Below are 72,089 nucleotides of genomic sequence, written 5' to 3' on the forward strand. Positions count from 1 at the left end.
GAGGGAGAGGGGAGCTGAGAGGGTAAGGAGGGGGCTGTGTGAGGGAGAGCTGTGTAAATGAGATGAGGCAAAGATGGTGAGAAGAGTGCTGTGTAAAGGAGAGAGGGCTAAGAGGATGAAGGGGGCTGATAAGCTCAAAAAGAGGTTGTGGTTTTGTTTGTGGGGGGCCCCTTCATTGATTCTTGCGCCAGGGCCCTGAGGTTTCTAGTTACGCCTCTGGGTAGGTGATTGCTATTTTTATGGCAATCACCATCTAATGACAGGGATATGAGACCATACACTGGAAAGAAGGGATCCCCCTCTTTCTCAACTGGAGTCTCAAACCCCTCAAGTTTTATAGAGGGTATCAACAACCATGGTGATCACATCAAAATTAATGTGGGGTGAACCTCACATTTAAAATAGTGAAATATACACTACATGTGGATAACAAGTGAAGCGCTATTGATAGAAAAGTGCGTAATCTGGTATTTCAAGTGAATAGTAAGAAAGTTTTACTGCAGGGGACATTTTCTTAGTGCACCCTATACTTTAAATGGATAGTGCAGTCACACTAAACATCACTCAAATTACAAGTGGTGAGTTATGTGTTGCACTTAAGTTAGCATGCCTGGGGAACTGAAGTAAAGTTTTAGGGCTAGGAAAAAAGTATGTAAAAATGTTAAACATATTAAAATAAAGCATTTGATTCATATTTATACATATTAAATGTATAATATATGTTTAATTTTAAAACACTTTTTAACCGTGATACAAATAAATATGGTGTATAACAAGGTGTTTAACTGAGAAGAGCTCAACGTATATGTGTGTATGTATATATGTGTGTACATATGTATGTGCACATATACATACACATAAATATGTACACATGCATATATATATATATATATATATATATATATATATATATATATATATACCCACATACACATATATACATACACTCATACAAATACACCCTTTAGCCCTTACCAATCCAACACCTTGTCATACACCATATCTCTTTATATCATTGTTAATATAAAAAGTACAATATATGTTTAATTATAAAACACATTTTAACAGTGATTCAAATAAATATGGTGTATAACAAGGTGTTTAACTGAGAAGAGCTCAATGTATACGTATATGTATGTATGTTTATGTGTGTGTACATATGTATGTGCACATATACATACATATGTACACATGCATATATATATATATATATATATATATCTGTTAAAATCTGACAGCGCTCAACCTTGTGTCTGTGGCTCCTAGTATTGTGGGTACCAGCACCCCTCAAAAAAGTAAATGTAGTGCTAAAATTAATACACAATGCGCCTCCTATCTTGATAGTCTTGATAAAGGCCCAGTTCTTAGGGCCAAAACGCATTGACATATATGGTAAGCTTCTTTTCAATTACTGACTAAGGCCTAGATTTAGAGTTGGGCGGTAGCCGTCAAAACCAGCGTTAGAGGCTCCTAACGCTGGTTTTTACCGCCCTCTGGTATTTGGAGTCAGTCATTAAAGGGTCTAACGCTCACTTTTCAGCCGCAACTTTTCCATACCGCAGATCCCCTTATGTCAATTGCGTATCCTATCTTTTCAATGGGATCTTTCTAACTCCGGTATTTAGAGTCGTGGCTGAAGTGAGCGTTAGAAATCTAACGACAAAACTCCAGCCGCAGAAAAAAGTCAGTAGTTAAGAGCTTTCTGGGCTAACGCCGGTTTATAAAGCTCTTAACTACTGTGCTCTAAAGTACACTAACACCCATAAACTACCTATGTACCCCTAAACCGAGGTCCCCCCACATCGCCGCCACTCGATTAAATTTTTTTAACCCCTAATCTGCCGACCGCCACCTACGTTACTCTTATGTACCCCTAATCTGCTGCCCCTAACACCGCCGACCACTATATTATATTTATTAACCCCTAACCTGCCCCCCACAACGTCGCCACCAGCTACCTACAATAATTAACCCCTAATCTGCCGACCGCCACCTACGTTATCCTTATGTACCCCTAATCTGCTGCCCCTAACACCGCCGACTAACTTCAAACATTAACCCCTAATCTGCCGACTGGAGCTCACCGCTATTCTAATAAATGTATTAACCCCTAAAGCTAAGTCTAACCCTAACACTAACACCCCCCTAAGTTAAATATAATTTAAATCTAACGAAATAAATTAACTCTTATTAAATAAATTATTCCTATTTAAAGCTAAATACTTACCTGTAAAATAAATCCTAATATAGCTACAATATAAATTATAATTATATTATAGCTATTTTAGGATTTATATTTATTTTACAGGTAACTTTGTATTTATTTTAACCAGGTACAATAGCTATTAAATAGTTAAGAACTATTTAATAGCTAAAATAGTTAAAATAATTACAAAATGACCTGTAAAATAAATCCTAACCTAAGTTACAATTAAACCTAACACTACACTATCAATAAATTAATTAAATAAAATACCTACAATTACCTACAATTAAACCTAACACTACACTATCAATACATTAATTAAATACAATATCTACAAATAAATACAATGAAATAAACTAACTAAAGTACAAAAAATAAAAAAGTATTTACAAACATCAGAAAAATATTACAACAATTTTAAACTAATTACACCTCCTCTAAGCCCCCTAATAAAATAACAAAGACCCCCAAAATAAAAAAATGCCCTACCCTATTCTAAATTACAAAAGTTCAAAGCTGAGTTGTAATGTTGGGGGGGTATTGTATGTGTTTTTTTTACAGGCAAAAGAGCTGAATTCTTTGGGGCATGCCCCGCAAAGGGCCCTGTTCAGGGCTGGTAAGGTAAAAGAGCTTTGAACTTTTGTAATTTAGAATAGGGTAGGGCATTTTTAGGGGGCTTAGAGTAGGTGTAATTATTTTAAAATTGTTGTAATATTTTTCTGATGTTTGTAAATATTTTTTTATTTTTTGTAACTTAGTTCTTTTTTATTTTTTGTACTTTAGTTAGTTTATTTCATTGTATTTATTTGTAGATATTGTATTTAATTAATGTATTGATAGTGTAGTGTTAGGTTTAATTGTAGGTAATTGTAGGTATTTTATTTAATTAATTTATTGATAGTGTAGTGTTAGGTTTAATTGTAACTTAGGTTAGGATTTATTTTACAGGTCATTTTGTAATTATTTTAACTCTTTTAGCTATTAAATAGTTCTTAACTATTTAATAGCTATTGTACCTGGTTAAAATAAATACAAAGTTACCTGTAAAATAAATATAAATCCTAAAATAGCTATAATATAATTATAATTTATATTGTAGCTATATTAGGATTTATTTTACAGGTAAGTATTTAGCTTTAAATAGGAATAATTTATTTAATAAGAGTTAATTTATTTCGTTAGATTTAAATTATATTTAACTTAGGGGGGTGTTAGTGTTAGGGTTAGACTTAGCTTTAGGGGTTAATACATTTATTAGAATAGCGGTGAGCTCCAGTCGGCAGATTAGGGGTTAATGTTTGAAGTTAGGTGTCGGCGATGTTAGGGAGGGCAGATTAGGGGTTAATACTATTTATTATAGGGTTAGTGAGGCGGATTAGGGGTTAATAACTTTATTATAATAGCGGTGCGGTCCGCTCAGCAGATTAGGGGTTAATAAGTGTAGGCAGGTGAAGGCGACGTTGTGGGGGGAAGATTAGGGGTTAATAAATATAATATAGGGGTCGGCGGTGTTAGGGACAGCAGATTAGGGGTACATAGGGATAATGTAAGTAGCGGCGGTTTACGGAGCGGCAGATTAGGGGTTAATAATAATATGCAGGGGTCAGCGATAGCAGGAGCGGCAGAATAGGGGTTAATAAGTGTAAGGTTAGGGGTGTTTAGACTCGTGGTACATGTTAGAGTGTTAGGTGCAGACGTAGGAAGTGTTTCCCCATAGCAAACAATGGGGCTGCGTTAGGAGCTGAACGCGGCTTTTTTGCAGGTGTTAGGTTTTTTTTCAGCTCAAACAGCCCCATTGTTTTCTATGGGGGAATCGTGCACGAGCACGTTTTTGAAGCTGGCCGCGTCCGTAAGCAACGCTGGTATCGAGAGTTGAAGTTGCGTTAAATATGCTAAACGCTCCTTTTTTGGAGCCTAACGCAGCCATTCTGTGAACTCTCAATACCAGCAGTATTTAAAAGGTGCGGCCAGAAAAAAGCACGCTTAGCTAATGCACCCCTTTGGCCACAGAACTCTAAATCTAGGCGTAAGTTTGTATAGCAGTTTTGCACTATGTTATATTTGTTTTATTACAGGTATATCTTTGAAGAAATTGATCCCTGAGACATAGGATTCATTTTTGTATTTTTTTATCGTTTACACATAGGAATGACTTTTTAGGAGCATCTCTTTACAGCTTGGACTCACATAAGGGTCACTTTATAAGTGTGTTATTTATTTTAACACATCTTAAATATTCATTTGGATTAATTTTTCACATTTTTTCCTTTTTCTTTTTTAGAACATATATTTTTTCATATATTTTTTCATCTTTTGTGTACACATATTTTTGATTTTTTTCACGCCCACTCCATCACATCATCTTTTCAGGATTTTTGGATATTCACGATCATTTTTGAAATTTGATTTGAAAACCACAACGTTTTTTTCTTTTTTCTTTTTTCACATATTTCAACACTCTCACCGTTTATCGAAGGATATTTAAGGATACCTTTTTTAAAATAGAATCTTCATATTGGACATTCATTCTCTGGAAGGAATTTAAAGTTTGGGACTCACATATATATATATATATATATATATATATATATATATACATATACACACACATACACATATATACATACACTCATACAAATACAAGCTTTAGCCCTTACCAATCCAACACCTTGTCATATACCATGGGGTATATTTATTAATGTGTGAGTGGACATGATACGATGTAAACACACACAAAGGGGCCAATTCATCTAAGTGCGAGCGAACATAATACGATGTAGCGTATCATGTCCGCCGCACATCGATAAATGCCACTCCCTGCAGATTCTCGGCTGCTAGTAGGGGGTGTCAATCAACCCGATCATATTCAATCAGGTTGATTTTTGTACGCAGCCTCAGAGCAGGTGGAAAAGTTATGGAGCAGCGGTCTTTAGACCACTGCTTCATAACTTGTTTCTGGCAAACCTGAAGGCTCGCCGAAAATCAGCCCCCCATATCTCTTTATATCACTGTTAACACACTTTTTATTAATAAATATATTAATATATTTCAACTTGTAGGGGTCAATTTATTAAAGTGCGGACGGACATGATACGCTGTATCGTATCATGTCCGCCGCACATCGATAAATGCCGACAGCATACGCTGTCAGCATTTATCATTGCACCAGCAGTTCGGGTGAACTGCTTGTGCAATGCCTTCCCTGCAGATGTGCGGCCAATCGGCCACTAGAAGTGGGTGTCAATCAACCCGATCGTATCCGATCGGGCTGATTGCTGTCCACCACCTCAGAGGTGGCGGATGAGTTAAGGAGCAGCGGTCTTAGGACCGCTGCTTCTTAACTTCCGCTTCAGGCGGACCTGAAGTGGAGTGGGTCGGAAGCAGCATCCGCTGCTTCATAAATCGACCCCGTAGTATGGAAGTAAAAATGGGAGCACTATGGATTGCTCTCCACTTGTAATCTAGGCCTGTATGCGATAAACATAGAAAGAAACTTAAATAGAGAGAGAAACAAACAAAAGTTCTCATGTCTCTCTAAATGTTTTGAAGGCATTGATATGGGCTCTGTTATTGCTTCCCCTAAATCATTAAGAAGGATACGAAAGTACCTCTGCCCTGGACACTTCCTCATTGCGTGTGACATCATAAGGCACAGCTGGCAGAAGACAAACTTCTGTTCTGGAGCACAACACTGTGTCATAAAACCTTAATACCCTTGTGATAAAAACATAATACTAGATATAGGGTTATTTTGTTAGAGGGGTTATTGCATTAGAGGACATGTACATTTGATACCCCTTAGGGCTTAATAATTAACTCCAGGGGGTTAATTAATTAAAATGAGGTTTTAGTGTTAAAGGGACACTGAACCTAATTTTTTTCTTTTGTGATTCAGATAGATCATGACATTTTAAGCAACTTTCTAATTTACTCCTATTATCAAATTTTCTTAATTCTCTTAGTATCTTTACTTGAAATGCAAGAATGTAAGTTTAGATGCCGGCCCATTTTTGGTGAACAACCTGGGTTGTTCTTGCTGATTGGTGGATAAATTCATCCACCAATAAAAAGTGCTTTCCAGAGTGCTGAACCAAAAAAAAAAAGCTTAGACGCCTTCTTTTTCAAATAAAGATAACAAGTGAACGAAGACAAATTGATAATTGGAGTAAAATAGAAAGTTGCTTAAAATTGCATGCTCTTTCTGAACAATGAAAGAAAAAAATTGGGTTTAGTGTCCCTTTAATATAGATGTTTTTCAGTATAGACTGTATTAAATCTAAAGTATATATATTCTTTAGAAATATCACTGATGTATTTCAAGGCTCTAAGGTATTCAAAGACTAGAGCTCTAGCGTGATAGGAATTGTGATTTAAGTATCAAGTAATTTTTGCCAAGTGAATTTGATTGGAATAAACCTTTGATAGCACTTTACTGCAAAGTGTTTAGTTAATTTTATCCCCTGATCTTATCATACAACCCTGTCTAAATTGACCAATTGTAAATAAATAATATATATTTATGTCCTTATGTATTTTCCATCTCCACTATCCCTATCACCGAATGTAAGATCCAGTGCACTAGACTAGGTATCTACAATTTTTATTTTTTTCCCTCCAAAATATGGACAGAAATTGCAATGTTAACAGTCGTGTGGCAAACAGCCAAGATCTATAGCAGTAATACGAGTAAGTCTGTCCAAATTGATTGTCAATGATGCTAGAAAAAAAAATGTATTCTCTAAGGAATATTCTCTGCTGTATATTGATCAGGAATGTTGGTGAGGAGCCTTGTTGCAGCATTGTATGATTAAAAGACTATCTGTAAGAGAGGACAAAGAAGGAAAGATCACACTTTTTAGATATAGCGCTGTGACATGGTGATAGTTTACTTTGGGGAGTTGTCTCACAATATATCTATTCACAAATAAGCTATCTGTAAGTTATCATTTGCATCAGCCCAAGGTGTCTATCTGGAAATATTTCCTCAGTGGAATACTGTAAAGAAATGGTTTAAAAGTGTTAGGCGTGTTTAAATTCTTAAATCTTGCACACAGACTATCAATATATATTATTACTACTGTTATCTTCATCTTTTGTTTAGATAGACACAATATAAAGGAGTATTTCAAACTGTTTAATTTAAAAGGAATTTTATTTTAGCACTTAAAATTATTATTAATAAGATGCAAATACAATAACAATAGCTCTGGTATGTATATTGCTCTTGCGAGTGTGCAACTCACTGAAAGGCAATTAATGCTTCTCAAATGGTCATAAGTGTAAGCCAAATAATATTTTAAAACTTATTTTGTCCCCACTGCAAAATTCTTTCTGTGTAGAATTAAGTGGACTAAGTGGAAAGACTTGCGTGCAAGCTTTTCTTTTTGTTTTTTTAGATAAAAGAGAACAGAGAAGATATATATATAGGGGTATAAATTAGGTGTTATTTCCTATACCAAGGGGAAGCTGTAAGTCATGGCAGCCTTTAATGCTGTCTATCTATAGTTATTTTGCCAGGCCTCGGCTAAGCATAGGGCATACAGGGCATAATCCCATTGGTCCAGGGTCAGTTGCAGGCTGGTTACCTTATCCCTGTCTAGTCACCAGCATTATTATTTATACAGCCCTACCATACCACTCACTGCTTTGCTGTGTCTGTGAGTTAGGTTTAGGCCGGTCCTGCCCCTACCATGTTTCTGTGAGCCGGCTCAGGTACTGTTCCCCATCATTACATTAAAATTACCTTCCACAGAATGGCTGGCTCTGTAGGATGTTAAATGGCTCCCTTCAGAGCTGTATCTCCTCTGATAGATTTCCATTCAGTGCAAGATTGACCTGTGACAACTTCAGACAACCTAACATCTAGGTAGGTAAGGAGTGGGGAGAGCTTATTGCTGCTCATATAGAAATAGTACGGTTCTTGGGGTCTACCTCTTGTCTGCCCTCTAGTATATACTTGCATACTGTGTTTTCATCTTTTCTCTGTCTATAAACTGTATTTTTGCATTTACCTATGCCCTGCTCCTTAAGCAGGGGCATAACTATAGGGGTCTCAGAGTTTTTCTATTGAGACTGGGTACACCCATCTACGGGCCCCTTCTGGCCCTTCAGTCACTAAAGGCATTTCTGCAAAAGGGCTAACAGTATGCAGTAAGTGTATGGCATTGCATTTATGGTGGCAAGTTTTCCAAGATGAAAAAAACAATTAAAGGGCAAGATTACAAGTTGCGCGTTATGATTTTTCTGTCTGCGATGTGGTCTCTTCGCAATAAAATTCCATTACACAGGTATTACAAGTCCTGAAAAATCACAATTGTGTGCTCTCATTTGCATTTTAAGATCATATTAACACTATCTAATAGAAATTATTTCAAAAAAATATTGCACACAAAAGTTATAAGGGCTAAAAGATATGAGATCTCGGGTGTTAGAAAAAGAAAGCCGACACAGGGATTTTACATTGACATGGAACTTGTGACAAGCACAGCTTCACAACACTGCCATCTGTTGATCGACTGCTGTAATACTACACTAATACATAACATTCCTTTCCCCTAGACCTCAAAGTCTTCGAGATAACTGGTACAGTGAATAGTTCTTCTTGGATGCTCAAGATCTAAATTTAGAATTGGTTCATTTGGACCACAATTTGGGCTTGTCATTTCTTCCTGTGCACCCACCATTAGATGAAATGTATAATGATGGCTCTGTAACAGAAACTGTTGGAAAACTGTCCTTTGTATTATCCAGTGGTTCAATGTCATTTAGTACCATAGAAAACCCAGTGCCAATGGAAACAGTAGCAGGCACAATTTTTTCGGACCGCTCTCGGATCTAATCAATGTGCCTTAGTAACGTCCTGCCATCAGCAATCTGTACATTGTATGACACTGTTCCAGGGGTTATAAGAACTGTACAGGTGTCCATTTAGGTCCAGTAGCATAGTTAATTACATTAACATTACTGTCAGGTTCAACAACTCTCAAATTAGATACCTTATTGTTATTATGGAATTTTGATTCTTGCTTCTCCTGTAACGCAGATGTTAAATCAGGATGTAAATGATCCAGACATGTTTTGAGACAGTGTCTCATATATAACTCTGCTAGACTACAAACTGTACTGGAGCATGGTGTCACATGTTGTTGCAGAAGGAAATTTGCAAGTCTACGAGTCCTTTCTAATGAGTCTTTGGTAGTCTAAACCATACTCTCAACTTGGCCATTTGATGATGGATGGAAAGGTGAAATCTTGATATGACGAATCAGATTAATTGTTATAAAGGTTTTGAATTATGATGCAGTAAATTGTGTACCATTTTCTTACATAATTGTAACAGGCAGCCCATGTGTAGCAAAAAGACTCCTTAAGAGAATTTCTAACCATTTTGAAAAGGAGTCAACAACTTAAAAAAAATAAGACACCTGTTCTTGAAGAGGGCCAGCAAACTCTATATGTAAATGTGACCAAGGTGTCCTGGTTACTTACAATGGATGTAATGCGGCTCTAGGTGGAGAATGATGAGTGGATTGACATGGTACACAGATTTTTTTTACCCATTTCCCAATCACTTTATCCATTTTAGACCACCAAACATAACTTCTAGCTATAGCTTTCATACACATTATTTAGGGGGGCCCTCATGGAGAGTATTCAGTGCTTGAGCTTGTGCTGCATTAGGAATAACCACTCTGTTTCCCCATAATAGACAACCTTTATAAGCAGATAGTTCATGTTGGCATACTACAAATGGTTTGAACTTTTCTTTAACTTTTAATTTTGGCCATCCCGTCCAAACCTAGTTGAGCACACGGGCCAGCAAGAGATCCTTGGCAGTCATTTGAGCATTGTTACTGGCTTGTTAAGGAGGATTTGGAATTGATTCCAACATGAGAACCTCAAATATAGGAGGGACAAGGAATTCTGGAGAAGGTGTGGACAACCAACGTAAAGCATCAGCATTGGTTATAGTCTTCCCAGGACATTACCAGAACACAAAATCATAGCTATTTAACATCAAGAACCACCAAAGCATGCATGGGAAAATAATTTGAGGAGTAGTAGTATTGCTAGTAAACAGAGCCAGTAGAGTCTTATGATCTGTTATAATGGGGAACTTCTGCCCATACAAATAGTCATGAAACTTTTTTACTCCTGACTCGATAGCTAAAGCCTCCTTGTCAATTTGGGCATAATTTCTCTCTGTAGAAGAGTCATTAAGTAAAGTGCAATAAGAGCCTCACTACCATGCATGCAGTTCTTGTTTATTTGTTTGAACTGGAGATCTATGGATAGCGTCAACCTTGAAATTAATTAATTAATGTATTAATTAATTGGATTAATGTATTGTGCATTAATTCTGTAACCTAGAAAATCTATGCTGGTAACGCCAGAAACACACTCTACTTTTTTTAATTTTAGACCAGCATCCAAAAAACACTTTCAGTCATGCAGCTAATGACTGTATGCAATCTGCTCCAACAAGGGCATAATCAAAATAGGGTACCACCCATGGAAGTCCTGATAGGAGGTTCTTAATTAATTTCTGAAATATATCTGGAGCATTACAAACTCCAAACTGCAAATGATTTGCTCGAAAAGCTCTTGTTTGTGCATCAGCAGCCTCTACATCCATAAGTAACTGTTGATATGCTTGCGCAATATCCAATTTGACAAAAATCTTTCCTCTTGCTACAGTAGTAAGAATTTGATTGTACATTTATAGTCAGCACAAATCTTAACATGCCCATCTTGCTTAATAACTGGAACTATTGGTGTGTTACAGCTTCAATTATGCATTGACGTGCAATCTCAGCATCTATTGTTGGTCTGGGAGCAATACAACTTCATGAGGCTTCTTATGACTTAGGGGTACATTATGATATAATACAAAAGAAACAGGAGGGACTTTATAAATGTCAAACCCTCTTCAAAAACTGTACTAAAGTTTTTAACCACATTCTGTAAAGTATCTGTGGATACACAATGCACTACAGTTAATGGAATAACTAGGGGTTCAAACCACTGTCTGCCGAGCAAACTTGTTCTTTTGTCCTTTAGTAATTATTAAACAAAAATTTCCACTGAATTTAACATACTTTACTGGAGTAAAACTAGCACCCATGACTTCCACAACCTGTTTGTTATAGTCTACCAGTTGAATATCACATGGTACTATTGGAGGACTACTCTGAGGCTATACTGTGGTAAAATTCTCTTCTAAAATTAAAGAATAATCACAGCGTGAATCTACTTTCATTTTGCAAGGAACATCTTGAAGCATAATCTCAGTGTATGTCTTCTGTCCTACAAATGGAGTTTCCTATTTATTTACATAATCATTTAAATAAACACCTGTAGACATTTCACCATCAAAAACGGCATGTGTAGTACCAGCATAGTGTGTTACTTCGGTGTTGTATTCATATTCTTCTGTTGTTTTTTGTTTAAATTTCTTTTCTTTGGATAACTGACTGAATATGACATGTATGCTTGCATTTATGGCAAACTTCATGTGCCATATTAAAAGTTAGATTCTGTTTTGATAGGAGTCTGCGTTGCAATGCTTCATCATGTACCCCAAACACAAGCCTGTCTCTTAGCAAGGATTCTACACTGGCGCCAAAATTGCAATTTTCAGACAGTCTGCGCAGTTCTGCAATGTATTAGGCCGGCCCTAAAATCACAGTGCACTTTTGAGGCGTCGATAGAAGCCGGTAGCCATTTATAGACATATTTATATGATACAATCATATTCTTATAGGTTCACAGTACATAGGTTGTATTAAGTAGCCTGATATCCGTTAGTTATTGTGAAACAGGTATAGCTAAATCTAATCTACAAAATTACCAGTACCTGAAAACCTAATATCCTCACTACTATTGCAAACAAAGGGGTTAATTGCATTGGGGCATTTGGGGTGCATGGCTGTTTAGGGGACATGATTGAGATTTGAGAATGAGTTTAAGTGTTTTGGATCATGGTGATTAAGGGGCGAATTGTTTTTAAGGAGCTATTGCACTGGGGGTCTCAAGTTTAATGGCTCTGTTTAAGTGCACTGCATAGGATTTAGACTTCATTCTTTTATCTAGTGATTTAGCACATATTCTCCAAATGTTAATAGTGGGGGATAAGTCAGCCAGAATCTACACACAGAATATGTAGGTCTGCTCTTATTTTGACTCTCATACATACTTTGTAAATGCGTGCCCCCTCGTGAAAAAAAATTCCCCCCCCATTTTATTCATTCTGGATATATAAGTACAACTCACAGGCTCTCGTGAACAGGAACAATACTCCTTCATGTAATTTTTACTAACTCACAACTACAGGAACTTAATAATAATAATAAGAAGGTATTACATTAAAATATGGAACTTATAACAAACACAGTTTCACAACACTGCCATCTGTTGATCGGCTGCTGTAATACTACACTAATACATAACAGTCTAAGGAGCAACAGGCGGTTATTCTTTATTTAAATGTAAACATAAATAACTTCTGCTTTATTATTACATTACATTTTTTGTAAATCAAAGTAGTACATTATATTTATCAGTTTCGGGATATAGTAAAATAACAAAACAGGGGAGTAGTGGGCTGCTCTTCAGAAAATATGCCCAGGCCTGTTTTTGGTCCCAGTTGGCCCTGGTCAATGCTATTTTGGAAATCCACATTTTCTGAACTTGAAGGGCAACAGAGGGGTCTTTAGTATCTCTAAATGACCATTCAAGATACTGGAAAACAGAAATAACAGTTTAAAATGGCATGGAAGTCAAACTAAAACTTTCATGGTTCAGATAAAGGGGCAAATTTATCAAGCTCCGAATGGAGCTTGATGCCCCGTGTTTCTGGCGAGTCTGCAGTCTCTCCAGAAACAGCAGTTATGAAGCAGCGGTCACAAAGACTGCTGCTCCATATCCTGTCCGCCTGCTCTGAGCAGGCGGACAGACATCGCCGGAAATCAACCCGATCGAGTATGATCGGGTTGATTGACACCCCCCTGCTGGCAGCCTATTGGCCGCGAGTCTGCAGGGGGCGGCTTTGCACCAGCAGCTCACAAGAGCTGCTGGTGCAATGCTGAATATGGTGAGCGTATTGCTCTCCGTATTCAGCGAGGTCTGTCGGACCTGATCCGCACTGTCGGATCAGGTCCGACAGACCTTGATAAATAGAGGAAATTGTAAGAGACTTTTTAATCCATTTTTCTTATAAAATGAACTTTGTTCTTTTTGTATCCTTTGTTAAAAAGCATAGCTAGGTAGCTGCAGGAGCAACAATGCACTATTGTAGCTGGTTATTGGTGGCTACACACTTACACCTCTTGTCATTGACTCACAATATGCTTTAGCTAGCTCCCAGTAGTGCATATAGCTAACTTTGCAGTGGTTAAGCACATAGTTACATGCAATCAGTTGTGCAAAAATAAAATGTTCTAACAAATTACAGCATTTTTTCTTTTTTTTCTTTAATGCCCCTTTTAAGTACTATTGATCAAACAGTCAGTTCACCAAAGTTATCTCAAGTGGGTAGTATAATGTATACACTCCCTGCTAGCGGACGAATCTGCAGGGGGTGGTATTGCATCAGCAGTTCACAAGGACTGCTGGTGCAATGATAAATGCCGGCAGCGTATCCTCTCGGCATTTATAGATGTGCAGCGGACATGATACGCTACATCATATCATGTCTGCTTGCACATTAATAAATTGACCCCCAGAACTAAGAGTTGGTAGTTCATAAATAATTTGTAAAAGTTGTACTTTAAGAAGAAGGTGTTTGGTTAAAGGAATTTATTTCTAATATAGGGCTCGTTTCCACTGCATCAGTAAAAATGGAGTCATAAGCTACCCAAGTTTCCGACAGCTAAAATTAGTTTACGGCTCCATTTCAGTACCAAGTTTCCATTGAAATACTTTGTGCAATGCATGCAGTCGGTCTTTTCGTGCGTGTGTGAGATAACATTGTGTTAATGCTTCCATACAACATCAAACATCTTGCCTTAACAAGTTTATTGCTATAGTAACCCGGCCTTAAATGATAAAAGTTACATTTAGCTTCTGCGCACCTTACCTGTGATCGGCTAGGAAAAGACACAGTTAGTTGCAGTGTTAGGAGTTTTTTCGAGCTAGTTAAAGTGATTTGGTCACCTAATAAAGAATTTAAAGAATTTATTTAAAATTAGGATCAGCCATTTGTTTTTGGTTTTAATGTATTGCTATTTTTTTTTAGATGTAAAACTAAGCGTTGCCCTAGGGATAGGTCTAGTTGGAGATATGTGCTTGATTATTTTTTTATATGAAGTATATATTGAAATATAATTAAGAACCTAACTCCAAACTGCATAGGGCAGCACAAAGTATTACATTTAAAACCAAATATAAAAAGAGAAAAGTTGTCGGGGCCTATGTATCAAGCTCCGTATGGAGCTTGAAGCCCCGTGTTTCTGGCGAGCCTTCTGGCGAGCCAGAAACACCAGTTATGTAGCAGCGGTCTAAAGACCGCTGATCCATAACCTGTCCGCCTGCTCTCAGGAGGCGGATAGATATCTTCGCAATTTAACCCAATCGAGTACGATCGGGTTGATTGACACCCCCTGCTAGCGCCCGATTGTCCGCAAATCTACAGGGGGCGGTGTTGCACCAGCGGTTCACAAGAGTTGCTGGTGCAATGCTGAATGTGGAGAGCGTATTTCTTTCCGCATTCAGCGAGGTATGTCGGACATGATCCGCAATGTCGGATCATGTCCGACAGGCCTTTCATAAATAGGCCCTGTAAAGGCTTCTGAGACAAAAAATTTGTTTTTAACCTTGTGCAAAACCATTTACAGCTCAATGGAAATGAGCCCATAGGTAGCAGGAAATAATGCTTTGGATATGTATAGGATTATCCTGAGAATTAAATATGTCTACCCATCAGACAGAAATATGGGCAAACTGGATGAGTTTTTCTTTTATGTTTGTTCCTTTTATATTATTCTAAAACAGAGCTACTAATCATCATTCAGAGTCTTGGTTAGAAATATCAAGCTTCAGCAAAGACTAATACAGGTATACCTCACTTTACAGCGCTTCACTTTACAGCTCTTTGCTAATACAGCGCTTTGTTGAGCTGAAGTTCAACCTCCAAATATTTGAAACAGTGCTGTAATCTTTGTGAGATTGCGAGAAAAGGGACTGGCACCATTTTGTTATGTGCAGTTCACTCTGTTAACTGCATTGCAGTGCAATCTGTGTCTCAGTGCTATAGTCTGGCAAATTGTACTACAGTAATTGTCACTATTTTACAGGTACAGTATTTATTGAATACTGTGCTGAGCTAGTGTTAAACTCAACTTAATGCTATTGCACCACTAATATATGTTAGTTAAACATGTTTTTAAGTTTTTAAACACACTGGCAAGTGAAAAGATAGCTAAAACTGCCTTGTTTGACTTTAAGGCGGTTTTCACTTTACAGCGGGGCTCTGGTCCCTAACCCGCTGTATGAGCGGGGTATACCTGTATTTCGCCACTTGCTGATTTCTGTAAGTGAGTAACACAGAGCATTGAATAGTTGTGGTTAGCAAGCTTTCTCTGGGATTAAACATCATTGTACCTAGGTGGTAGAACCCAGTTGGACAAATATTATCGCCAATGAATTCTGTAGTGCAGATATGATTGTACATAAAATGAAATCTCCTGTTTGTAGGAGGATTTTTGAACGGCTAGGAAAGGAATTTATTTCTAACTATAACGGCTGGATTATTGAACTGTCTTTTTATATTAAAGGGACATGAAACCCTAACTTTGTCTTTCATGATTCAGATAGAGAATATAATTTTAAACATCTTTCTAATTGACTTCTATTATTTAATCTGTTTCATTCTTGGTATTATTTGTTGAAGGAACAGCAATGCACTACTGGTTTCTAACTGAACACATGGGTGAGCCAATGAAAATCAGTAAATATATGCAGCCACCAATCAGCAGCTAGAACCTAGGTTCTTTGCTGCTCCTGAGCTTGCCTAGATAAATCTTTCAGCAAATTATAACAAGAGAAGGAAGCAAATTAAATAATAGAAGTAAAATGCAAAGTTGTTTAATATTGTATTCTCCATCTGAATCATGAAAGAAAAATTTTGGGTTTCATGTCCCTTTAAGACTATCATAAACTATATTGTTGATATAAGAATAGAACTAATGATATAGTAGCTCACACACAATACGTCTGCAGTGAAAAAAAAAAGATTTGTATCAATTTTTCAGCAAAAAAACCCAAACACAAAATAATTCCAAAACCTGAAATATTTTATATTGGAACAATTCTCCTTTTTGCACTCTGCAACAGCACCTGCCAATACTAGGTATTAAACTATGTATCATTCCTATATGTTTATATTGTAAGTGAAAGGTATAAAGCAATCATTGTCATATATTTGTGGGCTGGAGGGTTAGAAGGATTGCAAAGAAGGAGCCAAATCATTTAAACCTCCGATACCACAGAAAGTAACTAGTACAAATGTAATCTAAATAATTTCTTTAATAATTATATTGCAAAACAACTTCTATGTTTAGAAACATTTCTTCACTTCCACCAAAATCTAATTTAAATGTACTGGTATCAGAGTAGTCCCTAACAGATTTACAAAAAGATTGCTGTTTTTAAATACAGGTAACATATTCCCAAATCTGGAATTCCAAAATACAGAATTATTCTGAAATCCAGACTTTCATTAGTATTTTTTAATAAATAATGATTAAAAATGATATTTTTTCCCTAGCAGTAAGCCAAAAAACCAAACCAAAGACACAGGCCGAGAAACCAAATGATAGTCCTTTCTGATTACAGTAGTGTACTATCTTTCTGAGGGTATTATGTATACAAAGAATTACAAATGATATAAAACTAGCTTTAAGTTGCATATACAAGCTGTATAATAACATGTAAATATTGCCTAAATGACATAACATATTGTTGTTTACACTTAGTCCCATTTTTCAAATGCAAATATACAAATATTCCAAAATCCAAACTATTCTGAAATCCAAACCTTTTCTGGCCCCAACCAATTTGGATAAAAATGGTTGTGTACCTGTATTTTAAACCCTTTAGATACATTGGGGCCTATCTATCAAGCTCCGAATGGAGCTTGATGGCCCGTGTTTCTGGCAAGTCTTCAGACTAAAGTCTAAAGACTGTTGCTCCATAACCCTGTCCGCCTGCTCTGATGAGGCGGACAGGAATCGCCGCAATTCAACCTGATCGAGTACGATCGGGTTGATTGACACCCCCGGCTGGCGGCCGATTGGCCGCGAGTCATCAGGGGGCGGCGTTGCACCAGCAGCTCTTGTGAGCTGCTGGTGCAATGCTGAATACGGAGAGCGTATTGCTCGCCGTATTCAGCGAGGTCTGTCGGACCTGATCCACACTGTAGGATCAGGTCCTCAAGACGTGTGATAAATAGAGGCCATTGACATCTTTCACATAATCTTGCCTTGCAATTTTTCTTTACCACTTATGTTTCGGTTTTACCGATTTATTAAATGCTGCAGAGTATACCGGATCATTAAAATGAAAGAATAATATTCTGCTGCTAGGTCAATGTGTTATGTTTTGCTCCTAAAATAAAGCACACGTTAGCCCTGGTTATTGCAAATTCTAAAGATTCTAAACTTTTATCGAATCCTCTTTTATGAGACCACCAAAAACATTGCTCACTTGTTATATTGGTCTTAGGCTTTTTATGGTACCTGACGCAGGTAATATTTTAAACACAGTATAGAAAGAAGTTACTGACATCTGTTGTATGTCTGATGCATTTCACCCATCTGCTGTTCAAGATAACTGAGATTTTTCACTTTTAAAATAGGGATTTTCCTCAAATGATGCTTGAAAAAAAAACAGTTTCTGAGTAGTAGTGTACCCACCCAAGTGAAACCACACAGCCACTGCTGAAGATTTAATTCTAACATCTGGTTGCATAACAGATAAAATATGTATCTATGATAAACAGGCTGATCTACTGATATATGTCTGAGACATAAATCTACAGTCATCAAAGAAATGTGATGCTAGACTTGTCTGAAATGATTTTTACTTCCGTCTAAAAAAAATATAGCTCAGCTTTATAGCTATTCTATGTATGAGTGTATTTTACAGATGTGTTTCCACAAACATAACAGCAGTTATAATGGCAAGAATAAATATAACAAATAGATCACATTATATGCTATTTGTTATTTCAGAAAGCACATCAGTGCAACTGAATTGCTTATTATTATTTATAGCTGGCATAAACGTGCATTTTTATCACAACTGACCTTTTAAGTGAGATTTGAAGACCGTTGGCTTAATGTGTCATTTTCTTTCTTGCGTTGTGGCATTTCTAGGTGCTATTTTTAATAGAGTCATATTACAGACTCGCAAAAAGCTCATAATGTGACAAAGGAAATATATGAATAGCCATGAGCTACAGCTCTTGCAGTATATTGCCTGAATTATGTCCTCCAACCTTTGTAGGTAGGGAACTGTGATCTTATGTTAAGAATTAGATATGAGAAGTCCCTTTTGCTATGTGAAGACAAAATATTACTTGCTCTTTGAGTCATGTTACTATTAGAATCTTGCAAAATGATATGCTGGGGGAGTGTTGATTAGTTGGAGGCGGCAAATTGTCAAAGGTTAAAAGAATGGTTTAAATTTGGGTCAATGGTACATATAGTTTGAGACCCTTACGGGTGATTAGCCGCGCTTTACAAGTACCCAATACATACATACATACATAGCTGTTTATGCTGCCCTGGGCCAACAATACACTATACAAAACAATTGTAGGTCATAGTAGAGAGTACTGTAAACTGGTATTGTGAAGGCTTTCTATAGGTACCACAAACACGTATAGCTGTAAACTGCTACTCATTATTTACTTTAGTGAGCACACTTAGGGATTACTGTACACTGGAATTGAGAAGGCAAACGAAAGCTGGCACACTTGGGGAATACGATAAAATGATCATGAGAAGGTTTACTGTAGCTGACCGAAACATGATTGCCGAAAGCTAGTACTTAGAACCACACTCACGCACAAACCCGATCGCATATTCTCAAGTGCAAGAACCCGACATGAAAATATTCATATTTCACATTCCAAAGTTCTTCACATACAAGAATATGTTATATTTATTCATAAATACATATTTCTACATATATCTGAAGGTATTTTGGTACAATATATATTTATACCTATATATATATAGATGAATATATATCGGTATAGATATATACAGATATATATATATATATATATATATATATATATATATATATATATACACATACACTTGGAAAAGCAGGATAATTGAGTATGCTACAACAAGTAGTGCTGAACACCACAGCTTCCAGGACATGTGTTAATAGAACAGCCAAGGTTAACACTTGCAGTGCAGTAGACAGGATACAAGATGCAGGCAGGAAATGTAGACACTTGCCAATCAGAATACTTGAGTATACTGCAACAAGGAATGCCGGAACTGGATACCAGCAGTACACAAGCAAGTATATAGCAGAGCAGTCCGGGTCAACACTAGTTGTGTAGCATAGAAAGTAGAAGGAGGCAGGATTGCAGCATAAAGTAAGCAGGCAAGGAAAACCCATGATCAGGTCAAAGGTCAGTACCAAGAATGCAAAAAAGAAAAAAGTGAAGTACCTAGGACAGTCCTTAGAGAATATCAGGAAACCAGCCAGGGTCAGATGCCAGGAAATCAGTGCAAATCAAAGCCACAGTGCCAAGAGGATAATCTAGCAGAGAAGTCACAAACGAAGCACAAATCAGGCACCAGTAAATCTAATAGATCAGCAGACAAGGTTACTGGAACAGAGGCTTAGAAAGAGTAGAACTCCTAATGTCAGGGCACAGGACTCACAGCAAACCTTACTTAAATAGCGTACTGCTGATCACATGATTACCTACAGCTGGCAGGCAGGTGGAGCCAGAGCTGCAGGTAATACATTCCAGAAACCTCATCCTGAGTACAAGCCATCTGGTGGTTAAGAGGTTAGAACCACAGACTGGGAAACAGCAGCAGGAAACCAGGTTCAAGACTGGGCTGGGTCGTGACAGTGTGGATTGTGAACAGACTTTAAATTAGACCCCTTGTGCTCATTGTCACTATATCTCCTTCTTTAGACATCAGACCTTGTTGTCTATTGCCATCTTACTTTAATGCCCACACTATGGGGCATATTTATCAAGCTCCTTATGGCTCACCAGTGTAGCCCTTCCTGTTGAACATTTGCACCTGTATACATTCTGCAGGAGAAGTTGCCTAGGCAACTATTAGACTGGTTGGTCATGTGATCAAGTGAAACTGAAAGAAGAGTGTAAGACACAGGAGGAAGCAGACATGTCAGAGCAGTGAAGGTGTGTGTGAGGCCTGGCTGTGTGAGAGCTGCAGACTTCATCTTGTAAAGTAACAGCATTCCTCTGCTGATTTAGTGTATGCTGCCAGCTGCAGTCTGTCCCTGTTAGAGAGCTGTGGAGAAGAATGCAGACAAAGTAAATGACTGGCAGACCTTGGAGTTTTCTTTCAGCCTGTGCAGAATCCTGTCAGTGGTAAGAAGTATCCTCTCTCCTTGTCATACTGACAGGGCATTCTGTCTATCACATAAACTTATAAACAGCTCTTCCTGTGGATTGCAGTTTCCTATGAGCTGCAACTGTTTAAATGCATGTGGATTACCTTAAAGGGCCCCAACATTTATGTGCACCAACTGGTACCCATCAGCCATTAGGGTGAAGCCTGAGGGTGGGTTCGCAGGTGGTTTGGGAGGGTGCTGGGCCTGGTTAGAGAGAGTCGGTATGTTAGTTAGCCACTGTATTTCTTGCCTTATTTTTATTTACCATAATCCTTTAATACATGTTCATACTGTTTTACTGTTATTACTGTGTGTGTTGTAGTTATTTATTATGTTCCTGTCTGGGAAACCCATTCTTGCCCTGGATGCCCAGTCAGGTGGAGGCACTGCCACAGTCATGTACCCCAACTCCCAGGTAGCGGAGACTCAGGATCAGCCTGCAGAGCACATGGAGGTAGCTGGGGTAAAGACCCACAGGGGTAATTGTGGGCCTAGGCCAAACCCCGTTACATTTGGTGGTACTGCTGAGATAAATTGGGGTACACCCAGTAAGGATCCGTTAATTCCCCGGCCCACACTCCCATTTGTAACAGATTGGGCCCAGCAACAGAAGGTACCATTGCATCATGCAGTGATGATATGCCAGGTACCTCCCTATAGTGAGATAAAACATGTCACCAAGTGCGTAGAGATTATACTGGGAATAGAGATGGCTACCATCAGAGACATCCTGCATGATTCATACGGTCAAACTTACATGTTAGTATATTCCCATGCAGATTTGAAAGGCCGTCATAGGCCTACATGTCTATACCTTCTTGAAACAGCTCCTGAAGGATGTCGCTTAGTGTACGCTCTCCCTGATAAGGAGGAAGGGGTTACACTGCAGCAACCCTCCACTATAGGCCAAAGAGACTTTAATGTATCAAGTTATTCCCAGATTCTGTCCCCTTTGTCAGAGAAACCCCCCAGGAGATTACCGGTTACCCCTGTAGAGACTGGGGCCATCCCCAAACGAAATGTCTACTTTTCCAGTGTGCAAGGGACAACTGCCCTTAAGACCCCAGATCTAGTGGTTCCCTCATCTCCAACATCCCCAAAACCAGGCGATTCCCTATTGAGAACCACAAGTTCAGGAGAGAGTAACATATCTGAAATACTGCAAAAACTCTCAGAAGCCATAGTAACAGCTACCCATACCCACAGTTACCGTAAGCTGAAAGTGTTTTCTGGGAATCAACCTGTTCCTGCCGGGGAGGAGCCCTTTAAGGCCTGGAAGGATAATGCTGTACAATTATTGGAAGAATGGTCTTGTACGGATAACATAAAAAAACAACGGATAATGGAGAGTCTTCGTTTCCCAGCTACAAATATGATAAGGCTGTTTAGGGGAGTGAATGAACAAGCTACCGCACAAGATTACCTGAAAGTTTTGCAGGATGCGTATGGAAAATCTGAGGACTCTGATGATCTATTAATCAAGTTCCTAGCCACTAAACAGAAGGAACATGAGAAAGCTTCAGACTATATCAATCGATTACAATTGTCACTGGGAAAACTGTTTCATAATGGAGCAGTCACTGCATCTGAGTTGGATGCTCGACTATCCAAACAAATTCAGAAGGGAGGCCTTAGCAATGATCCAGTCATGATCATGTTAAGAGTTAAGTTGGATGATCAAGTCTTGTCCTATTCCACACTGATCCGAAAAGCAAAAATACTGGAGAACCAAATGTCCCCATCTCCTCCACAAAAAGGAAATTCTTCTAAAGCTGCAGATAAAGAGGATATGGAACTGTTCATCCTTAAAAAAAAGGTAGCTGAATTAGAATTATTGTCTAAGTCATCGCCAAGAAGAACAGATTATTCTCCTACCAGGAGGCAGCACCGCAGGGAGACCACAGGAAGGTTATTCCCAGAGGAACAGTCCCCCCGAGGGAACTGTTTTAAGTGTGGAAAATCAGGGCATTTCAAGCGGGAGTGTCCCACTAATTCATCAGATACAGAAGTGGATGTGCTAGCTATTGAGCTGGAGGAGGCTCAAGCTACCAGTCCTTTCAGGAAAAGAGGAAAAAGAACCACACCCATATTATCTGTGGGGGCCAAGATCGGGCCCAAATCTCTGATACAGTTACAAATAGAAGATATTCATGCCTCGGCCTTGTTAGATACTGGATCCCAGGTCACCATCATTAATAGAGACTTCTATGACCATCATCTAAAACATATTCCCCTGGAGCCAGCAGGAGAGTTGCAGTTGTGGGGAGTGGGATCTCAGGCCCAGCCTGTAGAGGGATGTATAAGAGTGACAATAACAATCCGACAGTTAAACACAGGAATGATCTGCCCTATGGAATTGGAAGCTCTTGTATGCTCCATGAAGAAAACAATGTGTGCCCCAATAATTTTGGGTACCAACGCAAGAATGGTGCAGGACATGTTCAGGGCCTACCTAACTGAAGTGGGAGATGTATCTCTAACCAGACTGATGGAAGTCAGCCCTGTTCTAGGGAAAGAATGCCATCGACTAGCCCTACAAGCTAGGCCAGGATCATGCCACTACTCGGGAAAAGAACCTTTATTTGTAAGGCCTGGAGAGACTAAGACTCTACAAGCCATAGCATCTATGCACCATGAAATATCAAGAGGAACCAGGCAATACCTCATTGAGTCCTTGCCTGAGGAGGATGCAAAAAAAGGGTGGACTCTCATACCTGAGGTGAAAGACTGGCGGAATCACTGGTGTAAAGATTTTCCCAGGATAATGAAAAGGCGCACTTTCACGCACTGAAACTTTTATGCACTTGTCCGTATATGGTATATATCTCAAGTCAAACTTCAAACTATATGGCTATATGCATGCTTATTTTTGCTTCTGTTTAACTGTGTATATATATTCTCTGTTTCACCTTCCGGCAGTATGCTCAAGAACTTAATTAAAGTATGTGGTGTAAATATGTATTTCTATTACATCTGTCGGTATCTCTATAAATCAAAGAAAGAGATTACCTTGTATCCTTTGTAAAAGTTCTGTGCGTTCCTGCGTGGGTGGTAGCGAGGCTCCTTGCAACCTGGAGATGAGACACTCCTTAGTCTCACGATAAAGCAATTCCTAGGTAATGTATAATGAGTCCGCTGCAAGGAAGACACATCAGCCGCCTGATTTGCAAGTAAAAACCGACTTTATTTAAAGTCAAATTGTAACTAGGTACAAGTTTGCTCGGGAGGGAGCACTAAGAATGAAACGTCCGACGCGTTTCCTGCCCGGAGGCACTTCGTCAGGGACTAAAGCATAATGAATTCCTTAGTTCTTTTAAACACTTAGCATTTCCTGTTACGTATGCTTACCTGTGTTACAGCACACCTGTTGTCTTAATTAGGACAAATACACCGCGGTATTGGTCTCCTCACACACAGCTTGTCCGCGCATGCGCTACGGACCTCACACAGCTACTTCACAATGTATATATATTTTGTATCTATTAGTGTCTCTGTCTGACCAATCGCTGTATGTGAAACAACCAAAGCGTTTCCGGTTGTTGCTGCGAAAAGTAACACTGGTAAAGCAATTACGTAACAGTGTCTATAGAATCATTTCCAGCTAATATGTTTAGAGAAATTATAAAAATTGTAAGAAAAAATGTCAATAAAAAAACAAAATTAATATCAAAAAATGCTATTCTTATACACGATCTTTATCTCTTTACTTGTTTATCTAATAGAATGTTTCAGATATTTTTTCCGATATTTTTAGTTGAGAGAGGAAAAGAGAATAAAATTCAATTCACTAAACATCCCCCCGTGTGAGCAGATCCACCAAATAATACTTCCTATCTATCTTGGTAATTGTATTCTATTTGTATTTGATTGTATTGTGTTGCACCGTATTTCCTCTTTTATTTTTCCAAATTCAGATTTCTTATATTAAAGCTACAATTCCTCCTAATTTGCTTTTTATTCATTTGGTATTGTATTATTTCATTTCCTCTTTTTTATTTATTTTTATTTTTATTCCTATTTTGGTTGTTATTGCTGGTCTTTTATATGTTAATTTCTATTATTTTTGTTTTCATTCCCCTTTAATTTTTACTTTTTATTATTTATTTATTGTTTTTTATTTTTTATTGTTGTTTTTTATTTTTTATTTTGATGTTTCTATCTAGTACTCTGTGTCTTATATTAGTGACTAAACCTCTTGTGAGTCTCTGACATCTTAGTGTCTCATTGTGAACAAATTTATATCTTGGTGGCAAATTGTGGACAAATTAAGTGTTACACATCTACTACAGGATAAATGTCTATAGATTAAAAAAATATTTTATTTATTACTATAATAGTGTAAAATAAATATGTATATTATATAATATAATAGTGTGGAAAGATATTAAAATGTATAACTATCTCTCTGTGTGCTAAATTCTTAACTATATCATGTCGTGTGGGTTTTATCAAGTGTTCTGACTACCTTATCTCTCTATGCTTGAGGTGTGTCCCCCTTATACAGTGCTTGAGGAAAATTAATTAATAAAAAATAAAAAATAAAAAACAATAAATAAATAATAAAAAATAAAAATTAAAGGGGAATGAAAACAAAAATAATAGAAATTAACATATAAAAGACCAGCAATAACAACCAAAATAGGAATAAAAATAAAAATAAATAAAAAAGAGGAAATGAAATAATACAATACCAAATGAATAAAAAGCAAATTAGGAGGAATTGTAGCTTTAATATAAGAAATCTGAATTTGGAAAAATAAAAGAGGAAATACGGTGCAACACAATACAATCAAATACAAATAGAATACAATTACCAAGATAGATATGAAGTATTATTTGGTGGATCTGCTCACACGGGGGGATGTTTAGTGAATTGAATTTTATTCTCTTTTCCTCTCTCAACTAAAAATATCGGAAAAAATATCTGAAACATTCTATTAGATAAACAAGTAAAGAGATAAAGATCGTGTATAAGAATAGCATTTTTTGATATTAATTTTGTTTTTTTATTGACATTTTTTCTTACAATTTTTATAATTTCTCTAAACATATTAGCTGGAAATGATTCTATAGACACTGTTACGTAATTGCTTTACCAGTGTTACTTTTCGCAGCAACAACCGGAAACGCTTTGGTTGTTTCACATACAGCGATTGGTCAGACAGAGACACTAATAGATACAAAATATATATACATTGTGAAGTAGCTGTGTGAGGTCCGTAGCGCATGCGCGGACAAGCTGTGTGTGAGGAGACCAATACCGCGGTGTATTTGTCCTAATTAAGACAACAGGTGTGCTGTAACACAGGTAAGCATACGTAACAGGAAATCCTAAGTGTTTAAAAGAACTAAGGAATTCATTATGCTTTAGTCCCTGACGAAGTGCCTCCGGGCAGGAAACGCGTCGGACGTTTCATTCTTAGTGCTCCCTCCCGAGCAAACTTGTACCTAGTTACAATTTGACTTTAAATAAAGTCGGTTTTTACTTGCAAATCAGGCGGCTGATGTGTCTTCCTTGCAGCGGACTCATTATACATTACCTAAAGATTTTCCCATAATGATAAGAAACTTAACACCCACAGAGATCAGAATTGATCGTCACCAGAAGATTGGTGTGATTCACTTGTTGGACCAAGTCTCTTCAGTAATGTCTGTAAAGGCAGAACAGGGAGGTGATCATGAAGGACCTATAGTTTTTGAACTGGAAGATTCTCCTCTACCACCAAAGTGGAGAGATAGCCTCCGATCCAAATTAGCTACTCGAGAGAAAGTTTTCTCCAGGAAAGAAATGGATGTGGGATGTGCAAAGAGTGCCACACATGCTATCAGACTTTCTGACCCAGCTCCTTTCAGAGAAAGATCAAGGAGAATACCCCCTCGAGATGTGGAAGATGTCCGGGATATACTCAAACAGATGGAAGAATCTGGCATTATTAAAGAGTCCAGAAGTCCATATGCCTCACCCATAGTGGTAGTTAGGAAAAAGAATGGCACAGTCCGGCTTTGCATAGACTATCGGACTTTAAACAAAAGGACTGTGCCAGATCAATATACTCTGCCACGGATAGAAGATCTGCTAGATGCCCTTTCTGGAAGCCAGTGGTTCAGCGTCCTGGACTTGAGGTCTGGGTATTATCAGGTACCCATGAAGAAGGAGGATCAGGAAAAGACAGCTTTCATCTGTCCCTTGGGATTCTACGAGTTTACCAGGATGCCCCAAGGGGTCACTGGAGCTCCCGCCACCTTTCAAAGGCTGATGGAGAAGACTGTGGGGGATATGAATCCCAAAGAGTGCCTAGTCTATCTTGATGACCTCATAGTGTTTGGAAGGACACCAGAAGAGCACGAACAGCGATTGCTGAAGGTGTTGGATCGACTCCAAGCAGAGGGTCTGAAATTATCAATAGACAAATGTCGATTTGCCCAGAACTCTGTTACATATGTAGGTCACATTGTTTCCGCACAAGGTGTGACAACTGACCCGACCAAAATTGAAGCGGTGATGAACTGGCCCAGGCCAGATAACATCAGTGAGCTGCGCTCATTTCTTGGATTCTGCGGTTACTACCGGAGGTTTGTGAAAGACTATTCAAAGATTGCTCGAGAGCTACACAACCTGTTAAAGACTACCTCAGCTATAGAGGGTGTTAAGGCGCCAAGTCCTAAAGACTCCTTCGGAAAGAAATGGACCTCAGGATGCGAAGAAGCCTTCTTAATCTTGAAGAAAAGACTCACAGAAGCTCCTGTATTGGCATATTCAGATCCCGAGAAACCATATGTGCTCCATGTTGATGCCAGTATGGAAGGCCTAGGGGCCGTATTGCATCAGAGCTACCCAGAAGGGTTAAGACCAGTGGCCTACATAAGTAGAAGTCTAACTGGTGCAGAGAAAAACTATCCGGTCCATAAGCTAGAATTCTTGGCGCTCAAGTGGGCAATTGTGGACAAGTTACATGACTATTTATATGGAGCAACATTCGAGGTAAGGACGGATAACAATCCGCTTACTTATATTCAAACAACAGCAAAGCTGGATGCCACAGGGCATAGGTGGCTGGCAGCATTGTCAAACTATAGTTTCAGCCTTAAATACAAGCCAGGCCCTAAGAATGTCAGTGCGGATGCTCTGTCCCGCAGACCTGGACTTCCTCCTCATGAAGAAAAGGAGGAATGGGAAGAAATCCCTGTGCCTGGGGTAGGAGCCCTGTGCCAAACATATGTAGTGGCTGAGAGGCAGGATGAGTTCTCTGAACTCAGAGGAATAGACTCCATATGTCACTCCCCAGAAGCCGTACCAGAGGTATTCTGTGCTCCAGCAATGCTCCAACAGTGGTCTCACATAACCAATGAAGACAAGAAGAAAGCCCAGTCACAGGACTGGTATATAGGTACAGTCCTCAAGGCAATGAGAGCCAAGAACCCTAAATTACTGAGCTCCCTTCCCATTGGACAAAGAGATTTGTACCGGAGAGAATGGAGTAAACTACATCTAGAAGATGGAATCCTTTATAGAATTATAAAATACCATGACCACCCTGGTCGAAAGCAGCTAGTGTTACCTCATAGATATCGGGGAATGGTCCTGAGAGCTCTCCATGATCAACATGGGCATCTTGGGGTAGACAAGACCTATGGCCTGGTACAAGACCGGTTCTATTGGCCTCGCATGAGAGAACATGTTGAACATTATGTGAAGACCTGCAGAAGATGTATTCAGAGAAAGACTCTGCCTGTGAGAGCTGCCCCTATGGGCCACCTGAGAAGTACAGGACCCCTGGATCTTGTGTGCATGGACTATCTATGTATTGAGAATGATACTACCGGAATTGGGAATGTTCTGGTAGTAACAGACCATTTCACCAGATACGCTCAGGCTTTTCCCACTAAAGACCAGAAGGCTGTGACCGTAGCCAAGGTCCTCTGGCAGAAATATTTTATGCACTACGGTCTGCCCAATCGAATACATTCTGATCAAGGTAGAGACTTTGAGAGTAAGCTGATCAAAGAACTGCTGGATATGTTGCAGGTTCACAAGTCCAGAACAACACCCTACCACCCTGAGGGTGATGCCCAGCCTGAGCGTTTTAATAGGACACTCCTAGACATGCTCGGGACTCTGAAACAAGTGGAGAAGCGGTCCTGGAGTAAGCATGTAGAAGCCATGGTCCACGCATATAATTGCACAAGGCATGAGTCTACAGGATTCTCACCCTATTTCCTAATGTTTGGAAGGGAAGCCAGACTACCGATAGATGTCCGGTTGGGGGTGTCCCCAGATGGGACAAAGTCAGACTCTCACTTCCAGTATGTGAGGACCCTCAGACAAAACCTTCACAGTGCCTACGAGTTGGCCACTCAAGCTGCGGCAAAAATGGAGGAACGCAACAAAAGAAGATACGATACCAAAGTGAAGCATCAGGAAGTCCAAGCGGGAGATAAGGTTCTCCTCCGGAATCTAGGGGTACCTGGGAAACACAAATTAGCAGACAGATGGAAGGATACCCTATTTGAAGTTGTGTCTAAGCTAAAGGGGCTGCCAGTGTATAATATAAAAGGCCCAGAAGGTCGGATCAAAGCTTGGCATAGGAACCATCTACTACCAATAGCCTATATCGATGAAGAGGAAGGGAGTAGTAGTGAATGGGAGAAAAGCACAACGGAGAGTCCTGAAAATGAGGCAGTAGAGACCCCAGAAGCTCTTAGTGCTGATGATCAATGGTGGTCTCCTCCTGCTGAGGAAACACAGCACTTTCCTTCCTCTCCTCCCTTAGCCTCCTCTACATTGAATCCCAACAGCCCCAACTTTGTGCCTGGGACCCCAAAAAGAGACTCTTGTATCATGGGAAAGCCAGGGTCTCAAGCATCTGGTGACCTCCCCACCCAAGTGGCCAGAGCTGAAGATTCCCAGGAACATTCTGGACTTCCTCAGAGAGAACAGAGACTGGGTACTAGAATACGACAGCCTCCCAGGGTTCTTACTTACGATCAAGTCGGAGAACCCAGTTATGTACATATGCCCCAGGTACAATCTAAAATGGTTGATTTGCTGTATGCGGTTGCGGACATTATGAATGTTGGAACCTCTCTGTACTAGAATAAACTGTAACATAGTTAACATTTGTTTATAGGACTGTTAGTGCATTTATTATTATTTATATGTTTTGTTTTTTCAATTTACCTCTTGGTGGAACCTTGCCAGTGGAAGGCAAGGATTTTACAAGGGGGAGAATGTAGCCCTTCCTGTTGAACATTTGCACCTGTATACATTCTGCAGGAGAAGTTGCCTAGGCAACTATTAGACTGGTTGGTCATGTGATCAAGTGAAACTGAAAGAAGAGTGTAAGACACAGGAGGAAGCAGACATGTCAGAGCAGTGAAGGTGTGTGTGAGGCCTGGCTGTGTGAGAGCTGCAGACTTCATCTTGTAAAGTAACAGCATTCCTCTGCTGATTTAGTGTATGCTGCCAGCTGCAGTCTGTCCCTGTTAGAGAGCTGTGGAGAAGAATGCAGACAAAGTAAATGACTGGCAGACCTTGGAGTTTTCTTTCAGCCTGTGCAGAATCCTGTCAGTGGTAAGAAGTATCCTCTCTCCTTGTCATATTAACAGGGCATTCTGTCTATCACATAAACTTATAAACAGCTCTTCCTGTGGATTGCAGTTTCCTATGAGCTGCAACTGTTTAAATGCATGTGGATTACCTTAAAGGGCCCCAACATTTATGTGCACCAACTGGTACCCATCAGCCATTAGGGTGAAGCCTGAGGGTGGGTTCGCAGGTGGTTTGGGAGGGTGCTGGGCCTGGTTAGAGAGAGTCGGTATGTTAGTTAGCCACTGTATTTCTTGCCTTATTTTTATTTACCATAATCCTTTAATACATGTTCATACTGTTTTACTGTTATTACTGTGTGTGTTGTAGTTATTTATTATGTTCCTGTCTGGGAAACCCATTCTTGCCCTGGATGCCCAGTCAGGTGGAGGCACTGCCACAGTCATGTACCCCAACTCCCAGGTAGCGGAGACTCAGGATCAGCCTGCAGAGCACATGGAGGTAGCTGGGGTAAAGACCCACAGGGGTAATTGTGGGCCTAGGCCAAACCCCGTTACACCAGAAACAGAAGTTATGGAGCAGCGGTCTAAAGACAATTCGCATAAAGCAGGTTTTGCACTGAGTGATCTTCAATCAGAACTAATTTAAGAAATCATCTAGAAATTAGTGAAAAACAGAGTGTGCAGACCCTACTTTATACACATAAACACACACAAAGAGGCCGATTTATGTAAGTGCAAGCGGACATGATATGATGTAGCGTATCATGTCTGCCGCACATTGATAAATGCTGACAGCATACGCTGTTGGCATTTATCATTGCACAAGCAGTTCTTGTGAACTGCTTGTGCAATGCCGCCCCCTGCAGATTCACAGACAATTTGCCGCTAGCAGGGGGTGTCAATCAGCCCGATTGTATAGGATCGGGCAGATTGAAGACCGTGGACAAGTTATGGAGCAGTGGTCTGTAGACCGCTGCTTTATAACTGCTGTTTCCGGCGAGCCTGAAGGCTTGCGCGGAAACAAGGGGCACAAGGGCCATTCAGCCCTTGTTGCATCTACCCCAAAGACACAATTATCTAATACTAAAAATGACTGAAGCAGCATAAATATCTTAATAATAAAACACAATTGTAACTCATTAATAATTAAACCAGATACTGATGAAATATTTACAAAAAACATACTTGTTATGAATTTTACTGCATATTACAATTAATAATCTAAAAAATTAATAATCTATAAAATATTAATAACTCAGCAAGACACATTTAAAGATCATACAAACACACACATATACATACAGACACACCTGCACAGGCATACACACACGCACTATGCATACACACTCAAATAGGCATACACACATACACAGATACATACAGACACACACACATAGACAGACACACACTCATAGACAGACACACACAGGCATACACACACACAATCTATACATACACACAAAGAAACACATACAGACATACACACATAGTTGATGTCCTCCTCTTTTCAGCTTACATCTACAGTGCTTATCTTCTGACATATTGTATTAGTGTGATATTTATTAGAATATACAACAAAAATATTGACATTAGCGCATTTTGTGTTCTGACAAACTGCATCTATAATTTCTTCATACTGATTAGATATGCACAAAAATAATGAAAATAAAGTAATTTCCTTGTGTCTACCTGCTGATGCATCTTTCCAGTTTGATATTTTTATTAATGAGCAAGGATTAAATAGCAATATCTCTAGTTTTGTAGACAATATAAGAACACAGAAGCGCCACATGGCCCAATATTGTTTGATAACAAATAAAGGTAAAATATGTGATGGATACACTCACATTTAGTGCGGCAACCCTAGTGGTGCCGAAGAAGCGGTCTGGGATCAATTAACAGTCACCCAGAAAACTGACCTCCGGTGGATATTCAGTAATCTGCAGGAAATTATATAGAACTCAAAACTGCCTATATGGCCTGGTACTGTTTGTATAGGCAGATAGTGTATAATGGTGATATATATTGCACTCACATTTAGTAGAGCACCTTCCTTGGTGCAAACAGGGCATGCTGGATTCAATACAGTCACCCAGTAGACTTATATCCGGTGATCTGGAATTCCAAATGATCCACAGGTGAGAATGTAGACCAAGAAAGGCAAAAATGGTGGAAATAATAGTCCGGCAGCAAGTGGTAAGTAAAAATAAAAATTACTTAATTTATTTAAGCTAATAAAAGCAATGCGTTTCTCAGCCAACCAGTGGCTGTTTCATCAGGCTCTCTAGTTTTGCAGATGATACAAAGTTGTGTAAGGTCATTAGGTCATAGCAGGATCAACTTGTGTTACAAGGGGATCTGCAAAAATTTGAAGTATGGACAGGTACAGTAAATGGAAAATTAGATTTAATATGGGAAAATGCAAGGTTATACATGTTGGAAGTAAAAATAAGCAGGCTATGTATTATTTAAATGGGACTAGACTTAGCCAAACAGAGGAGGAAACAGATTTGGGAGTAGTAATAGATAACAAGTTAAAAAAGATGAGTGCACAATGCAGGGCAGTGGCTTCTAATGCTAATAAGATACTATCATGTATGAAAAGATGCACTGATGCAAGGGAGGAAAGCATAATTATGTCACTATATAAATCCCTGGTAAGACATCACCTTGAGTATGGAGTGCAGTTCTGGGGACCGATCTCAAAAAAAGACATTGCAGACCTAGAAAAAGTTAAGAGAAGGGCCACAAAGCTAATAAGGAGAATGAAGAATTTATGAGGAGAGGAGAGGTTAGCCAAACTGGGTCTGTTTTCTCTAGAAAAAAGGCACTTTTAGGGGTGACATGATTACTTTACATAAATATATTCAAGGCCCATATACAGAGATGGCAGAAACTCAGTTTATTCCAAGAAAATTGTTTGCGACAAGAGGTAACAATATAAGACTGGTGGAAAGGAGATTTAATCTCCTGCAACAGAAACATTTTTTCTCTGTAAGAGCAATAACATTTTGGAGCTCATTACCAAAGGAGGTAGTGTATGCCTGGCTGGAATAAGAATTCAGGGATATGATTGTTTGTGTTAAAAGAGTCACCTTTTAATCGGATTAATTTATGCTCAACTAGAGCTTTTTTGTAAGTATATTAGATTTGTATTGGTTGAACTCGATGGACTTCGGTCTTGTTTTCAATCTCATCTACTATGTTATAAAGTGCCGTAACATAGCTATAAAGTGTCTAAATGTATATTACTGCAGCCTAGGAGATGCTCTGAACATACCCTTTATCAAATGTTCAGTCCAAGAAAGAAGAGTAGAAAATAAATAGTATTCAACTTTTTATAGCTGGTGTTTTATTTGACCACCATCAGACCTGTTGTTTTGATTGTAATTTCTTATATATATGGCTATCATTTGTATTGCACTATCAGTGCGATTTTTTTATGCATTCAACCATTTCAAAAGGCAATTTAAAGGGACATGAAATCCAAACATTTTCTTTCATGGTTTAGATAAAGCATAGAATTTAAAACAACATTCCAATTTACTTGCATTACCTAATTTATGTTGTTCTCTAAGTATCCTTTGTTGAAAAGCACACCTAGGTAGGCACAGTAGGTGAGAGGTAGTTGTATAAATACCTTTTATCATTGGCTTACCAATGTGATCAGCTAGCTCCCAGTGGTGCATTGCTGCCCCTTTTACAAAGGATAACAAGAGAATGAAGCAAATTGATAATATAAGTAAACTGGAAAGTTGTTTAAAATTGTATACTTTATCTGAATTATGAAACAAAAATGGGTTTCATGTTCCTTTAAAATAAAATTAGGAGTTATTCACCAAACACATGTATCATAAAAATGTTATACTTGCCATGCATTTTCTTATTAATCAATGAATGCTACCTACAGTCTACTTAGTGATACAACAATACTTAGGTGCATCATGTTTCTTTCATGAGTAATAATTTTAGTTACAATTGTGTATTAATTAAGTAAGATTAATTTATAGGTCATATTCATTATCATGCTTAAATGATCTCATATTTAAATGAAAGAGGCTTAGTGTTTGGAGTGGTACTGAACACTTTGTTATATAATTTGGGAAATGTGCATGCATTAAATAATTTAGATCCTATGCTTGTTGCTGTAATGAAGTTGCCTGTGAAAATCAAGTGACAAAAGACTTGACATAATGGCCTCTATTTATCAGGTCCGGATCAGGTCCGACAGACCTCGCTGGCAATAGGCCGCCAGCAGGGGGGTGTCAATCAACCTGATCGTACTCGATCGGGTTGATTTCCGGCGATGTCTGCTCAGAGCAGGCGGACAGGTTATGGAGCAGCGGTCTTTGTCACTGCTTCATAACTGCTGTTTCGGAGCTTGATAAATATGCCCCATAGGCTCAATTCTGTTTAGTAACCTGATCAAACAGGCAACTATTATGTAGTGGTAGATTGCTATATATTGCTTATTAAATAATAGGTGGTTACTATAACCAGCTCTAGGAGTTTCAGATCTAAAGTGCTATATCATTCATATATATATGTTATAGACACCACTGTTACCATAACTCATACTTAGTTAACCCCGACATAGCCAATCCCTGCCAATTCAGTCCCAATTGTTATTAATCAAAAGAATCTCCTCTCAACCAATCCCCACCAACAATTTTAATTCTAAACTCTGCTGACCTGATTACCACATGGCTGATAACCCCAATCAAATCTCTTCCAATATTGGTAACCCTAACTGCAACCTTCTATCAATGAAAATAAATTTAATCTCTGACCCTTTCCGATCCATACTATCCTAACCGAAATTCTCTTGCTTCATACGCCATCTTAATTCTAAAAAGCTACCCACCTACATGATTCCCCATAGATAAGCCTCCAATATGATCACTTACCACAAACTGCAAACATTTTCCGTAATGCGCATCACAATACCCAATAACAACAACAAAAAATAATTTGAAAGTCAAGTCTTATTTTCCCACATGATTCCATCCTATTATTAAACTTAGTATGGATAATTCTTATTGCTTAATGGTGTTATTGAAGATGGAATGGCTCAATGACAAAAACTTAGCAGACCAGTTCTTCTAATTATTTAGTCTTATCTTGACAGTAAGTCAACCCACCTATATTTTAATTGGTTAATATATCAGAAGGAGGGAACAAAAGACAAGACTCAGTCTATGGTGTGGGACAAAATATATCTGACTTGTTAGTGTTAACAATGAAGAATTTAAAGAAAGAAGACTTTATGTAAAGAGATTTTAATTCTCCTTTTTGATTTTTAGTCAAGTATTTTTTAGCTGGCAATTTGAGGGTCTTAATTGTTGGGAGGTATTTTGGTTTTGCAGTGGGAGGTCCATGACACGGTAGTTAGATTTGGTGGCACATGGTCCAATGTGAGGAATCATATGCAAAGAAGTTTAGAATTTAGAGAGTTTTTTTTTTTTTTAAATGGCAGGGATGCATAAGAGAGATTTAGTAGTAGTGGGTTTTCAATCTGGGACTGAAGTTAGGATAATAGTGTCAGAGGTTAGGTCACCCAATATGTATATTAATGTTGCAATTATGTTAACAATAGTCAGGACATTAGGTCATCGGTAGTTAGTTATCATTAATTATTAGTGGGAAAAGTGTATTAGAGTAAGATTGGTGGGGAGTAACGGTGTGAACAGATGTTAGGGTTAACAGTGTAGAGTGGATAGAATTGACAGCAGTTAGGGATAACAGTGGAAGGGAGGATTTCAGTAGCAATTAGGATAAGCATCATGAGGTCAGGGGAGCAATGCTTAATGTTAAAAATGGCGGGGGATTTGGGTCAGTGGTGCTCTGATTGTATAATTAGCAATTGCAGATTAAAACAGTTGAGTAACCTTGTCAAAGATAGTTATGAGTAACATCAGTGCAAGGGATTGGGTAATCAGCAGTTTTATTGTGGTAGGAGAGTTAACTCACTGCAGTCGACCATTTCTATTGACCATGTGTATCATGTTTTTCTACCTAAATGCAGTTTATAACTATATGAGAGTTAGAAAATATTCTTAAATTATTCAGATTACAGTAACTAATAAACTAACTAATACGTAACGTAGCATTTTTTTTAAATTAGAATTATATTAATTTGTTTTCATATAAACTCAAGAAATAATAGTGACTGTGTAATGAATAATATATGCTAACACCTAAACTTATTATTATCGGTTATTTGTAGAGCGCCAACAGATTCCGCAGCGCTGTAAACAGAGGGTAGTAAAACAAAACAATTAAAGGGATCAGATGGGTAGAGGGCCCTGCCAAGAGTTGCACTGTTGTAATTAGCTCTTTAAAAGGTGATCTACAAACAGATGGAAGGGGGGTTCAGGGAATAGCAATGGAGGAGGGGAACTGGTATAAAGTAAGGTTAGCGTAGGTTGTATGCATCCCTGAACAGTAGAGTTTTAGGGAGCGCTTCAAGCTGTTAAAACTAGGGGAGAGTCTTGTGGGGCGAGGCAAAGAGTTCCACAAGATGGGAGCCAGTCTGGAGAAGTCCTGTAAACGGGAGTGTGATGAGGTAACCAGAGAGGTGGAGAGTAGGAGGTCATGAGCAGAGCGAAGGGGATGGGAGGGAGAGTATCTAGAGACAAGGTCTGAGATATAGGGGGGAGCAGTGCAGTTGAGGGCTTTGTATGTCAGAGTGAGAATTTTGTGTTTGATCCTAGAGGCAAGAGGAAGCCAGTGAAGGGATTGGCAGATGAAGAGCGACGTGTAAGGAAGATGAGTCTGGCAGAGGCATTCATTATGGATTGTAAGGGATCTAGGTGGCAGGTGGGGAGACCAGAGAGGACAGAGTTGCAGTAATCAAGGCGGGAAAGAATGAGAGAGTGGATTAAAATCTTAGTTGTGTCTTGTGTAAGGAAGTGTCTAATTTTGGAGATGTTTTTAAGGTGGAAGTGGCAGGCTTTAGCCAAGGACTGAATGTGAGGAGTGAAGGAAAGATCTGCGTCAAATGTGACCCTGAAACATCGGGCATGCGGGGTAGGGGTAATGATGGAGTTGTCGACAGTTATAGAGATATTGGGGGTGGAGATTTTGAAGGAAGGGGGGAAAATGAGGAGCTCAGTTTTGGAGAGATTTAGCTTGAGGTAGTGAGAGGACATCCAGGAAGAGATGTGAGAAAGACAGTTAGTGACACGGGTTAGCAAGGAAGGAGATAGGTCTGGTGCAGAGAAGTAGATTTGGGTGTCATCGGCATACAAATGATATTGGAAACCGTGGGACTTAATTAGGGAACCTAGTGATGACATATGGATTGAGAAGAGAAGGGGACCGAGGACGGAGCCTTGCAGTATTCCGACAGAAAGTGGTTATGGGTCAGAGGAGGCCCCAGAGAAGGCTACACTGAAGGTACAGTTTGATAGGTAGGAAGAGAGCCACGAAAGGGCTGTGTCACAGATGCCGAAGGATTGGAGGGTTTGGAGCAAAAGAGGGTGGTCGACAGTGTCAAAGGCTGTGGACAGATCAAGGAGGATAAGCAGAGAGAAGTGGCCTTTTAATTTTGCTGTAAGTAGGTTGTTGGTGACCTTAACAATAGCTGTCTCTGTGGAGTGATAGGGACGAAATCCAGATTGCAGCGGGTCAAGAAGGGAGTTTAACGTAAGGAAATGGGATACGCGTGCATATACTAGTTTTTCGAGAAGCTTTGAAGCAAGAGGGAGGAGGGAAATAGGGCGGTAGTTGGATGGGGAGGTAGATCAAGGGAAGGTTTTTGAGGATAGGTGTGACCAGTGCATGTTTCATCAATGAGGGAAATGTACCAGTGCTGAGGGAGAGGTTGAAAATGTGTGTTAGTATAGGGGTAAGGGTAGCAGAGAGGGAGGGGAGTAGCTGTGAGGGGATAGGGTCAAGGGGACAGGTAGTGAGGTGAGAGCGCAGTATAAGTGCTGAAACTTCTTCCTCAGTAACAGGGGAGAATAAACTAATAAATTAAGTAATTTCATATTGCCTATGGGACAGTAAGCATTATCAAAGGCTTTAATGATGTGCAACATTTATGCATTGTTTTTTCACAAGTGACATTCTTATTTTATCTTTTGTATTTTTATTGTAATATTTCTCCTTTTTCAGGTGGTGTGTGGTTATGGTGCAGAATATTTTTACTCAAGCTCATCACTCATAATCCAGGTACAGGGATAATGCATTTAAATGTCCAATAGCCCAACCATGGCCTAGTTTCCATTGAGGTGATAACGTTTGGTAACTGGTGGTAACATAAAAATTCTCCATTTAATGGAGATAAATGTTTTTATCACCAGTTTCCACAATTTACCACCTCAATGGAAATGGGCCCCATATCTGTGACTGAGTATACCTGTTATTTACTGCAGTCATGATCCCAGTGTATGTACCATTTCCTTGGTTCCCAAGTGCTATCTAGATCATTTTAGCATGTTGTTAACATCAAACTGGTACAATATTATGGCCTTCTGGGTGAATCCTTGCTTAACCCTGACCATGAGGAGGAATTTGAATATCCAGACAGCCAAGAAAAGGCCCTAAGGGACAAAAAGGGTTGAAACCAATTCACATATGAGTTCTTCCCAGGTACATTACACTGGGAATATTATTACACTAGAAAAGACAAATAAAACACTTTTTTAATAAACTTTTATTTTAATATATATTTATGACATTCACTTCATATGACATTTACATTATTTATAATACTAATTTTCAATTCTTCAAAACAGCATTATATTGATTTTTAGTTCTTAAAATAGCATTAAATACATACAGTATATATATATATATATATATATATATATATATATATATATATATATATATACACAGTGGGGCAAAAAAGTAATTAGTCAGCCACCAATTGTGCAAGTTCTCCCACTTAAAAAGATGAGAAAGGCCTGTAATTTTCATCATAGGTATACTTCAACTATGAGAGACAGAATGTGGAAACAAATCCAGACAATCACATTGTCTGATTTGGAAAGAATTTATTTGCAAATTATGGTGGAAAATAAGTATTTGATCAATATCAAAAGTTCACCTCAATACTTTGTTATATATACTTTGTTGGCAATGACAGAGGTCAAACGTTTTCTGTAAGTCTTCACAAGTTTGTCACACACTGTTGCTGGTATGTTGGCCTATTCCTGCATTCAGATCTCCTCTAGAGCAGTGATGTTTTGGAGCTGTTGCTGGGCAACACAGACTTTCAACTCCCTCCAAAGGTTTTCTATGGGGTTGAGATCTGGAGACTGGCTAGGCCACTCCAGGAACTTGAAATGCTTCTTACGAAGCCACTCCTTCGTTGCCCGGGCGGTGTGTTTGGGATCATTGTCTTGCTGAAAGACCCAGACACGTTTCATCTTCAATGCCTTTGCTGATGGAAGGAGGTTTGCACTCAAAATCTCATGATACATGGCCCCATTCATTCTTTCATGTACACAAATCAGTACTCCTGTTCCCTTTGCAGAGAAACAGCCCCAAAGCATGATGTTGCCACCCCCATGCTTCACAGTAGGTATGGTGTTCTTTGGTTGCAACTCAGCATTCTCTCTCCTCCAAGCATGACGAGTTGTGTTTCTACCAAACAGTTCTACTTTGGTTTTATCTGACCATATGACATTCTCCCAATCCGCTTCTGGATCATCCAAATGCTCTCTAGCATACTTCAGATGGGCCCGGACATGTACTGGCTTAAGCAGGGGGACACGTCTGGCACTGCAGGATCTGAGTCCCTGTCGGCAAAGTGTGTTACTGATCAAAAATGATATAGCTGCACCACCAACTGTATTAAAACATCATTATTTTATTGTGCCACTTAAAACAGACAACGTTTCGGACCCATGTCCTTATTCATGTCTAACATACAACTCTAAAAACAAACCTTATAAAGGCTGCGGCTCGACCAACCACACCTGTTCTCACCTGTGTTCAATTAATACAAACTTTTTTGTTTTGCTTAATGCCATCTAGTGGTCATTATTTACATCTCTAATTACATTTATCATAGTTTTTCAACAAAGGAAATAAAGAGAACAAAAACTTTTTCATCATTGTTAATCATACATCAAGTTAACCCCTTAATGACCGGAACATTTTTCAATTTTCTTACCCTTAATGACAATGGCTATTTTTACATTTCTGTGGTGTTTGTGTTCAGCTGTAATTTTCCTCTTACTCATTTACTGTACCCACACATATTATATACCATTTTTCTCGCCATTAAATGGACTTTCTAAATATACCATTATTTTCATTATATCTTATAATTTACTATAAAAAATTTATAAAATATGAGGAAAAAATGGAAAAAACACACTTTTTCTAACTTTGACCCCCAAAATCTGTTACACATCTACAACCACTAAAAAACACCCATGCTAAATAGTTTCTAAATTTTGTCCTGAGTTTAGAAATACCCAATGTTTACATGTTCTTTGCTTTTTTTGTAAGTTATAGGGACATAAATACAAGTAGCACTTTGCTATTTCTAAACCACTTTTTTTTCAAAATTAGCGCTAGTTACATTGGAACACTGATATCTGTCAGGAATACCTGAATATCCATTGACATGTATATATATTTTTTAGAAGACATCCCAAAGTATTGATCTAGGCCCATTTTGGTATATTTCATGCCACCGTTTCACCGCCAAATGCGATCAAATTAAAAAAAAGTTCACTTTTTCACACATTTTGTCACAAACTTTAGGTTTCCCACTGAAATTATTTACAAACAGCTTCTGCAATTATGGCACAAATTGTTGTAAATGCTTCTCTGGGATCGCCTTTGTTCAGAAATAGCAGACTTATATGGCTTTGGGGTTGCTTTTTGGTAATTAGAAGGCCGCTAAATGCCGCTGCGCACCACACGTGTTTTATGCCCAGCAGTGAAGGGGTTAATTAGGGAGCATGTAGGGAGCTTGTAGGGTTAATTTTAGCTTTAGTTTAGTGTAGTAGACAACTCCAAGTATTGATCTAGGCCAATTTTGGTATATTTCATGCCACCATTTCACCGCCAAATGCGAGCAAATAAAAAAAACCTTTAAATTTTTCACAATTTTAGGTTTCTCACTGAAATTATTTACAAATAGTTTGTGCAATTATGGCACAAATGGTTGTAAAAGCTTCTCTGGGATCCCCTTTGTTCAGAAATAGCAGACATATATGGCTTTGGCATTGCTTTTTGTTAATTAGAAGGCCGCTAAATGCTGCTGCGCACAACACGTGAATTATGCCCAGCAGTGAAGGAGTTAATTAGGTAGCTTGTAGGGCGCTGGCAGGGTTAATTTTAGCTTTAGTGTAGAGATCAGCCTCCCACCTGACACATCCCATCCCCTGATCCCTCCCAAACAGCTCTCTTCCCTCCCCCACCCCACAATTGTCCCCGCCATCTTAAGTACTGGCAGAAAGTCTGCCAGTACTAAATAAAAGGAGTTTTTTTTATTTTATTTTAAAAAAAATGTATTCTGCTGTAATGGAGCCCTGCCTTAGCCCCCAACCTCCCTGATCCCCCACCAAACAGCTCTATAACCCTCCCTGCTACTTAATTGCCGCCATCTTGGGTACTGGCAGCTGTCTGCCAATACCCAATTTGCCCCCAAAAATATTTATAAACTTTTGCCCCCAAAAATATTTATAAACTTTTCTGTAGTGTAGCAGCCCCCCCTCAATACCCCCAACCCCCCCCAGATCCTTTTATATATATATATATTTTTTTTTTAATGTTTTGAACTTTTTATTTTTTTCCATTGGTGTCAGTGGCTAATATGCGTGCGCGCCCCCACGTGCACACGCGCGCCCGCACGCTGCCGCCTCCTTGCTTCCCTTCCCCCCGGAACACAGCACCATTGTTACCGGTGCAGAGAGGGCCACAGAGTGGCTCTCTCTGCATCGGAGGCTTGTTAAAAGGTATTGCAGGATGCCTCCATATCGAGGCATCACTGCAATACCCTGAGAGCTGCTGGAAGCGATTGCGATCGCTTCCAGCACTCTCTTAAACAACTGACGTACCAGGTACGTCCATTGTAACTAACTGCTAGTTTTTGCAGGACGTACCTGGTACGTCAGTTGTCATTAAGGGGTTAATCTACTCAGTACACAAAATAATTGAATATACACTTATTGTCATTAGTTATTGTATTGCAATGTATTATTTTCAAAAAATAACATACAAAACAAAAAAAAAGGGGATTTTTTCTTTTCTTAATTCTTTTTCAACATTGCTAATTCAAATATCTTTTGAAGAAAAGCCAATTTTAATTGTTGCCCTTCCAATTAGATCTTATTAAATGGTCATCTTGAAAAAAGAATACTTTTTGGAGCTCTTAAACAGTTACCAAGAACGTCTTTCAATAAAGGATAAAAAACAAAAAGGCCAACCTAAAAAAATTCTTTTTTATAAAATTTAGGCCAGTTCTTAAATCTTTTTACATGTTCAGCATTAAATTTAAAAAGGTATTAGCTAAATGAATTTAAATTCCAATCTATCCAAAAAAAGACTTTCAACAAAAGATATCAAAAGAACTGAGTAAATGTAACTATCCGTATCCCTGAAGTTTTAAAACCAATTTTTTTTTAGAAAAACCTGCCAGTTAAACTACTATCAAGTACCTAATCATCCATATTTACTGACATACACTCCAATCCATTTCCCTATTCATCCCATTGGGTATCATAGTCCCCAGTTCATGAATCCAGTATAATTCTCTATACTTTAACAACCTAACCCTATTACCACCCCTCCTAGGAAGACTAATATGTTCTAACACCTGGAATCTAAGCTGATTAATCTGGTGTCCAGCAGTTATAAAATGGTGGGATACAGAAGCATCCAATTTTACTGTCCTGATATTACTTTTGTGTTGGTTAATACGCTCCCGTACCCTCTTGGTGGTCTCGCCCACATACCCTAAACCACATGGGCACTTAATTAGATACACCACGAACTTAGAGTTACAAGTATAGTAATCCTTAAGTTTATATTTCTTACCCGACGAGGGATGGGTAAAAATGGGGCCTTTAATGATACTATTGCAGTTTTGACAATTAAGGCATGAAAAACATCCCAAGTTTTTATGCCCAATGTGTCCCTGGGTAATTCTACCCCTTGGGCCCACATCAGCTTTAACCAATGTATCTTTAAGGTTCTTGCCCCTTTTAAAGGCAGCCATGGGGGGACTAGAGAATTCTTCAACATTTGGATTAGAAATTTGTAAAATGTGCCAATGTTTTTTAAGTACTTTTTGTATTTGGTTACTCCAAGGAGAATATTAATTAACAAAGATCATTCTTTTATCCTTCTTATTTCTCATTTTGTCCATAAGTAATTCTGTCCTTAATTCTGTACTTAAGGACAAAATGATTACAATGATTACAATGATTTAGTTATCGGCAGGTTAATAACCACTTGGGGTAACAAGGCTAGTACAAATAGTAAAATTATAGATATGTAAACGGTTTATCCCCTAAGCCAACGCTCAAAGCAAGCATTTATATCAGATGACTGCGCATATTCACCAAGCCCTCAGATAGCTATCCCTTCATCAATCTAGAAACTAAATTTAAACATATAATAGGTACAGTATATGTGGGTATAAGTTACACACATATTAGTTTGAGTCATAACAATCGGAAAATCCCATCTGTCTTAATGCGTGCCTTAGTCACTGCTAAGGTAACCAACGTCCATGAATAACTGTTAACGCCACCCAATATTAACTAGTAAGTGCCCATGAAAAAGAATCATAGAATTAAAGCATTAGTTCACCATCAAAAGAACTCCTTTTGTATCCGGCAAATACCCTTCATGCTGTTTAAAGTGTTCAAAAGAAAGCTGAAATCAGCGGGTCAATTTGCGAACCTGACTGCCAACATAATGTGAAAGCAAGGTCCGGTATGTCAGAAGCAGTAAGCCTATTCCTTTTCGCCTTGTGTTAGAAGCGGGAGGAGTGCTGGGAGAAGTAAAGCCCTTGAGGCGAAAGTCAGACCACTCAATATCCTCAGGGCAGTCTATCCAGTCTGAGTTCAAGAGAAGCCACGGCTTGGTCTTAGCTGCAACCAGCCCCAGGGCTATCCCGCTGATGCGAGCATTCCTGGGCATACACAAATCCTCCTCCAGAGTATATGGAAAACACTGCTGTGGGCCTCCTTGCAATTCGAGACATGACATCTCCAAAACACTCTGAACATATGGCTGACAGCTTCCGCAGACATGAAGGGAGATAGGTATCAGATGTGCTCTCTGTATAGTTACTAGCTTGCGCTCCGCTGGGTTTTAGCTTGCTCAGCTAACGTAAAGTCCCTCTGACTTCCTTTCCCTTGTGTAGACCACGTAGTCAACTTGCAGCCAGGTGTCTTCACTGTGAGCACACTGAGCAGCTTCAACTCTAGTTGCTGAAAGGAAGTCTCAAGAGTGCGTAAGACTGTCTTCTCACAATCTACCTCAGCCGCCATCTTGCTTGCTAAGGCACGCAGAACTGAGCTTATTATTGTGTCGTAGGCAGCTCAACCCGCACAGCTCCTTTATCTCTCAGGCTTCCATTCGCAATCTGTTCCACTTGGGTCTTCAGCAGGGCTCTTGATCGGCATGTAAAGTCACCAATTACCCCCAAAATCAATGTTAGGACCTGGAGCTCACACTGTGTGCGTTCGGCTTGTCTGGTGGCTAGCTTCGCCCCCAACCCTTTCACGGATGTATTTAAAAAAAAAAAAAAAGGTACATATATACTTTTTTACTTTTTACTTTTGCTGCTGAACAATAAAAGCTCCTTTGGTAAGTATATATTAAGATACATTATTTACATTTTTTCAATGTATGATACAGTTTAAGACCTTTCATGTGCTTCATCTTTGGGTGAGAGTAATTCTGGCTTGTATGTGAGAATTTATCCCCGCCAAAAAAATATTGCTTGTTTTTTCAGTAGGTTTAGAGTCTGCTGATGATATTACAGCATAATGTTTTTTTCCCTGTTGTCCCAGGGGTTGTACGGAATCTGGCATATAACTTTTTTTTTAATTTACATGACTTTATTTTCTTGGTGACATAGTCCTTAATTGGGATACTGTCAGAAATCCTCAGGTACTTGTGAATGGAATGGCCAAATTGTCTATGACATCTGCTTTTTCTAGATTTTCTCAGCATTTCTTCCCACTTACCAGAACATAATCAAGAAAACTAACACCTATTTTCTTTGCTAACATGGCCACATAACACATTTTTAAATAACATACAGTTTTATAACCATAAAATCTGTTTGAAACTCTTGAAGGAGAGCTACCTCTATCATTGTTCCTGTTTATCCCTCTATCTTTTTCACAGTATGTCCTTTGCCTCTCCCTGTCTTGCCCTTCATGAGCAGGGAACCTTTCTGCCCACATTTGCATGGAATGAGGCAATGTCCACTGCCAGAAGTTACCATTGCTCAAAAAATCTCTTCTGCACCCCTGTCCCTTGCTCTCACTAAACCAACCAGGGCTTGTTAATCATCCCAGACTGATTAGTCTAGGATGCCTTTAGTCTGCCACCTCTGAGGCTGCAATGCATGGAAAAAACACTTTTCTCAAAAGCAAATAAAAACTAAATAAAACAGCTCTTTTATCCTTTTCTGTGATTGCTAGTTCGAGGTTTACTGGAGAAAGATGCTGAAAACCCATTGATTGAATCTTATGCTACACTGCAACTTTAGAAAGTATATAAATTCCATTTTTATCCTACCTCATCCATTACCATACCTACCTCTCCTTCATTATATTTCCTGCTATGCCTCTTTGGAACAACCTCTCAGCTTTATAAATACTTCCTCACCATATCTTCATACTCATTCTATTTAGCTTGTTCATGTCATTCACCCACAAAGATAAGGGTAAGAGTGCACCCAAAAGAAGTTTAATGATATTAAAGAAAACAATATCAATACATTTTAATCATGCTGTATTTTAGCTTCTGACTCTATCTCATAATGTACTGGATGCTTTTGTTCCTATTATCAATGTGAACATCTGTAATAATCAATTGATGATGTTGAAGCAATGTAAAATAATGCAGGAATAAATGAATTAATTAAAATGATGGTTTAGTATGCTGTACTTAACAGCTATTGTTTACAAGTAAAATTATGTGACTGTTGGCTAAGCATTGTTTCTGTCTATAGAAAGGGAATTTAATATTATTATCGGTTATTTGTAGAGCGCCAACAGATTATAATAATTATCAATTGATATTTTTAATCATAATAGATTAGGCAATTCTTTTTTATATCATATATATATATATATATTAAATTAGAATCAGTTTTGGCTGATATAAAATAGAACTGTTACATTATTATAAATTATCTCAGTTTCTAATTGGTGTGTTGACTAAGTCGGAGACTTATTGGAGACTTTTATATTCTGCACATCTATTCTGCTATGTGGACTTTTGCTTCCTGACCTAAGTGTCACTGCCTATCTGTGCTTTCCTGTCACAGTGCCCTGGGCATTCACATTTAATCAGTTTTGATAGCTCCAAAATGATGCTTTCATATTACAAATTAGATACTGTGTCCATAACCCATTCCTCGCTGTAAAGGAACCTAAAAGAAAAAGCTTCTCATGCCACCCCACCCCCCCCACATGTAAATGGATTGAACATTCTAATGAAGCCCTTCTGTTCTCATCTGACACATGGGGACATTCAAATCTGCCACAGAAGCAGTTGATGTGATGTGTTGACGAACAAGTCATGTTGCTATAATAAGGAATGTTTATTTGAATAATAAGGTCAGGGAGTTAAGTATTTGGTATTCCACTCAGATGAAGCCGTTTGCACAGTGTCACTAATAATTAAAGGGGTTTTTGTGTAATCTAGCAGCTCCCTACCTATATATATCATACTCTGTTCAAGAAACTCATCAAAGCAGTAAAGTGATCTTCGAGGTTATTAATCTCTTCTGCTCCACAGCTGGAGCAAATTTATTTGCTTGAATTAGCATGTAATAAACTTATAATAAAACTGCCACACTCCTGTTTTGTGAGAGATACCATTGGTAAATGGTTGGCAATATCATTAGATCAAAAATAACATTCTCCATTTTATCACCTCAGGAGACACAGCTGAAATTTAATATCTTCCTAAATAAGTAGTTAAAATGTGCCACAATGAAAGTTTTATAATAATAATAAGCACCTTTCTAAAGTAGAGTAGCCTAAATCTGGAGGGAATTTGCTTCTCTTTAGTTATTTTGACCCTGGACTCTCCTTGCTGCAGTCATTAATTTTTCTATGAATTTCAATGAATTTCAGATTGCAATGCCTATATTTAACCCTTTCACTATAGGGTTTCATGTGAATCAGGTTCGGAAAACTATTTTATTTATTATAAACCTGATTGTTCATGCAGCTCTGCACTGGATAGCAGTGAATCTAGTGATTGACGTTCTTCATTTAGACAGCTGGATAATGTAATGAGCTAAAGTCTCCTCACATCTGTTATCTGACCCTAAGATTAAAGCACCTGGCAACAAAATAGACTCAAACGCTGCAGCACAGATGACTTAGGCTGAGTCAAAATGTCATTGAAATTTTCAAAACATTTTGTATATATTGTCTATAATATCTGCATTCTCCTTGCAAATGCTATTAACATTCTAAACTGTTTAATGTAGACTCTGTGTATTTTTAGCTTATTCAAAAGCGTACTGTGCATAAATGGCTGATAGATCTAATAATCACACATAGGCAAGACATAGAAATACTTTATTTTTTCATTAGGACTGTTTCCTCACTTCACACACTGTTTGTATCTCAGCCCTCTTCAAATCCAAATGCCATTATCAACTGCTTTAATCCTATTACAGAGGATGAAATGCGCGTACTCTTCTCATCCTTACATCTTATGATCTTTTAGATCGACCCTATCTCATTACATGTCATTCCCTTCATCTCTTCTAACCCTTAACCCCATTTATAACCCATCCCTCCAATCCCTCTCTTAACAAATTTCCATCTCAATTCAAATAAGCATTCATAGCAGATATCTTGAAAAAGTCTTCCATTTAACCAGATTTATTCAGGAACCTTTCTACTTCTCCAGGTCTTATTATTACGTTAATTGTTAATCTATGACACACTTAGCTGCTGTCTAATTGTCTGCTTACTAGCTGACACTGTATATAGCATGGGCTGTGCGCAAAACTCTAAACAGAAATTGCATTAGCTGCACTAGGGAACATTTTACTCACTGACAACAGTAACAGATAATTTCACTGCATAAAAAGATAATAAAGTCAAAATGAAACTTTCATGATTTGGATAGAACATACAATTTAAACAACTTCCTAATATATTTGTGTTATTATATATGTTTGTTTGCTGGGTATCTTTCATTCAAAAGTATACCTAGGTAGGTAATATGGAACAACTACGTATAAAAGAATTGAGACTTAAGTTGGACACCTGGATAATGAACAAATATGTGTCTCAAAATATGATCCCTCGTGGGTTAAGGGTTAAAAAGTTCCCTACTTTTGAAGTATCAGACCTTGATTTTATCAGGGAGTGGAATAGTGTACTTTCTGATTGCTCTATACGCCTTATGCTTATGCTTGTTAAATATAAAACTGACCAATTGTTTGTTATTAGAAATGAAATTGTTTCTTTACAGGTTGAACTTAATAAGCATCAATCAAATGAGGGGTATGGTGAGTTTGACAAAATGTTACAAGATGCAATTGAAAATGTTAAGAAAGAAATCATACAAGTCAAACATGTTAAATTTCTTAGAGATCAGAAAGATTATTCTACTGGTCAGATCTTTATCTGGCATAAAACACACAGACGTAGGCCGTCCTGGTTTAATTACGATAATGACAATGGTGATAAAAATGAAAGTGTAACAGGTAGTACTGGACAAAATCGTGGGAGAAGGAGGAGAAGGAATAGAGGAAAAAGGGTTACTTTTAAAAATAATAATGAAAGCACTGATGAAGATTCCCTATCCAATTTCTCCACCTCCTACGATGAGGGTTCAAATTCTGATAATGAAGTAATACAAGTTACTAAGAGTAATGAAAACACTCAGAGTAATATTGGGCCCACTATGACAGCTAATAGCATACCGTTACATATACCTCTGAATCAGAGTAATCAAACTAATACCCAAATTATATGTACCAATGATCAGAGCAATAGCTTATCAACATGTAGTGGCCAAATAAAGTCTCATGGAGCTATACCCAAAAATATAAGTACAGCGAGCGGTCCTTTAATTGGAATGCAATCTTTAGAGACACCAGGTATGTCTAACCAGGCTCAAAGTAATAATCAGGTTTTTCGGTCAGCCCTAAAAATAAAGGGAGGAGGAGGGACAGCTGTTGCCAACAAAATAAGAGGGGGAAACAGATATACCCTCAGAGAGACAACCAAGAAATAAAGGAAAATCTAGTAATCAATATCTCTCACTATCATCTTAGTGCTGTTGAAACTAGAGTTCTTAATTTGGGTTTAGGCTTTTGTCCAACTAGAAAATTCAATATCTTTCAAACTATTCTAGATTTGAATAAATGTGTGCGCAATTTAACTCTGCGCAGGCACTTTAAGAATGAGGGCCCTCCTAGAGAGGATTCATCGAACTCTGATACAGATAATATTGGTAAAAATGTTTAACTTCTGAACTTTGATGAGATGTGTGATTTGACTACACTCCAATCTTTGGAGAATGAACAGTGTCTTGAGTCTGGCATGACACACACACAGACTCCGAAGTTCAGAGGTAAATCCAAATTCTATCCTTTGCAGTCTAGGGGTAAAGCCCTGGAAAGCTTTCATAAAAGGGTTCTTGAAGATCTACATGCTCTAGACAGAACCACAGCTGTAGACCACTCAAATTTAAATAGACATGAAAGGGACGCTATTGTTTCTCTACAAAACAATCTGTCTATAGTGGTCAAACAGGCCGATAAGGGCGGCAATATTGTGGTAATGGATAGAGATATGTATGTCAATGAAGCATTACGCCAACTGAGTGATGGTTCTTCATATAAAGCCCTAGGCTTTAATCCCACTAGATTGTATCAGGGTAGATTAAGATCTATTTTAGATGATGCCCTATTTCTGGGTATCATCGATCAGGATACTTTTGAGTTCTTGTTCATTTCTGAACCGGTGGTACCTATCTTCCACCACCTGCCCAAGATCCACAAGAGTTTAGAGGATGTAAAGGGACGACCAATTGTTGCAGGGATAGGGTCATTATTTGAGCACCTTTCCGAATGGATAGACAGCATCCTGCAGCCATTGGTCATGTCACTTCCCAGTTATTTACGGGATACTACTCATATACTCAACCTTGTGGATACTGTGCAGGTGGTGGAGGGTATGACATGGCTAACTGTGGATGTCGTGGCCTTGTACACGTCAATACCACATTCTTTAGGTTTAGAGGCCCTCAGATTCTTTTTGGACTTGCTTACACATTATTCTGATGACACTAAGGATTTTATAATCATGGCTACAAAGTTTCTTCTTGAACACAATTATTTTCACTTTGAGGGGGTTCATTACGTCCAGTTGAAAGGTACAGCTATGGGGGCAAAATTTGCCCCCTCATATGCTAATTTATTTATGGGCTGGCTTGAGTACAAATATTTACTTGGACGTATGAACCCTTTCTCTGCAAAGATATTGTATTATAAGAGATTTATCGATGACTTGATCTTTGTGGGTACTTTCTCTGAACATGAAGCAAAATGCTTTGTTGGGTACCTTAATTCCTGCATTCCTGACATACAGTTTACATATGAGTGGCAGCCCAATACTATACATTTCTTGGATGTAGAACTAAGTTTCAATAGGTGTACGAACAAAATAGATACTGGCATGTATCGCAAACCTATTGCAGGCAATTCAATTTTGCACTCTTCTAGTTCTCATCCTAGACATGTTTTTAGGGGGATTGCCAAGGGACAATTTCTCAGAACAAGGAGGATTAGTTCAAATGATGATACCTTTCACTCTGAATCCCAGTCGTTAAAGAAAAGGCTTGAGAATAGAGGTTACCCTACTCAGATAATTAATGATGCAATGAGAGATACTGGTCAAACTGATCGTTCTAGTCTCTTAAAATTGAACCGACATAACATGCAGTCTAGAAAACAAACTGATGAGAAACCATTCTTTATTACTAAATACTCCATTCAATATTATCAAATTTGTAATATCATTAAAAAATAGCTACCCATTTTATATGGGGATGATCTTTTGAAAGACACTATTAGTAATGGTTGTAGGTTCGTGTATAAAAGGAACCTTACACTAGGTAATATGGTATCGCCTAGTCAACTCCGAACCCCTGGAAATCAGAGTTCTTGGCTCAGACACAATGGTACCTATAGGTGCGGAAAAAATTGTAAGGCCTGTGATGTTATTAAAGTAGGACCTAATTTTAGATCCTATGTCACTGGAGATGAGTACAACACCAAAGGATGTGTCAATTGCTCTACCATTTTTGTGGTTTATCTAATTGGATGTAAGAGCCACAATTTACAATATATAGATATGACAAGTCGTGATGTTCGCACCAGGATACGAGAACACTTGGGCTACATAAAGAATAAAATTGATTGTTCAGAGTTGGCCAGACATTTCATCACAGTTCATGGTGGAGATGTGCGTGATTTTGAATGGAATGCAATAGAGACCATAAATAGACCCCCAAGGGGAGGAGATAAGTGGTCTATTCTTGCTAGACAAGAGGTCTATTGGATTAACAAAATGCGCACATTAACCCCTCATGGATTCAACTCAGAAAACGATATTATCAATTTCTGGGAATAAATGTTTAATATGGTAAAGGTTTATTTACTTATTATCTATCAGATATTGGTATATATATCTACTTATCTATTTATCTTTCACATTTAGGTCTTAGATTTGAAACTTTTTATTAGTGCTGGTTTAATTTTGTATCATTTTGTATTATTTTGTTTTGGTTTTGTTTTGCTTTGTTCTCTCTATCTAGGATTTGATGATCTAGGATAGTATTTAAAATTATATCTTTATTATTGGAACACATCATTTCATAATCTTTGTATATATATCTTTTCTGTCATTTATAAATAATAATGGGTATTTATCAATTGATCTAGATTGGGGACTTGCCTTAAACTTTTATCTAAGGTGTTTAGACTGATAGGTTGGCACTATTTATATGTATGAGTTAATTTATGTGATCTCATTGCATTTGTTAATCATTCCATGAATTCTGATCTATAGTATAGAACATGACTTTAATGAATCTAATCAAATAGTTCTGATGTTCTGAATTCTGGAATTTTTTGCATTTATTGCCTGTATTCAGCTCCTATTATAATGAACTGTTATTTACATTTAAATAGCTTTGTTCAATGTATTTAGAGTTAACCCTATAGATAATATGTTTTCCTATTTATATCATGTTTAGCACTTATATTTAACCTCAGTGAAGTGTTAAGGGTTAAGCTTTGTTCACTTGTAGGGGATGGAAGGGGAGGGGTGTTTTTATGTTTTAACCAATAAGGAACATTTTACCTGTGTAAATAAGGGTGACACCTGTATCAAATTATGTCTATGATTACGGCTACACTTTGCCGAAACATGTAAGACTTATTTTGTATCTTCCACCATCCCTTGATGTTACCTTCATATGCTTTTAATTATCTGGATATGAATCCTGAATAAATTTTGGACTTTTATTTATCTACATTGGCGACTCTTTGGACTTATTTTTTCTATACCTAGGTAGGCTCAGAAGCAGTAATACACTACTAGGACCTAGATGGTGACTGGTAGCAGCACATATATGCCTCTTGTCATTGGCTCAACAGATCTTCAAGGTCCTAGTAGTGCATTGATGCTCCTGAGCCTACTTTCAACAAAGGATACTAAGAGCAACAAGGCAAATTTGATGATAAATGAAAATTGGAATGTTGTTTAAAATTGCATACTCTATCTGAATCATGGCAGTTTAATTTTACTGTGCCTTTAAAGCTCCTAAAACGCACTGCTGATTTTTGCACTTTCAAATATTTAATTACATAACAAAAAAGAGTAAGGGGCTGAATTATCAATGTGCGGGTGGACATGATCTGCTGTAGCGGATCATATCTGCCCCACATCGATAAATGCAGACAGCATACGCTGTCAGCATTTATCATTGCACAAGCATTTCACTAGAAATGCTTGTGCAATGCCGCCCCCTGCAAATTCACGGCCAATCGGCCGCTAGCAGGGAGTATCAATCAACTAGATCGTATGCGATTGGGGCAGATTGTTGTCCGCCGCCTCAGCAGTGGTGGATCAGTTAAGTCTTAAGACCGCTGCTACTTAACTCCTGTTTCCGACAAGCCTGAAGGCTCGCGTGGAAACAGCTGCATACAGCTCCATACGGAGCTTTATGAATCAGCCCCTAATGCTCAACAGGGAACAAACATAGTCATGAGGGCTAGAATAGTAACAATGGTATAACTTATAAGCAGTTGTGCATTTAGGTTTTATGCTGCCCTAGGCACTCAAAATTCTGCTGCCCCCCTCCCCCAATATTTTGGGGTCAGGGAATAACGTGAATTTTTTTGTTTGTTTTGTTTTTTCATTGAATTTCCAAAGTCAATGTACACAAGGACTTGAAAAACACTTGCACGCATTCATACACACACACACACACACAGACATATACATACATACAGAGTTATACACATATACACAAGCACAAATATACACACACACACATACATGCATACAGAGTTATACACATATACACAAGCACAAGCACAAGCACAAAATACACATACACACACATACATACATACAGAGTTATACACATATACACAAGCACAAACACAAAATACACATACACACACACACACACATACATGCATACAGAGTTATACACATATACACAAGCACAAACACAAAATACACATATACACACACATATACATACATACATACATACATACAGAGTTATACACATATACATATACACAAGCACAAACACAAAATACACATACACACACACATACATACATACAGAGTTATACACATATACACAAGTACAAAATACTCATACACACACACATATACATACATACATACAGAGTTATACACATATACACAAGCACAAATATACACACACACACGTACATACATACATACAGAGTTATACACATATACACAAGCACAAATATACACACACATACATACAGAGTTATACACATATACACAAGCACAAATATACACACACACACGTACATACATACATACAGAGTTATACACATATACACAAGCACAAATATACACACACATACATACAGAGTTATACACATATACACAAGCACAAATATACACACACACATATACATACAGAGTTATACACATATACACAAGCACAAATATACACACACACACATATACATACAGAGTTATACACATATACACAAGCACAAATATATACACACACACACATACATACAGAGTTATACACATATACACAAGCACAAATATACACACATACACACATATACTTACAGAGTGATACACATATACACAAGCACAAAATACACATACACACACACATACATACATACATACAGAGTTATACACATATACACAAGCACAAATATACACACACATATACATACAGAGTTATACACATATACACAAGCACAAATATACACACACACATATACATACTGAGTTATACACATATACACAAGCGCAAACACAAAATACACATACACACACATACATACATACAGAGTTATACACATATACACAAGCACAAACACAAAACACACATACACACACACATACATACATACATACAGAGTTATACACATATACACAAGCACAAATATACACACACACATACACATACAGAGTTATACACATATACACAAGCACAAATATATATACACACACACACACATACATACAGAGTTATACACATATACACAAGCACAAATATACACACACACATATACATACAGAGTTATACACATATACACAAGCACAAACACAAAATACACATACACACACATACATACATACATACAGAGTTATACACATATACACAAGCACAAACACAAAATACACATACACACACACATACAGAGTTATACACATATACACAAGCACAAATATATATACACACACACACACATACATACAGAGTTATACACATATACACAAGCACAAATATACACACACACATATACATACAGAGTTATACACATATACACAAGCACAAACACAAAATACACATACACACACATACATACATACATACAGAGTTATACACATATACACAAGCACAAACACAAAATACACATATACACACACATATACATACATACAGAGTTATACACATATACATATACACAAGCACAAACACAAAATACACATACACACACATACATACATACATACAGAGTTATACACATGTACACAAGCACAAAATACTCATACACACACATATATACATACATACATACAGAGTTATACACATATACACAAGCACAAATATACACACACACACATACATACAGAGTTATACACATATACACAAGCACAAATATACACACACATATACATACAGAGTTATACACATATACACAAGCACAAATTACACACACACACATATACATACAGAGTTATACACATATACACAAGCACAAATACACACACACACACACACATACATACAGAGTTATACACATATACACAAGCACAAATATACACACACACATATGCATACAGTTATACACATATACACAAGCACAAAATACACATACACACACACACATACATACATACATACAGAGTTATACACATATACACAAGCACAAATATACACACACATATACATACAGAGTTATACACATATACACAAGCACAAATATACACACACACATATACATACAGAGTTATACACATATACACAAGCACAAACACAAAATACACACACACACATACATACATACAGAGTTATACACATATACACAAGCACAAACACAAAATACACATACACACACACACATACATACGTACATACAGAGTTATACACATATACACAATCACAAAATACACATACACATACACACACACATACATACATACATACATACATACATACAGAGTTATACACATATACACAAGCACAAATATACACACACACATATACATACAGAGTTATACACATATACACAAGCACAAATATATATACACACACACACATACATACAGAGTTATACACATATACACAAGCACAAATATACACACACACACATACATACATACAGAGTTATACACATATACACAAGCACAAACACAAAATACACATACACACACACACATACATACGTACATACAGAGTTATACACATATACACAATCACAAAATACACATACACATACACACACACATACATACATACATACATACATACAGAGTTATACACATATACACAAGCACAAATATACACACACACATATACATACAGAGTTATACACATATACACAAGCACAAATATATATACACACACACACACATACATACAGAGTTATACACATATACACAAGCACAAATATACACACACACACATATACATACAGAGTTATACACATATACACAAGCACAAATATACACACACACACATATACATACAGAGTTATACACATATACACAATCACAAATATACACACACACATATACATACAGAGTTATACACATATACACAAGCACAAACACAAAATACACATACACACACACATATACATACATACAGAGTTATACACATATACACAAGCACAAACACAAAATACACATACACACACACATATACATACATACAGAGTTATACACATATACACAAGCACAAACACAAGTGTGGCACAATCTGACTACTTTTGCTAGTTATCAAAAAACTAGCAGGTACGCTCGGCACTTTTACGGCCCAGCGTACCTGGTTTTCAAATCCCATAGGAATCAATGAGAGTCTGACCATAGCGAAAGTACAAGTTCGCTGCTGCCCGACATTGATTCCTATGGGAGATGTCTGCACCTAACACCCTAACATGTACCCCGAGTCTAAACACCCCTAATCTGTCCCCCCCTACACCGCCGCAACTAAATAAAGTTATTACCCCCTAAACCGCCACTCCCGAAGCCCACCGCAAGCTACATTATACATATTAACCCCTAAACCGCCGCAACTATAATAAATGTATTAACCCCTAAACCGCCGCTCCCGGAGCCCACTGCCACCTACATTATACCTAGTAACCCCTATCCTGCCCCCCCATACCGCCGCCCTCTATAATAAAGTTATTAACCCCTATCCTGCCGATCCCGCACCTCGCCGCAACTAAATAAATAGTTTAACCCCTAAATCGCCGCTCCCGGACCCTGCCGCAACCTATATTAAACTTATTAACCCCTAATCTGCCCCCCCTACACCGTCGCCACCTATAATACATTTATTAACCCCTATCCTGCCCCCCACTACACCGCCGCAACTGTAATACATTTATTAACCCCTAAACCTAAGTCTAACACTAACCCTAACACCCCCCTAACTTAAATATTAATTAAATAAATCTAAATAATATTTCTATTATGAACTAAATTAATCCTATTTAAAACTAAATACTTACCTTTAAAATAAACATTAATATAGCTACAATATAAATAATAATTATATTGTAGCTATCTTAGGATTTATTTTTATTTTACAGGCATCTTTCAATTTATTTTAACTAGGTACAATAGCTATTAAATAGTTATTAACTATTTAATAGCTTATCTAGCTAAAATAAAGAGAAATTAACCTGTAAAATAAAAACTAACCTAAGTTACAATTACACCTAACACTATACTATACTTAAATAAATTATTCCTATTTAAAACTAAATACCTGTAAAATAAACCCTAAGATAGCTACAATATAATTAATAATTACATTTTAGCTATCTTAGGAATTATATTTATTTTACAGGTAACTTTGTGTTTATTTTAGCTAGTTAGAATAGTTATTAAATAGTTATTAACTTTTTAATAACTACCTAGCTAAAAGAAATACAAAATTACCTGTAAAATAAATCCTAACCTAAGTTACAATTAAACCTAACACTACACTATCATTAAATTAATTAAATAAATTAACTACAAATAACTACAATTAAATACAATTACATAAACTAACTAAAGTACAAAAAATAAAAAAAGCTAAGTTACAAAAAATAAAAAAATAAGTTACAAACATTTTAAAAATATTACAACAATTTTAAGCTACTTACACCTAATCTAAGCCCCCTAATAAAATAACCCCCCCCCAAAAAAATAAAAAAATGCCCTACCCTATTCTAAATTAAAAAAGTTCAAATCTCTTTTACCTTACCAGCCCTTAAAAGGGCCTTTTGTGGGGCATGCCCCAAAGAATTCAGCTCTTTTGCCTGTAAAAGAAAAATACAAACCCCCCAACATTAAAACCCACCACCCACATACCCCTAATCTAACCCAAACCCCCCTTAAAATAACCTAACACTAATCCCCTGAAGATCATCCAACCTTGAGTTGTCTTCACTCAGCCAAGCAGCGATGGAACCGAAGAGGAGATCCGGAGCGGCAGAAGTTATCATCCAAGGGGAGCTGAAGAAATCTTCCATCCGATGAAGTGATCCTCCAGTCGGCGCTGAAGAAGTCTTCCATCCGGGCGATGTCATCTTCCAAGAGGCGCTGAAAAAATCTTCTATCCGGGCTATGTCATCTTCCAAGCGGGGTCTTCAATCTTCATCCCGCCGACGTGGAATATCCTTGTTTACCGACGGACTACCGACGAATGAAGGCTCCTTTAAGGGACTTCATCCAAGATGGCGTCCCTTCAATTCCGATTGGCTGATAGGATTCTATCAGCCAATCGGAATTAAGGTAGGAAAAATCTGATAGGCTGATTGAATCAGCCAATCAGATTCAAGTTCAATCCGATTGGCTGATCCAATCAGCCAATCAGATTGAGCTCGCATTCTATTGGCTGTTCCGATCAGCCAATAGAATGCAAGCTCAATCTGATTGACTGATTCAATCAGCCAATCAGATTTTTCCTACCTTAATTCCGATTGGCTGATAGAATCCTATCAGCCAATCAGAATTGAAGGGACGCCATCTTGGATGACGTCCCTTAAAGGAGCCTTCATTTGTCGGTAGTCCGTCGGTAAAGAAGGATGTTCCGCGTCGGCGGAATGAAGATTGAAGACCCCGCTTGGAAGATGACATTGCTCGGATAGAAGACTTCTTCAGCGCCTCTTGGAAGATGACATCGCCCTGATGGAAGACTTCTTCAGCGCCGACTGGAGGATCACTTCATCAGATGGAAGATTTCTTCAGTGCCCCTTGGATGATAACTTCTGCCGCTCCGGATCTCCTCTTCGGTTCCATCGCTGCTCGGCTGAGTGAAGACGACTCAAGGTAGGATGATCTTCAGGGGATTAGTGTTAGATTATTTAAGGGGGGTTTGGGTTAGATTAGGGGTATGTGGGTGGTGGGTTTTAATGTTGGGGGGGTTGTATTTTTCTTTTACAGGCAAAAGAGCTGAATTCTTTGGGGCATATGCCCCACAAAAGGCCCTTTTAAGGGCTGGTAAGGTAAAAGAACTTTGAACATTTTAAATTTAGAATAGGGTAGGGCATTTTTTTATTTTGGGGGGGTTTGTTATTTTATTAGGGGGCTTAGATTAGGTGTAAGTATCTTAAAATTGTAATATTTTTAAAATGTTTGTAACTTATTTTTTTTATTTTTTGTAACTTAGCTTTTTTATTTTTTGTACTTTAGTTCGTTTATGTAATTGTATTTAATTGTAGTTATTTGTAGTTAATTTATTTAATTAATGTAATGATAGTGTAGTGATAGGTTTAATTGTAACTTAGGTTAGGATTTATTTTACAGGTAATTTTGTATTTCTTTTAGCTAGGTAGTTATTAAATAGTTAATAACTATTTAATAACTATTCTAACTAGCTAAAATAAATACAAAGTTACCTGTAAAATAAATATAAATCCTAAGATAGCTACAATATAATTATTAATTATATTGTAGCTATATTAGGGTTTATTTTACAGGTAAGTATTTAGTTTTAAATAGAAATAATTTATTAAAGTATAGTGTAGTGTTAGGTGTAATTGTAACTTAGGTTAGTTTTTATTTTACAGGTAAATTTCTCTTTATTTTAGCTAGGTAAGCTATTAAATAGTTAATAACTCTTTAATAGCTATTGTACCTATTTAAAATAAATTGAAATTTGCCTGTAAAATAAAAATAAATCCTAAGATAGCTACAATATAATTATTATTTATATTGTAGCTATATTAGGGTTTATTTTAAAGGTAATTATTTAGTTTTAAATAGGATTAATTTAGTTCATAATAGAAATATTATTTAGATGTATTTAATTAATATTTAAGTTAGGGGGTGTTAGGGTTAGTGTTAGACTTAGGTTTAGGGGTTAATAATTTTATTACAGTGGTGGTGGTGTAGTGGGGGGCAGGATAGGGGTTAATAAATGTATTATAGGTGGCGACGGTGTAGGGGGGCAGGATAGGGGTTAATAAATTTAATATAGGTTGCGGCGGGGTCAGGGAGTGGCGGTTTAGGGGTTAAACTATTTATTTAGTTGTGGCGAGGTGCGGGATCAGCAGGATAGGGGTTAATAACTTTATTATAGAGGGCGACCGTATAGGGGGGGCAGGATAGGGGTTACTAGGCATAATGTAGGTGGCAGCGGTGTCCGGGAGCGGCGGTTTAGGGGTTAATACATTTATAAGAGTTGCAGCGGGGTCTAGGAGTGGCGGTTTAGTGGTTAGTAACTTTATTTAGTTGCGGGAGGCTCCAGGGGCGCCGGTATAGGGGGTAGAACAGTGTAGTTAGTGTGGGTGCTTAGTGACAGGCTAGCAAGAAAGCTGTAAAAAAGCCGAAGAGCAGCGAGATCGGATGAGTGATAACTCTCACAGTCCGCTGCTCATCGCCCCGTACTTGGTGCGCGGCTTTTTGACAGATTTATTGATAACTTAGGCGAATTTTCGCAGGTCCGCGGCGGCGATGTGAGGCGAGCTTAGGCGGGCGTATTAGGCCGGCGAAGGCAGGAAAAGTAGACGGCTTGATAACTACCCCCCCAAATCTCTCATTATATACCTGTATAATACTTTTAAAATATCTGTAAGCTTCTTACAAATATAGCCACAAAAAAGTGCTGCCCCTCCACAATCTGCTGCCCTAGGCAAGTGCCTTGTTTGCCTAGGCCAAAATACGCCCCTGCTTATAAGTAATTTTTGCAGAGTAAGGAAGTGTAACAGTTGAATGTAGTCTAACTTATTATCACTGCCCAACACTCCTATGGTCTCTTTTGAACCTCTATTAGAAAATACTCTTATTATTTGTCTATACTAACATTCACCTAGATTATGAGTTTTGCGTTAGAGGCTATGCGGTGCTAAGGAGCAGTTTATGCTCACCGCTCACTTACAGACAGCGCTGGTATTACAGGTTTTTACAACCCAGACAAGAAGTGAGCGTTGAGCAAAATTTTGCTCCTTACCGCACCCCAATACCAGCGCTGCTTACGTTAGCGGTGAGCTGGTGCAATGTGCTCGTGCGCTATTTCCCCATAGGAATCAACGGGGAGAGCCGGCTGAAAAAAAGTCTAACACCTGCAAAAAAGCAGCGTAAAACTCCTAACGCATCCCCATTGATTCCTATGGGGAAATAAAAGTTATGTCTACACCTAACACCCTAACATGAACCCCGAGTCTAAACACACCTAATCTTACACTTATCAACCCCTTATCTGCCGCCCCCGATATCGCAGCAACCTACATTATATTATTAACCCCTAATCTGCCGCTCCGGACACCACCACCACCTACATTATACTTATGAACCCCTAATCTGCTGTCCCCAACATCGCCGACACCTACATTATATTTAACCCCTAATCTGCTGCCCTTAATGTCGCCACCACCTACCTACATTTATTAACCCCTAATCTGCTGCCCACAACGTCGCCGCCACTATAATAAACATATTAATCCCTAAACCGCCGCACTCCCGCCTCGCAATCATTAGTTAAATATTATTAACCCCTAATCTGCCAGCCCTAACATCGCTGCCACCTACCTACATTTATTAACCCCTAATCTGCCATCCCCAACGTCGCCACCACTATATTATATATATAAGCTATTAACCCCTAAACCTAAGTCTAACCCTAAACCTAACACCCCCTAACTGAAATATAATTAAAAGAAATCTAAATAAAATGACTATAATTAACTAAATTATTCCACTTTAAAAATAAATACGTACCTGTAAAATAAACCCTAAGCTAGCTACAATATAACTAATAGTTACATTGTAGCTAGCTTAGGCTTTATTTTTATTTTACAGGCAAGTTTGTATTTATTTTAACTAGGTACAATAGTTATTAAATAGTTATTAACTATTTAATAACCACCTAGCTAAAATAAATACAAAAGTATCTGTAAAATAAAACCTAACCTAAGTTACAATTACACCTAACACTACACTACAATTAAATTATTTCCCTAAATTAAATACAATTAAATTATCTAAAGTACAAAAACAAATTACAAGATTTTTAAACTAATTACACCTAATCCAATCCCCCTAACAAAATAAAAAAGCCCCCCAAAAATAAAAAAGCCCTACCCTACACTAAATTACAAACAAGCAGTGCCCCAAAGTAATCAGCTCTTTTACCTGTAAAAAAAAAAGTAAAAATCCCCCCCAACATTAAAACCCACCACCCACACAACCAACCCTACTCTAAAACCCACCCAATACCCCCTTAAAAAAACCTAACACTAACCCCTTGAAGATCACCTTACAGGGAGAAGTCTTCATCCAACCGGGCCAAAGTCCTAAACGAAGCCGGGAGAAGTTTTCATCCAAGCTGGGCAAAGTGGTCCTCCAGACGGGAAGAAGACTTCATCCAGACGGCATCTTCTATCTTCATCCATCTTCAGCCAATCGTAATTAAGGTAGAAAAAATCCTATTGGCTGATGCAATCAGCCAATAGGATTTTTTCTACCTTAATTCCAATAGGCTGAAAGAATTCTATCAGCCAATCGGAATTGAAGGGACGCCATCTTGGATGACGTCATTTAAAGGAACCTTCATTCAGTCTTAGCCGTCATCAGAAGAGGATGCTCCGCATCGGATGTCTTGAAGATGGACCGACTCCGCACCGGAATGATGAAGATAGAAGATGCCGTCTGGATGAAGACTTCGTCCCGTCTGGAGGACCACTTCGCCCGGCTTGGATGAAGACTTCTCCCGGCTTTGTTGAGGACTTCGGCCCGGTTGGATGAAGACTTCTCCCGGTAAGGTGATCTTCAAGGGGTTAGTGTTAGGTTTTTTTAAGGGGGTATTGGGTGGGTTTTAGAGTAGGGTTGGTTGTGTGGGTGGTGGGTTTTAATGTTAGGGGGAGATTTGTACATTTTTTTTACAGGTAAAAGAGCTGATTACTTTGGGGCAATGCCCCGCAAAAGGCCCTTTTAAGGGCTATTTGTAATTTAGTGTAGGGTAGGGCTTTTTTTATTTTGGGGGAGGGCTTTTTTATTTTGTTAGGGGGATTAGATTAGGTGTAATTAGTTTAAAATTCTTGTAATTTGTTTATTATTTTCTGTAATTTAGTGTTTGTTTTTTTGTACTTTAGATAATTTAATTGTATTTAATTATATTTAATTTAGCGAAATAATTTAATTGTAGTGTAGTGTTAGGTGTAATTGTAACTTAGGTTAGGTTTTATTTTACAGGTAGTTTTGTATTTATTTTAACTAGGTAGTTATTAAATAGTTAATAACTATTTAGTAACTATTCTACCTAGTTAAAATAAATACAAACTTGCCTGTAAAATAAAAATAAACCCTAAGCTAGATACAATGTAACTATTAGTTATATTGTAGCTAGCTTAGGGTTTATTTTATAGGTAAGTATTTAGTTTTAAATAGGAATAATTTAGTTAATTATAGTCATTTTTATTTATATTTATTTTAATTATATTTAAGTTAGGGGGTGTTAGGGTTAGACTTAGGTTTAGGGGTTAATAACTTTAATATAGTGGCAACGACGTTGGGGCGGCAGATTAGGGGTTAATAAATGTAGGTAGGTGGCATCGATGTTAGGGATGGCAGATTAGGGGTTAATAATATTTAACTAATGTTTGCGATGCGGGAGTGCGGCGGTTTAGGGGTTAATATATTTATTATAGTGGCGGCAATGTCCAGTTCGGCAGATTAGGGGCTAAAAATTTTATTATAGTGTTTGCGATGTGGGGGGCCTCGGTTTATGGGTGTTAGTGTACTTTTTAGCACTTTAGTTAAGAGTTTTATGCTACAGCGTTTTAGTGTAAAACTCTTAACTACTGATATAAAAATGCGGTACCAGGCTTGAGAGGAGAGGGTCTACCGCTCACTTTTTGTCAGACTCGTAATACCGGCGCTATGCAAGTCCCATTGAAAAAAAAGGATACGCAATTTACATAAGTGGATTTGTGGTATTTCCAAGTCTGGACAAAAAAGTGAGCGGTACACCTGTACCTGCAAGACTTGTAATGCCAGCGGGTGTTAAAAAGCAGCGTTGGGACCGGCCAACGCTGCTTTTTAAGCCTAACGCACAACTCGTAATCTAGCCGATTGTCTAGATTTTCTGCTCTCACAAGAAAAACTGCTCAAATATTTCTGAATTTGTCTGTGCATCGGCCAAAAGTCTGTTGCATTTTCCTTTATATATGTATCTTTACTTATTTTATCATTATGGAATATGTGAACCCATTCCAAATACATGCTAGTTGTTAGTAATAATAATAATAATAGTAGTAGTAATAATAATAATAATAATACAAAAGGGACATTATCCTCTTGCATTTGTGTAAAATTGTGCTTCGTCCCACACTTAATAGAGGCTAAAAAGTAAAATATGTAACATAGGTTTTCAAAATGCTGCAAATTGCCTAAGCTAGCTATTTGATTTAATTTTTCAAGAAAGTGATATCAGTGCTCCACTTTGTCATACCAACGCACATTAATGTGCTCTGGCATTACAAGTTAAGCGCAATGCAAACAAAAGCTCGCGCAGCGAATGGGGTAAATAGCACAGCGATTGCAGCATATTTTTAAATATCTATGTATATGACTATATACATATTATATGTATGTGTTTATATGTGTATATAAACATATTAACACATAAATATATATGTATATAAGCACATACATACATATTTACTGGGAACACACAGTTCCCATAGACGGCAATGTAAAGGCACTTTTCAGTGCCGCACCCCACTCCCACCAACTTTAGACCCTACAAACAAAAAATAGATTTTTTTTTTTTATTAAAAATGACAATACCCTCTATTTTAAAAGCATTTCGGGCACTTTAATAAAAATTAACCTGAGATTGGATCTCTAGTTAATTTTTTGAGCTCTAATTGCTACATCGAGTTTGCGGTAGCAATAACCAGCCACTTGTAATGGCTGATTAATTATCGCAGGCCCGCAAATGGGACAATTTGCAAGTATGCGTGTGTGCGATAATTTAGCACTCCACTTGTAATCCAGCCTTTAATGTCCTTTTAATAATGGGTAGTAGTATTTTATATAACAACGATTTAATAGAGGGATTGTAAAGGTATCATAGGGTACATTTTTAACACAGTTACATAGTACCAGTAACAGTTCCACGTCTGACTAGTTATATATTGTACTTTTTATTATTTGCTTGAAATATGCAGAATATGTCACACATACACTGTCAATGCATAAAGAAACAAGAAAGTGTGTGGTATCTGAATAGGCAGACTTTTCAACTGTATTTCTCCACTTCTAGAAATTGTCACTCGTGAAAAGGCTAAAGTGACTATTTCTATGCTAAACGACTAGCTGTGCCTTCATTTGCTAAGGCTGAAGGAGAAAACCACTGAGCAGAAGCTGAAGTGAAAAAGACTTATTTTTACAGTCACATTACTCACTTCTTTGACAGAAAACAAACATTTCCAAAGCAGTTCTAAATTCAAAATTGACAGATTTGATAACATAAAATGTATACGTACAATAACAGACCAAGTTATTATAATATTTTTAGGAAAAAATGGTGACTAGATTTAGTTGTTTTTTAACACCTGTAAATCTTTAGAAAAAGTTCTGGAATCTTGTCAGCTAACTGCCTTTTATCTAATGTGTCACATCATAAATATCCTATATCACATGTCTGCAACTGCTCCATTCAGTCATGGAGCCCAAGGCACCGAATTATCAATGTCTGTCTGACATGATATGCTGTAGCGTATCATGTCCGTCAGACATCGCTGAATGCCGACAGCATACGCTGTCGGCATTTAACATTGCACAAGCAGTTCTGGTGAACTGCTTGTGCTGTGCTGCCCCCTGATTGGGTGTCAATCAATCCAATCGTATAGGATCGGGTGGATTGCAGACCGCAGCCTCAGAGGCAGCGGACCAGTTAAGGATCAGTGGTCTTAAGACCGCTGCTTCATAACTGCTTTTTCCGGCAAGCCTGAAGGCTCGCGCGGAAACAGGGGCATCAGGGGCCATTCGACTCTTGATAAATCGCCCTTTAAGTATCTTACTGGATCTGTACATATGCAGATATATGACATACTGTATATATTAAAAAAAATGGCACAGCAGCACAATCTGTTCATTGACCCTGCAAGCAGGGATGGGCGAATGTTTCTAAACATTCGAAATTTAAAATGAATGGTTGGCTTTGTATTATATTCAATATTCAAATTCGATATCTATATTTCACATTCGATTTCGAAATATAATATTCAAATTCGATTCAATATATCACATTTGATTTTGATTTTGTGTGGACTGCACACCATGAGAAGACGCATTTTTTATCTTCATCTTCAATCAATTTCATATATTTTGGGAGAGGTAATATGCGGTTATATTTTTTATAGGGAAAAATTCAGGTGAAAGTGATAGGTGGCTACCTGCTTTTACTTTGTGCATTTATTTACGCCTAGATTTAGAGTTTGGCGTTAGCCGTCAAAACCAGCGTTAGGGGCTCCTAACGCTGGTTTTGGGCTTCCGTTGGTATTTAGAGTCAGTCAGGAAAGGGTCTAACGCTCACTTTCCAGCCGCGACTTTTCCATACCGCAGATGCCCTTACGCCATTTGCGTATCCTATCTTTTCAATGGGATCTTTCTAACGCTGGTATTTAGAGTCTTGGCTGAAGTGAGCGTTAGAAATCTAACGACAAAACTCCAGCCGCAGAGAAAAGCCAGGAGTTAAGAGCTTTCTGGGCTAACGCCGGTTCATAAAGCTCTTAACTACTGTGCTCTAAAGTACACTAACACCCATAAACTACCTATGTACCCCTAAACCGAGGCCCCCCCCATATCGCCGCCACTCTAATAAAATTTTTTAACCCCTAATCTGCCGACCGCACACCGCCGCAACCTATGTTATCCTTATGTACCCCTAATCTGCTGCCCCTAACACCGCCGACACCTATATTATATTTATTAACCCCTAATCTTCCGCCCCCAACGTCGCCGCCACCTACCTACAATTATTAACCCCTAATCCGCCTCACTCCTGCCTCAATAACCCTATAATAAATAGTATTAACCCCTAATCTGCCCTCCCTAACATCGCCGACACCTAACTTCAAGTATTAACCCCTAATCTGCCGACCGGACCTCGCCGCTACTATAATAAATTTATTAACCCTCTTCAGCCGCCGCTTGGATCAAGACTTCAGCCCGATGATGGACCTCTTCAGCCCGATGATGGATCTCTTCAGCCCCCGCTTGGGCTTGGATGAAGACTTCGGAGCCTCCTCTGGACCGATCGGTGATACCCGGCGTGGTGAAGACAAGGTAGGAAGATCTTCAGGGGCTTAGTGTTAGGTTTATTTAAGGGGGTTTGGGTTAGATTAGGGGTATGTGGGTGGTGGGTTGTAATGTTGGGGGGGTATTGTATGTTTTTTTTCAGGCAAAAGAGCAGAATTCTTTGAGGCATGCCCCGCAAAGGGCCCTTTTAAGGGCTGGTAAGGTAAAAGAGCTTTTCTATTTGTATTTTAGAATAGGGTAGGACATTTTTTTATTTTGGGGGGCTTTGTTATTTTATTAGGGGGCTTAGAGTAGGTGTAATTAGCTTAAAATTGTTGTAATATTTTTATAATGTTTGTAAATATTTTTTTATTTTTTGTAACTTAGTTCTTTTTTTATTTTTTGTAACTTAGTTCTTTTTTTATTTTTTGTACTTTAGTTAGTGTATTTATTTGTATTTAATTCATTTATTGATAGTGTAGTGTTAGGTTTAATTGTAGATAATTGTAGGTATTTTATTTAATTAATTTATTGATAGTGTAGTGTTAGGTGTATTTGTAACTTTGGTTAGGATTTATTTTACAGGTAATTTTGTAATTATTTTAACTAGGTAGCTATTAAATAGTTAATAACTATTTAATAGCTATTGTACCTGGTTAAAATAAATACAAAGTTGCATGTAAAATAAATATTAATCCTAAAATAGCTACAATATAATTATTATTTATATTGTAGCTATATTAGGGTTTATTTTACAGGTAAGTATTTAGCTTTAAATAGGATTAATTTATTTAATAAGAGTTAATTTATTTCGTTAGAATAAAATTATATTTAACTTAGGGGGGTGTTAGTGTGAGGGTTAGACTTAGCTTTAGGGGTTAATAAATTTATTAGAGTAGCGGTGAGGTCCGGTCGGCAGATCAGGGGTTAATACTTGAAGTTAGGTGTCGGTGATGTTAGGGAGGGCAGATTAGGGGTTAATACTATTTATTATAGGGTTAGTGAGGTGGATTAGGGGTTAATAAATTTATTATAGTAGCGGTGAGGTCCGGTCAGCAGATTAGGGGTTAAGATGTGTAGGTAAAGTAGCGGCGACGTTGGGGAGGCAGATTAGGGGTTAATAATAATATGCAGGGGTCAGCAATAGCGGGGGCGGCAGATTAGGGGTTAATAAGTGTAAGGTTAGGGGTGTTTAGACTCGGGGTACATGTTAGGGTGTTAGGTGCAGACTTAGGAAGTGTTTCCCCATAGGAAACAATGGGGCTGCGTTAGGAGCTAAACGCTGCTTTTTTGCAGGTGTTAGGTTTTTTTCAGCTCAAACTGCCCTATTGTTTCCTATGGGGGAATCGTGCACGAGCACGTTTTTTAAGCTGGCCGCATCCGTAAGCACCGCTGGTATTGAGAGTTGCAGTGGCGGTAAATATGCCTGTACGCTCCCTTTTTGGAGCCGAACGCAGCCCTTCTGTGAACTCTAAATACCAGCGGTATTTAAAAGGTGCGGGAGAAAAAAGCACGCATAGCTAACGCACCCCTTTGGCCGCAGAACTCTAAATCTAGCGGTTAGTTTTTTTTCTAAGAATTTAATTTGAACAATTATTCATTTATATTCATTGTAATTTTGTAAGTCTATTCTACATTAGTGTTTCTTAACCAGAAGTGGTCCTAACAAGCCATATTTTCATGATGTCTTAACTAGAGCACTGGTAAAATAATCAGTAGCTATGGTGAGAGCCAGGATAGTTACCATGGTTAGTGATTATTTTAAATACACACAGAGAGAAATGCACTCACAGGAACGAACAACCAGCTCAATACCATTGTTAGCCTGTTCTATGGCGATTTACCACCTGGGTGCAACTTCTTTTAGCCCAGCAATGCTTTTCACAGAGTAGAACTCTCCTGTAGTATATTAGTCTGATCCCGCCTATTACGGTCAGTCCAGCGCCGAAATACCAGGCAATTCCTCTCTGAACAAGGAACAAAGCAACCCCAGACGATCGTTTCAGCCTTCATTGGGCCTCGTCAGTGAGGTGTAGCAGTATTCCTCTAAGCACACTGAGCAAGGAGTCCACGTCTGGTTTCCCCTTTTTCCCATAGGGAGACTAAATACACACAGAGAGAAATGCACTCACAGGAACGAACAACCAGCTCAATACCATTGTTAGCCTGTTCTAAATAGTGATTACTTTACCTATGCTCCAGTTAAGATTTTCTGAAAATATTGCCTACTAGCCTAGCTTTACTTGAGGACTGTGGTTGAGAAGTACTACTGATGTTCATCATAGAGCTGTTGTACTTGTAATGTAGTGTGGGTTGTGTTTTACTGAGCTAGTCCTGCCTTGTATTATATCTGGGTACTATTGAATGGGCATTGGCAGCTAGTGATGCTGACTGACTAGGGTCTAATTTATATTTGTAGACTAGATTTTCTTTTTAGATTTGTGAAGTATGATATGTTAAAAAGATACATTTTGATACATTTCGAATATTCTATTTCAATCGAATACTTTCGAATGTTATATTCGATTTTCAGAGTCACATTCGAAATAATGCAATCCATTTCAAATGTTCATAAAATATCGAATATATACATTTGAATTTTGAAAGTGACACTCGAAATCGAATATACACATTCGAAATTGAAAGTGACATTCGAAAACTGTAAATAACATTTGAAAATAGAAATTTTAAGAATATTCGTTCTTATCAACATTCGGATGTGTAATTCGAATTTTGGTAAAAACATTTTGTTATAACATTCAAATTTGAAAATTTACACATTCGCCCATCCCTACCTGCAGCCGAAAACAAAGTCCAATGAGGACACCCATTAGAAAAAGTTGGAAAATAATGCCTTACAAGTACCAGTGGTCTAGGTTTTATGAGCATAGGAACATGCTTCTCCTGAGACATACATCTCCAGAAAGAGGGCCAGATTACAAGTGGAGAATTTTTTAAGCTTTTTGCACATGTCGGGTTGCACTCGTATTACAAGTTAAAAGTAAACTGTTTTCACACTAACCCGAGGTGAGTAAAAAGCCGAACTTACACTTTCAGACGTGTGATAACGCTTTGCCCCATAAAAGTCAATAGAGCAAAAAAAAAGTGGAAAACACCCTAACACCCTAATCGTGCGCAAATCACATATTTTCAAGTAAATATTTCACATTCCAATGTTCTTCACAAAGAAGAATACGTTCTATTTATTCAAAAATACATATATATATATATATCTGATGGTATTTTAGTACAATACAGGTGGCCCTCGGTTTGCGCCGTTTCAATTTGCGCTGTTTCAGAATAACGCCCTTTTTTCAGTCATGTGACTGCTATTGAAAAGCACTGAGAAGCAGAGTGCATTGATTAAAATAAGGACAGGCCAGTAGGTGGAGCTGTCTGCTTGTGTTACAGCAAAGATATGCAAGCTTAACAGGTCTGAAAGGAATCTGTGTACACAGACCACAGACCTGAGCTATGGATAATGAAGCAGCTTTCAAAGAAATAAGATCTAGCAGCCATGAGGGAAACTTTACATCTTCCTGTCCAGCTGCTTAAAGGTCAGGGTGCCTAAAAAATCAGTCCAGCCTGGAATGCATAGAATATCTGCCGACCAGATATTAGCTAACAGTATATGCTACTGTTTTAATGCAGAGACCTTACTGATTTGTTTGGAGAAAAATGCAAGTAGAAAAATGTTTTTGTTCATTAACCCTTTGAGTGCTAATGACGGCTCTGAGCCATCACAGAGTTTCCCACTCTGGTTCTAATGACGGCTCAGAGCCGTCACTAGCATTCTCCCACCTTGAGGGAGA

At 38.0% G+C, this 72,089-nt stretch overlaps 1 pseudogene; it reads right to left on the reverse strand.

Annotated features, from left to right (window-relative positions):
* Positions 1–9,690: 9,690 nt before the first annotated feature.
* LOC128652490 (uncharacterized) lies at positions 9,691–44,841 on the reverse strand (annotated as a pseudogene).
* Positions 44,842–72,089: the final 27,248 nt, after the last annotated feature.

This window comes from Bombina bombina, chromosome 3 (genome assembly GCF_027579735.1).
Source record: "Bombina bombina isolate aBomBom1 chromosome 3, aBomBom1.pri, whole genome shotgun sequence".
NCBI lineage: Eukaryota > Metazoa > Chordata > Amphibia > Anura > Bombinatoridae > Bombina > Bombina bombina.